Here is a 72,089-nt window from a genome sequence, read left to right as displayed (position 1 = left end):
AGATTCTGTGCAGTTCGGAGAAACCTCAAATCCCACTCCTGGCTGGCCCTGCCCACCCCTCCCCTCTCAGGAGTCCCCACGCGGCCCGTTTTGGATGCAGATAAGTGCAGGGTGCGCGTGGAGGCTCAAGGAGGATGAAAAACGGGCCTACCGGAAGTTCGGGAAGGCCGGAAATGGGCCCATTTCTGGCCTCCAGAGGGCCTCCAGAGCCTGGGGAGGCGATTTTCACCCTCCCGGAGGCTTAAGAAAAGCCTCCAGAGCCTGGGGAGGGCAACCTCCAGTAACCAAGCAGTATTTGAAAAACACAGAAGATTTTGCACTTATTAATGGAATCCCTTTATTTTTTTCCGATAAAAAGAAATCCTGTTATGAAACCTTTCATTTATTTTTGGATAAAAGTGGAGCTCCTGTGGAGAACTGCTCACCAGCCCCCGTGTACTTCACTCACAGAGAAGAGACACATGGATATACACAGAGACACACAAACACACACATAGACACACACAAAGAGCACAAATCCTAGGAAGACCTAACCAACCCTCTTAATTCTCTGGTTTTGATCTGATAAACTTATGGCTAGGATTCAAGATGAAGCAACATAAATAAGCTGCATAAAATAATATAATTACAGAAATCTATTTTTGAAAAGTACAAATAAAGGCCCAAGTCAAATGGCAGAAGAACCAAGGAGAATAAACAGATACCAGTGAATCTCTACCAAAGTCAAAACTAGAAATAAATCTCAGGGCCTTCTTAATGGTCACCTCAAAAGAAAAGGAAGCATTGGTTTTTCACCCAGCTTCTTCAGTTTGTTGGAACTTTTCCTTTTAAAACCTAAAGCCAGGGAATTTTCTATTCATGCTTAGCTTCCTTAGATCCATTATTTTCAAAGGAGTGCAGAGATATTCTAAGATATTTCTAGCTGAATTTCTTCTCTAGCAATATTTTCAATGGGATAAAAATGAACTTTTTCCCCCCGTTTGGAATTATGGCAAGAAAGTGAATTCTGTTAAATTGCCGCTGGAAATTCTGGAGTTGTAGAACTTTAAATTATTTGGAGGACCCCCAGAAGGGAGAAAGAAAGACTCGAGCTGTATGTCACTATTTTTTTTTACTTACTTTAAAAACTGAGCCATGCAAACATCCCAGTATTGCTATTATGGAGCATCAACATAGAGTTGGAGAATTGCTGGAGAAATCAAGGGAAGACACACTGGGGAAGGGCATATATTGCCCAATCACCATTTTATCAGGCTGCTTCATCAGCTTCCTTAAAAGCCTAGCCAATTTGTGTCAATTTAAGCAGATCATGAGCTGGACTGCAAGAACTGCAAAATCTTTACATTGCATTGTGATGGATGTCAATTGCACAACTTCCAACAAGAGCTGAAGTCCATTTTTTTTTTCTTTTTACCACCCTGCAGGGGTGAAATCCAGCAGGTTCTGACAGGTTCTGGAGAACCGGTAGTGGAAATTTTGAGCAGTTCAGAGAACTGGCATATACCACCTCTGTGGGGCCCCAGAGTGGGGTAGGAATGGAGATTTTGCAATATCCTTCCCCCAGGAGTGGGGAGGGAATGGGGATTTTGCAGTATCCTTCCCCTGGAGTGGGGTGGGAATGGAGGTTTTGCAGTATCCTTCCCTTGCCACGCCCACCAAGCCACGCCCACCAAGCCACACCCACCAAGCCACATCCACAGAACCGGTAGTAAAAAAAATTGGATTTCAACACTGTCATCCTGTAATCCTTTGCTTTGGGGTGGAGTCAGGATGACTGAATGGAGCTGAGCGTTTACTGGCCGGATGCCCTTCCTGACACCTATGCCAGGTTCGCAGCAGATATTTTCTCTTTGCGGCCTGATAGAGAAACACCTGCCACCGCCTAGGATTGAATTCTCTACCTTCCAAGTGGGAGATGAGCGTCTTCCACCCTAGCCACTGTGCCACTCAAGAATTGAAGTCCAATAAATATGTAAATTGCAACATCAAAGAAGGATAGTGATAGATCCTGCGGAAAACAGGATCAGCAATGCTCCAACTGTATTTTGATTGGGTTAAAAAAAAAAAACTTTGAAAATGCTTTGCAGTAAAATAAGGTGCCAATCTGTCTTGAAGTGAAAAATTGAAATGACTCTGAGTGTAATGCAAGCCAAAGTACACAGAGAAATATTCCTTACCTCAACAGGAGAGGAAGTGTGATACAAGACATAGGATATTGGCTTGGACTCTTAAACTCCTGAATTTGAAGCTTGTCCGAGTCATTAATGTTCTAAGTAGACTTAATGTGATCATTCCTTCCTTAGCCTCCCTTCAGCGGCTGCGAAGACAAGAACAGGAGATTGCAAACTCACAAAGAGCTGGACGTAGGCGCTATTGATTACCGAGCCTAATGTTTGAGTGTGTAATGTGCTTTGATTTCTCACATAAAAATAATTGAAGTGTGAAGCAATACCAGATAAAACAAATTGGATACAAGTACACAGAAATAGAGATGTATGAAAAAGAGTCACGCAAGAGATAGATTTCATCTCTTTTTAACAAGCCCTGGATCAGCCTATCCTTTCTGGTTAAAAAATGCTGTCCAATCCCCACTGACCACTTCCTTTGAGATAGAAGAGCAGGATGTCCTTGGCTCCAATAAGCCAGTCTTATAAAGGTAAGGTAAAGGTAAAGGTTCCCCTCGCACATATGTGCTAGTCGTTCCCGACTCTAGGGGGTGGTGCTCATCTCCGTTTCAAAGCCGAAGAGCCAGCGCTGTCCGAAGATGTCCCCGTGGTCATGTGGCCGGCATGACTAAATGCTGAAGGCGCATGGAACACTGTTACCTTCCCACCAAAGGTGGTCCCTATTTTTCTACTTGCATTTTTTACGTGCTTTCGAACTGCTAGATTGGCAGAAGCTGCGACAAGTCACGGGAGCTCACCCCGTTACGCGGCACTAGGGATTCGAACTGCTGAACTGCCGACCTTTAGATTGACAAGCTCAGCGTCTTAGCCACTGACCCACTGTGTCCCTCTTATAAAGGTAGTCCTCACTTAGCAATTGATTGCAGCCATTTGAAGTTACTGTAGATCCTCCTCTGGAACTTATGATTCTGTCCTGAAGTTATGGCTGCTGCAGCACCCCTGACATGTTGGCCATATGTCAAGGACCACCTGTAGGGAACAATGTTAAGAATTCTACTTCCGTAACCTCTGCAAGATTGCAAGTTTCCCACTTATAAATTAAGTCCTTTAAGCACGTGCCCAATTACCAAGGAGAAAAGCTTCCTTACCTACAGAGTAATATAATAGTAACTCCACTTAGTAGATGAGGTTGAAATAGGGAGATCCACATGGCCTTCACGGTGAACCATAATATGGTTTGATTTGTTTGACCATAGTTGGTGACTCTGAGACATCAGCTGAATTATGTTCACAGGTTTATGATGCCCTGGATCCAGTGGTGGGATTCAGCCAGTTCGCACCACTTCGGGAGAACCGGTTGTTAACTTTCTGAGCAGTTTGGCACACTGGTTGTTGGAAGAAATAATTAGGGCAGAGAACCAGTTGTTAAATTACTTGAATCCCACCACTGCCTCGATCTCCCTTCTGAAACGCATGCACGGAACTGAATGTTAAGTTATCGTGCCAACTTTATAAAATGCCAACTTGTATTTTTCTCGGGTTATTAGTAGTGATCTATTACGCAGCTCGCTTCACGGGAAGGCGGGATATTTGTCAAATTAATTAATCGGTAAACAAGCTTTGATTTAGTAGAAGCCAATTCAAAAATATTCTCTCTTCCTCTGTTTTTTTTTTGCCCCCCTCCCCCTCCGCCCTGGGGAAAACCCGATTGCCAAAAAGATAGGCTGATTTTTTTTCTCTCTTCTACATGAAATACAGGGGAAAATAGGAAGTTTCCCCAAAAAAACTATTATAATATATCAGGCAATCTCTGAGCCTGTTTATTATTGTGCAGAATTCATCAACCACAAAGAATAGAATAGAATAATAGAGTTGTAAAGGGACCTTGGAGGTCTTCTAGTCCAACCCCCTGCCCAGGCAGGAAACCCTACACTACTTCAGACAAATGGTTATCCAACATCTTCTTAAAAACTTCCAGTGTTGGAGCATTCACAACTTCTGGAGGCAAGTTGTTCCACTGATGAATTGTTCTAACTGTCAGGAAATTTCTCCTTCGTTCTAAGTTGCTTCTCTCCTTGATTAGTTTCCATCCATTGCTTCTTGTCCTGCCCTCAGGTGCTTTGGAGAATAGGTTGACTCCCTCTTCTTTGGGGCAGCCCCTGAGATACTGGAAGACTGCTATCATGTCTCCCCTAGTCCTTCTTTTCATTAAACTAGACATTCCCAGTTCCTGCAACTGTTCTTCATAGGTTTTGATCTCCAGTCCCCTAATCATCTTTGCTGCTCTTCTCTGCACTCTTTCTAGAGTCTCAACATCTTTTTTACATCGTGGTGACCAAAACTGGATGCAGTATTCCAAGTGTGGCCTTACCAAGGTATTAGAAAGTGGTATTAACACTTCACGTGATCTTGATCAGTTGTTTTATTTTCTACTCCTACCTTTGGAAAACAGAATAGAACAACTGAATCATGATGCCACTTTTATGCACAAAGCCACTCGTTCCTTTCGGATGGACTGCGAAATTGGCAGTAGGTGAAAATGGAGATGAGGCCAGTTTTCTCCCTCTTATCAACTACACAAAGAGGCTTTTTATCAGCCTTCCTCCTATCACAACCCTCCTTACTCACATTCCGAAGGGGGCTGGTTAGGAATGACCTCAAAAAAAGGCCCAACATTTCGTTCAAGGTGAACGAGCTAAAATCCAGATGGAGCTGCTGCTACTGGTTCATCTGTTGTGGCTGCAGAGAAAGTTTAGACCGACATTTAGACCAACTGATGAAAATGTGACCCTGGTGATAATTAAGCAGACAAAAATGGAAGAATTATTCTCTACCTACCTAACGGCCGTCTGAAACTTGCTGCCGAATTGTAAAAGTTAATGAGATTTAAGAGAGGAAGTAATTAAATATATGGAGAATAATCATAATTGCAGGAGTGCCTTTAGGAGATTTAGTTTGGATGGAGTCAAATTTAGATTCTGTCAACACCTGGCTCCTATCTTGAAGAGCGCCTGTCTCTCCCAGCACCGCAGTCAAAAACCAAGTGTAGCCCTTAGTATGACAAGCAGCAGATCCTTGGCATGAACAATAATGGGCAGCAGACCATGGGCAGGGCAGAGCCCAAGAGACTGTTTTGCAGGAAGGTTGAATACTGGGCCATCACTAGGGGTGCTATTCAGCAGGTTCTGACAGGTTCGGGAGAACCGGTAGCAGAAATTTTGAGCAAGTTCGAAGAACCGGTAGTAAAAATTCTGACTCTCCCCACCCCCATTTATTCTCTGCCTCCTGAGTCCCAGCTGATCAGGAGGAAATGGGGATTTTGCAGTATCCTTCCCCCAGGAGTGGGGAGGGGATTTTGTGGTATCCTTCTCCCAGGAGTGGGGAGGGAATAGGATAGGGGTGAAATCCAGCAGTTCTGACAGGTTCTGGAGAACCGGTAGCGGAAATTTTGAGCAGTTCAGAGAACCAGCAAATGCCACTGGCTGGTCCCAGAGTGGGGTGGGAATGGAGATTTTGCAGTATCCTTCCCCCAGGAGTGGGGAGGGAATGGGGATTCCCCATTTTTACCTTCCCCAGGCTCCTAGAAAAGCTCTGGAGCCTGGGGAGGGCAAAAAAATGGGCCTACCAGGCCCACCATGCCATCACGTGCCAAAAGTGGGGGGAGAGCGGGGGGATCATGCGTGCATGCGTGGGGGGACGAGGCACATTGAATTATGGGTGTGGGGACGCGCACATGCAATCACCCCCCACTACCCCGCTTTTGGCACGCGATGGCAAAATGGTTAGCCATCACTGAATTAGGCTCTGTACTGTAATTATTGAATATATCATAATTGAACTTATTTTAAATGCACTCTACTGAGAGTTGAGAAGCAAGAAAGCTGGCAAATTTATCCTGGTTTAGCAGTAGGTTGAGAAGCTGCCATATTTGTTCTGACCAGTTGGTCTCTCCGGATAAAATCGACCGGAATTATAGAGTTGGAGGGATTTCAGTGGCGATTAAAGATGATCTGGAATAAAATCAAAGCATCTCCCTCGCATGGCTGTCCAACTTTGCTTACACACATCTAATGAAAGACTGCTGACTGGTTTTGGTACAGCGGAAGTCTGTTCTATTGTCAAACTGCCCGTGCTATTTGGAAATTGTGTAAAAATTCTCTGCGTTTCTGTCCTCTTGAGCAACAGAATCAGAGGTGGATTTCAGCAGGTTCTGACCAGTTCTGGAGAACCGGCAGTGGAAATTTTGAGTAGTTTGGAGAACTGGTAGTAAAAATTCTGACTGGCCCCACCCCCATCTATTCTCTGCCTCCCAAGTCCCAGCTGATCGGGAGGAAATGGGGATTTTGCAGTAACCTTCCCCTGGATTGGGGTGGGAATGGAGATTTTACAGTATCCTTCCCCTGCCACGCCCACCAAGCCACACCCACCAAGCCACACCCACAGAACCGGTTGTAAAAAAATTTGAAATCCACCACTGCTTCCCACCCACCCACTTGCCCTGGCATAATGCCGTCGTATTTAGCCACATTTTTGGGACCGAGCACATGAGCAGGAGGCCCAGTGCTTGTGTGCGCGCAGCAAACTGGTGGTAAGAATATGTGGAACCCACCGTTGAACAGAACAGACCTGGATTTTTATCCTCATTGAAAGAGACACTCCGGGATGGTTTAAGGTCACAATTGTATCTTCTTTTGATCGTTTCTTCTCAGGCTTAAGCTAGGATGGCAGCCTTTGGGTGGCCAGTATCCACACTGTTTGGAAGAGTGGGCACGTGCTTTTGTGTGAACACGATGACATAAAGTTGGTGAGGATCACTTCACACTCGTGGGCAAACCAAGGCAGGGTTCAGGATAGCTGGATTCATGCAGCATGCTAAACCATACTTGGATCTGCTTGGTTCCAGCCTCAGCTGGTCATTACAATTTTATACCTAGCTGCTGTAAATAAAATATCACCATCAAATAAAAATATGTAAGTGCTCAATTGTGGGATGCAACACAGCAGAATATGAGAACTTTTCCACATTCTCTGCATAGTTTCTAATTGCCCAATTTTGGGCTACCTTTTGTACAATGCACCATACCACGAATTAAGTTCTTCTTATAGTATGGTTTTTATGCAGTTTTATTTTATTATGCATGTTCTTTAATTGCTTTATTTCTTGTTATACCTATTGTTTTTCTATTATATACATATAGGTATATGTCATACTTCTGGAGTGAGATGGCTCAATGGTTAAAGGCCCTGAAGCTGACAGCCCAGGTTCGAGACCCAAGTGCTGCACGATGAGGTGAGTTCCTGTTACTTGCCCCAGCTCCTGAACACCTACCAGTTTGAAAGCATGCAAATGCAAGTAGATAAATAGGTACCACTTTGGTGGGAAGGAAACCATGTTCGGTATATAGTCATGTTGGCCACGGAAGCATCTTCAGACAATGCTGGCTACCTCAACTAGGAAATGGACATGAGAACTGTCCCTTAGAGCAGGGGTCCCCAACCCCCAGTCCGTGGCATGCCAGAAACCAGACCACGCAAACAAGCGAATCCCCATCCACGGTCTGTGGAAAAACCTTTTCCCCAGTCTGTGGAAAAACCTCTCTCCACATAACTGGTCCCTGGTGCCCAAAAGGTTGGGGGCTACTACTAAAGGAATGCGGTGGCTCAGTGGCTAAGACGCTGAGCTTGTCGATCGAAAGGTCGGCAGTTCAGTGGTTTGAATCTCTAGTGCCGTATAACGGGGTGAGCTCCCGTGACTTGTTCCAGCTTCTGACAACCTAGCAGTTCGAAAGCACATCAAAAAAAATGCAAGTAGAAAAATAGGGACCACCTTTGGTGGGAAGGTAACAGTGTTCCGTGCGCCTTTGGCATTTAGTCATACCGGCCACATGACCACAGAGACATCTTCAGGCAGTGCTGGCTCTTCGGCTTTGAAACGGAGATGAGCACCGCCCCCTAGAGTTGGGAACGACTAGCACATATGTGCGAGGGGAACCTTTCCCTTTCCCTTTACTGCCCTAGAGTCAGACACGACTGGACAGGGCAAATTTTTTTTTACCTTTATGCCATAGTTCTCCTATTAGATATATTATGGTATCTGGTCTTATGGCTGTAATAAACTGATTTGATTGGTTTATAGTTTCTATTCAGAATTTAACCTTGGTTTGGAACAAAACTAATGGAAATTGCTTCAAGTTCATCTTTTAGAGCTCGTTGGGGTTTTGTTCGTTTGTTTGTTACCTTAGTAGTAGCAGCTTCTGAAAGAGGAGAGAGACAAATGAATGCCACCTTACAATGAAATCCCAGACCTCACAAAGCGCGTAATTGACTAAAGCAGACAGGTTGCCTCCCCACCTCTTTTAATAGGACTCCAACTGATCAACACTGGTTTCCCTCTAATGTCACACTGGTAGTCTTCAAGTTACGACTGTTATGAAGACCAGAAAACATATCATTAAGTGGTGCAGTCGTTGAACAAGACATCACATGATTGTGAATTACAATCTTCCCTGCCAGCTTCCCCATAGACCAGGGGTCTCCAACGTTGGCAACTTTAAGACTTGCGGACTTCAACTCCCAGAATTCCTCAGCCTGCTGAGGAACTCTGGGAGTTGAAGTCCGCAAGTCTTAAAGTTGCCAACATTGGAGACCCCTGCCATAGACTTTGCTCATTGGAAGCCAGCAGGATGGTGCAACCCTGGTCAATGTCAACCAGTTTCCAAGCAATTTGATCACAATTGCATGACTACAGGAATGTTGCAACATAAATGCGAGGACTGGACATAAGTCACCTTTTTCTCCATGCCAATATTGATGATACTCTGAATCAACGGTGATCCTTTGCTTTAATCTGCTCTTTCTTCTCTTTCATACACTTTCGACCAACGTCTTTTGCTGTCTCTGTTACTAATTCCACAGAACATTTATTTCAAAAGAGATCCTTTACATCTCCCATCCTTTTGGGGCTAGTTTAACTGTGCTCCAAAAAAGACTCTTCTGGACTGGATGAGCACAATAAAAAAAAAAGATATTAATTTCAATGGGATTTAAGCAGCACCTTCCTAGACTAAGCAATCATTCATTATCTTGTCTTCAATTGAGAGCGAGTGGGATCTGAGTTCTGCCTTTCTGATTGGCAAGCATAGGAAATACCAAGAGTATTTCCTCCACATTTAGGTCAGCCTTTGGCCGTCAAACTCACTGGCTTCAAAGCAATGGATTGGTACAGCTGGCGAAAAAGCCAATTAGCATTACACATGGGCTGCCTGCAGTGGACACCCTGCTGAAGAAGATCCCTCCTTGATCAGCAGAAGAGATGAAGCTGTCTTAGATGTACAAGGCTGATGCTTTAAATGATGCAGTGGGTTGGGTGGGATGTTGAGGCAAAGCTTCCCCTTGCAACATTCTTGACCCATTCACCTGCTTCTTTGAATTTCAGGTGCACAGCTCTCTTTGTAATGGTACCTGTGTGCCCATAGCCATTTTGGTACCACAGAATCGGGCCTAGCATTTGGCTACCAAAATGGCCTTCTTGAGGATATGCATGCTGCTGTCATGGACTGGAAGAAGACAATAAAGGAGCAAGAGATGTTTCAACTGTCTCAAGCACAGCCTTCCTCTAAGCGTAGGTCCTTTTGATCACTCTTGAGGGGTGGGGCCATGATGGAGAAGATAGAATCCATGAGCATGCTTCAACCCTTCACCAAGACTAAAGCCACTTTCCATGATCTGGTATCCTCCATACGCATTGGAGCTGAAACTTCCTAAATTTCAGGGCTCCACTAGTTAACAGCTGGACCTAGGCTAAGGTTTTAGATAGTTGACTATAACAAAACTCCTTATTTGTGTTTATAAAGCCACAGTATCTAACAAAATAGCATGGAATTGTCCATAACAAAATAAGGTAAAGGTTCCCCTCACATATATGTGCTAGTCGTTCCCGACTCTAGGGGGCGGTGCTCATCTCCATTTCAAAGCCGAAGAGCCAGCGGTGTCCGAAGACGTCTCCGTGGTCATGTGGCCGGCATGACTAAACGCCAAAGGCGCACAGAACGCTGTTACCTTCCCTCCAAAGGTGGTCCCTATTTTTCTACTTACATTTTTACATGCTTTCAAACTGCTAGGTTGGCAGAAGCTGGGACAAGTAATGGGAGCTCACCCCATTACGCGGCACTAGGGATTCAAACCATTGAACTGCCAAACCTTTCGATCGACAAACTCAGCATCTTAGCTACTGAGCCACCACGTCCCCTTCAACAACAAAATGCAGGTAACCTAATAAAACCAGCATTTCACAAAGAACTATTACTGTACAAATCACCAAAAGATTTTTTTTTAAGGAAGGAATTCTCCTCCTGAGATATTTAGATTCTAGCTTATGACCATGGAAACTATGAGTTTTCCCCAACCCTAGATAAAATTCCCTGGCTCTCCTCAACTGTTTAAAGGAAAACAATATTCTTGTTGTGGTAACGCCTCATTAGATCTTCCAAGGCAGGTTTTCTTTGTTTAGCAGGAAAGAGGCATTTAGAGGCAGGTGAAGCTTCCTATAATTATGTGACCTCTTTAAAAAAATATACATATTTAAAAAATATGCATATTAAAAATATACTTATTTTTCTAGGCAAGTTAATTAGAAAAAAAAAATACCCATACCCAGATGGAAGTTATGGGGAACAAACTTGTGTGGTTCAGGAATGGTTAAAGTTCCTTTGATTGGGAGATGCCTTCCTTCTAAAAAATAAAAATAAAAATGAGACCCTCCTAGATGTAATTAAGGAAGACTTGGGCTTTAAACAAATCGCATATTTACATGTCATGCTTGATCTTTAAATTGGGCCCAGTTTCGAGGCAATCAAGAAGGTTAAGGTGGAACAAGTGTGAAATTCAAACAGGCAATTAGCAATCGTTTCATCGGGGAGTGTGAGCATTCAGAAGAGATCAAAAGCAACACGGAAAGGATGGGTTGAAGAGACATTGGGATCATCACGTCCCGATTGTAGATTTGAATTCAGACGTTCAGATTAAAACATTCTTTAGGCCACGGAGATATCGCCGCCGTGGTCCTTCTACTTCCTTTTCAAACAATTCCAAGTTGAATGGAACATTCATATTCCTACACATTGTCCAGAACCTACAACACTGATCTCATCTAGAAGGTTAAAACAAACAGAATAGGTGTGATTTCCATTGTGCAAAAACTGCATCTCACCTAACGTTTCTCATTAAACAGCAGCTGCATTTCAAACCCACTGCTCCCCCCACCTTTCCTTCTTCACTTACCCCCATCCTTTCACCAAGGCAAAATCCAGAATAACTTCTGATACTTTTCCACATCGCTTGGCCCTCCCAGCACCCTCAGCCTCAGAAGTTAGCTTATTCTTCTCGTTCTTCTTTTTAAGGTTAACTGACCCCATTCTCCTCTGGTGAGTGGACAACCTGAAAGCAAGGTCCTTGGCATCTTCTACCATCCTGCTCTTGTTCTTGGAATCGCCTGTTTTCCTCAACCTCCAGAAACACGAGAGAGAAATCAACCCCAAACGAGGTGCGTGTGTTGTGGGGAGAAAAGCCAACTTACCTGACAAGGGAGGTAACTAAGGAGACCCTCCAGGGGCAGCTGCTGGTGAAACCACTGGAGAATGAAAGTCCAATTTATTCTGTGAAGGTCTGACCCGTGCCATTGTTGCCAGAAACGCGTAGGGGTCTTCTCATCCCAGCCTCTCTGTGCCCTTCCCTCTTTCTCCCAGCTTGCTGTAACAAAAGATAGAGGCAGAGTCTGTGCACGCCCCCCTCTTCTTAAGCCATGCCTTGTTCTCTCAGTTAGAAATGTTGGTCTTCATCTCGGATCTTCTCAGCAGCCTGTTAAATTTCCCTCCCTGAGCCTTCTGTTGCTGCTGCTGCTGCTACTACTACTTCCCTCTCTGTCTGTATAGTACAAATGAATTCTCTGTGTATTAACAGCTATTTAAAGGGGTGGAAGGAAGAGAAGGAAGGGAGACAGGCTTCCATGTGATCGGAGCATCATCTGTTCTGAATGAACAAGAAGGGAAAGGGAAGGTGGAGGAAGAGAGGGAGGGAAAGCCAGGGAAGGAGGGGCTGAGATATATCCTTAAGCTTTGCTTCTCAGGCTGCACAAATAGGACAAATATGGGGCAGGCAGCATCAGGAGAGAGCAGCATCCATCCACCACCTTGAGAAAACACAGACGCCTATTCTTCCCCATAGAGAGTCTTCCTGAGAGTCAAGGCTGCATCTTCAGACTCCTCTGATCATCCCCTTTGGTCTATGCTTCCCATCTCTAGTTCAGTTTTCTTTTGCAGCGGTTGCTGCTTGGCTCTACTTAGCCAGCGAGAGAGTCTCTTGGAAAACAAAGGAAAGGAAGGAGGGGAAGCTGGAGCTTACACAGTGCATGAAAAAGAATATAGGTCCCCAATGGTTGCTGCAAACAACCAATAAAAGAAGCCCAGGCAAAGAGGAAAGAAGGAGGCTGGGCAAAACATCTGGATAGAGAAAATAAATACCCACAACTCCCAATATCCAGAATAACAGAGTAGGAAGGGACCTTGGAGGTCTTCTAGTCCAACCTCCTGCACAGGCAGGAAACCTTATCACCATTTCAGAGAAATGGTTGTCCAATCTCTTCTTAAAAACCTCCAGTGATGAAATACCCACAAGTTCTAGAGGGGGGATCCATTCCACTGATTAATTGTTCTCACTGTCAGGAAATTCCTCCTTAGTTCTAGGTTGCTTCTCTCCTTGATTAGTTTTCATCTATTGTTTGTTGTTCTGCTTCGGAGAATAGCTTGACTCCCTGTTCTTTGTGGCAGCCAGTGGTGGGTTGCCCCCAGTTCAGACTGGTTTGCAAGAACCGGTAGTAAAACCGACAGGAGGCTCCGCCCATTGACCCGGACGTCATCATAGGTGATCTGCGCATGCGCAGAAGAGCGCGTGCATGTGGGCGCGATGAGAATTGGTAGGAAAGGTAAGTAGAACCCACCCTTGGTGGCAGCCCCTGAGATATTGGAACCCTGCTATCATGTCTCCCCAATCCTTCTTTTCATTAAACTAGACATACCCAGTTCCTGCAACTGTACTTCATATGTTTTAGTCTTCAGTCCCCTAATCATCTTTGTCATTCATACAGCTTTTTGATTTAGGCAGCATATATAACCCTATTTTTCTCCTATAAGAGTAATCCTGTTGTCAGGTTTCGATGCTATCTCAAAATAAACAAACTTCCAAACTGCCAATCTTTAAGGAAATTTTCTCTTTATTTGAGCACAGCGACCTGATCCTGACTCTTCGCGGTCAATACTGACCTTTGCCCCCCAATCCCTCCCTTTCTGATCCCCAATTCTCTGCTTCTCTTTTTTTTTTTTATTGTAAAAGTTTTACAATTACATTTTCACCCCGTTTTCACCCCCCTAACCCACCCCAAGCTCCCCAACCCATCCTCCCTAACCCCCCCTAACCCTCCCCTCCCCCCCGGACTTCCATAGAGTGTACCCCATCATTATCCCCTTTATATAAAAAAAAAACCTTAAACTTTAAACCCCCCCAACCCCCATATCATTTTTCATCTTCACATAGTTCAAATATTTCTATCTTAATGTAATATAATACTATCAATAAAAAGCTATTTGATACTTCCTAGTTTGATATTTGTTCTGCACATAATCTATCCATTTTTTCCATTCACATTCATAAGTCTCTTGTGAGCGGTCTTTTAAATATGCTGAAATCTTCGCCATCTCAGCGAAACTGGCCATCTTCAAAGTCCATTCTTGAACGGTGGGCAAAGCTACATTTTTCCAATATTTACCTATCAACAATCTCGCTGCTGTAATCATATACAAAATCAACTTTGTTTCATCCACTGTAAAACCCTTAGCTATACCCAATAAAAACAATTGTGGAGAAAATTGAATTTTTTTCTTCAAAACATTCTGCATAACCCACCAAATTTTTATCCAAAAAGCCTTAACTTTCTTACAGGTCCACCAAATATGAAAATATGTAGCATCTGTACAATCACACCTCCAACATTTTGGCTGAACATTAGGATACATACACGACAGTTTCTTAGGGTCTAGATGCCATCTATAAAACATTTTGTAAAAATTTTCCCTCAAATTCTGCGACTGTGTAAATTTAACATTCTGGACCCAAATTTTTTCCCATGTTTCCAACTTCACTGGTTCTTCAAAATTTTGTGCCCACTTAATCATACAGTCTTTAACTAATTCAGTTTCTGAATCCCTTTCTAGCAAAACATTATAAAGCCTTTTAATATGCATTGGACCTTTCTCTCTTATATGTCTAACCAATTCTTCCTCATGCAACATAATACCAATTTTTTGGTCCTCTTTCCATCTCAATTGTAATTGATTATATTGTAACCAAGTTAAATTAATCCCTTCGTCCAACAGTGTCTGCAAATTCTTCAGCTGCCATCTGCCCGCATCTGTAAAAAGAACCTCTTTGTATAAAACCCCCCCCGAGTGACATTATATTTGTATTCCACAAAGTATGACCAAGATCCAACCATAGCGGTATTTTATAATCCCATTTGAGTCGGTGCTTCTTCCAAACTCTCATCAAAGAGTCTCTAAGTATATGACTTTTAAATATTTTATCAACTTTGTCATCATAAAATAAGTAAGCGTGCCATCCAAATTCAAGATCAAAACTTTCTGCATTCAATATTCCAGCCTTTTTACTTCCAAACCAATCACTTGTTAAAGTTAAAGCTGCTGCATCATAATATAGCTGTAGGTTTGGAAGTTTAAGACCTCCTCTTTCTGGAACATCTTGCATAATTTTCAATTTCACTCTCGGCTTCTTCTCGTTCCAGACAAACTTATTCACTCCAAATTGCCAAACTTTCAATTGTTTATCACTTTTAAGCACCGGAATCATTTGAAACAAAAAAAGAAATCTTGGCAAAATATTCATCTTAACTGCTGCTATTCTTCCAAGTAGAGACAGCTGCAGTTTTTTCCAAGTCTCCATATCTTTCTGCACCTCTCGCCACAACACCTCATAATTATTTTGAAACAATTTCATGTTTGATTCTGCAACCTGAACTCCTAGATATTTTACCTTAGGTACAATCTCAAAACCTGCCCTCCTTTCAAGCTCATGTTTGCGATCTTGTGTCATGTTTTTAACTATCATTTTAGTCTTTTTTGGATTCAATCTGAAACCTGAAACTTTACCATAGTCTTGTATAATGTCCTTCATCAAGATTATTGATTCCATTGGTTGTGATAGGGTAACAACCAGATCATCTGCAAATGCCTTTATTCTGTAATCCTCTTGCCTAATCTTTATACCTTTCAAGATATTAGAGTCCCGTATTGTATTTAACAAGACTTCTAGTGTTAAAATAAATAAAAGTGGGGACAACGGGCATCCCTGTCTTGTTCCTTTTTCAATTTTAAACTCTGTTGTCAAACTTCCATTAATAATAATCTGTGCCTTTTGCTCTTGATATATTGCCGAAATCGCCTGTATAAATTGGTCCCCAAAGTCCATCTTTTTCAAAGTCTTTACTAGAAAATTCCAATCCACTCTATCAAAGGCCTTCTCTGCATCCAAAAAGACCAGCACTGCAGGGATCTGTTTATTCTTCTCAAGATATTCCAGTAAATTTATTACTTGCCTTACATTATCCTTCATATATCTGCCCTCGATAAATCCCGCTTGATCATCATGAATCACCTCTTGAATTACTGGCATCAATCTGTTGGCTAATACTTTTGCATAAATTTTATAGTCATTATTTAAAAGAGATATTGGTCTATAATTTTCCGGTTTTTTAGGACCTACATGTTCTTTTGGTATCAAAGTAATATATGCTGATTTCCATGATGGGGGTATTTTACCCCCTTGTTGTATATTGCAAAATAAGTCTCTAAGTTGTTCCACCATTTCTGCTTGTAAAGTTTTATAATACACTGCAGTCAATCCATCTGTTCCAGGAGCTTTAGCTGTTTTCAATTGTTTAATTGCTGCAATTATTTCCTCAACTGTTATAGGGTAGTTCATTCTTTCTTTTTGTTGACTAGTAATTTTTGAGACTCTTTTCTCTTCTAGATATTTTTCTATAAGTCCATTCTGTATATCATCTTTGGCATATAATTTAGTATAGTATTCTACAAAGACTTCTTTAATCAATTTTTGTTGAGAAATTTCTTTCCCTCCAATATCAATACTCTCAATAGTCTGTATACTCTGCTTCTTCCTTAAGGTGTAGGCCAACCATCTTCCCGGTTTATTAGCATTACAAAACGTATTATGCTTCGCATATTGTAAATTTGTTGCAGCTTGCTCCGCCAAGAGCATTTGAAATTGATCTTTCAAAAGTTTTATAGCACCAGATATTCTTTCATCTGTTGGGTTTTTAATGAGTAGCTGTTCCTTATTCTTTATTTCTACTTCCAATTCAAGTCTTTTCTTTTGTCGATTCTGTTTATGTTTAGAGTTCATATAAATGAGTACCCCTCTCATATACGCTTTACTCGCATCCCATACAATTTCAATTGGGGTACCCTTATTCAAGTTCATCTCAAAAAATTCTTTCATCTGTTTTTTAAGTTCTGTTATATTTTTTTCATATCTAAACAAATTTTCATTTAATCTCCATGACCTTCTCTCAGTTTTTCCCATCTCAATTTCTATCCATACAGAACTATGATCAGTTAAAGTTCTTGGAAATATCTTTGTTCTTTTTGTTTTAACAAGTAAATCATCTGATAACAAGATAAAGTCAATCCTGGAAAAAGATCTATGTCTTTCAGAGAAAAAAGTATAGTCCAATTCTTTTGGGTTGTAAATTCTCCAGATATCTTTTAATTCCAAATCTTCTTTCATATCAAAAAAAGTCTGTGGTAGTCTGATCCTTACTTTCGCCAAACTCTTTTTATCTAGTTTAGAATCAATTACTCCATTCCAATCTCCCATTATTAAAATAGATCTATAATCCCATTGCAATATTTTATTATGTAAAGTCTTATAAAAATGATCCTGTTGTTGGTTCGGAGCATAAATTCCAATCAGAAGAATTTGGCCATTTGCTGTATACAATTCAATTGCAATAAACCTACCACCTTCATCTGCTTCTATAATTTTAGCAGACAATCTTTTATTTACATAAATAACCACACCATTCTTTTTTTCCGAGTTTGAAGCTATAAAATGTGTTCCTAATTTGGAGTTTATCAGATATTTGTGATCTTGAGTTCGAATATGAGTTTCTTGTAGACAAATTATGTCATTATTAAATTGTCTCAGATATGTAAATAACTTGTTCCTTTTTTGTGGTGAGTTTAATCCGTTAACATTCCAAGATAAAAGCCTAATTGTCATCTTGACCTTTCTGAAGCGATGAGCTGCCTTGCCTCGCTTCTTCTGAGGTCTTCGGCTTTGCTCCCCCCATAGCTTCACTTTGTGTGGTGCTTTTGGCTCCCCCTTTATGTTGACTTACTTGTTGTTGTTTTTCTTTTATTTGCTTGGAGACTGCGCGAGTTATACGTTGGTCCTTAACTTCAGGTATCCGAGCTGGATCCAAAGCAGCATCTCTTGTTGACAAAATTGGTGAAGATTCTAGCAGGGATCCAATTCTCTGCTTCTCATTGGCTATCTTCCAAGTCACTCTCCTGATTCCTTTTTCATCAGTTCACAGGAATGTTTCCCCCCTCCTCATCTCCGAGGAGACCGAATCTTCAAAGGGATTTAGCAGGCAAAAGTTCAGGCTTCATCCTCCCTTTTCTATGTCAGTGCTGAGACGCTGAGCTGTGAGGTATGTTGGCCTCCGAAGACTGGTCCACAGACATCTTTCTATATCTGGCTCTCCTCATTCCTAATCCAACATCTTAACTGTTACCGCACATTTTCCTAAGAAACTGTGCAGGAATGGGCAATAAACCCTTAAGCCTCACAACCTTGATTTAATTCCAGCTGTTGGTAACCTGCTGTCCAGTTGAAGGCATGCATTTGGCTCCATTTTATAAATGTATTTATGTCACTTCGATTTCTCTTGACAAGCTCAAGGTGTCCTCTCCTTCCTCCTTCTCTTTTCTCAATGCCACGGGCTGGCTGACAAATGAAGACAGGTGAGAAGTCAACCTGATTGCAAAGACCATATTTGAATGTGGTTTCCTCTAGCCCAGAGGTCAGCAACCTGCAGCTCTGGAGCCACATGTGGCTCTTTCATCCCTCTGCTGCAGCTCCCTGTCACTCAAAATATCCATCACAACCGCCAATATGCGACACCCGCCGGCACGTGATTTATTGAGCTTTTTGACCCATCTTTTTTTTTTTTCGGAGTTCAAAATGTTTTTGTTGCATGCAGAAATAAAAATTTGTTTTCTCTGTAGCCGTTCATTGATTTCATAAATGCAACACATTATAGCTTTTTTATACATAGCATAAAGGTTAAAAAAACGATATATGGAGTGTTATCTTCATTTTGGATGTCAAAAGGGTTTTGTGGCTCCCGGTGTTTTCTTTTCTGTGGGAAACGGGTCCAAATGGATCTTTTGAGTGTTTAAGGTTGCCGACCCCTGCACTAGCCTGTTCTAACACTTTAACCTTTGTGCTGCATAGATTGTGGAATGTATGCTCAAGGAGATGTGGCTGCATAATTATTTAATGACGTAGCTCCATAAATATATAAGGCGTTTTCCAGGTCCCCACTCAAGGGTTTTAATTATAAATCATAAAGCAGCAACAGAAATGGTGGCAGAAGAAGTACACGGAAAGAAGAATCATCTCTTCAGTTCATTCACACCTGAGAACTAGAGTTCAGATCCATTCTTCCCCATCTATATGCAGATCAGGTGCTGGTGAAGCCAGGAGATTGCTGTTACAAGCTTATGATAGATGTGGGAAGGATAAGAAGTGTCTAAAATGAACTTGAATCAAAGGTTGCTATGGGAAATACTCCTACTCTGGATTACAGTAACGTCTTCCTCCGGTCCCAGAGGATGTTCCACTTTTCACCCAGCTCCCAAATCCGGTCATAATTTTATGGGTGCATTTTATGGCTCTTATTTCTTAGTCTATTTGGAGAGGGAATTGAACAGTTCTCTTAGACTAATAGTTTATAACGACCCAAATCATCGATTTTGTACGCCATCGTTCCGATGAAGAGACTCAAGGCAACTATCGATCGGATGAAGTAAAAAAAAAAAAAGAGTAACAAAAGAAACACATGTAAGATAACAGAATAAGAGAGTTGGAAGGGACCTTGGAGATCTTCTAGTCCAATTCCCCTACTCAAGTAGGAGATCTTATATCATTCTGGACCAATAGTTGTCCAATCTTTTCTTGACAACTTCCAGTGATGGAGCACCCACAACTTCTGAAGAAAGCTGTTCCACTGGTTAATTGTTCTCACTGTCAGGAAATTTCTCCTTAAGTTCTAGGTTGCTTCTCTCCTCGGTTGGTTTCCATCCATTGTTTCTTGCCTTCTGGGGCTTTGGAGAATAGCTTGACTCCCTCTTCTTTGTGGCAGCCCCTCAGATATCGGAACACTGCTATCATGTCTCCCCTAGTCCTTCTTTTCATCAAACTAGACATACCCAATTCTTGCAACCGTTCTTCATATGTTTTAGCCTCCAGCCCTCTAATCATCTTTGTTGCTCTTTTCTGCACTCTTACCAGAGTCTCAATATCTCTAATATGGCGACCAAAACTGGATGCATAAAAACTTATAAAATTACCATCATACATTTTTTTTAAAAAGTGCTCCTGTTCAGTAGTATTCTTGGATTCTTGGCTTTTCAAGACACATTTGAATGGACTTAGTAAGTTGTTATATTCAACTACAAAAAGCCAAAGGAGTCATGTTCTTGTTTTCAGAGCCAGGCAGCAAATACACTTGTGAAACTTTTCATCTGGATAGCCTTAAGCCACTGCATACATAGTTAAGAATGATGGAAATACAGTCTCCCTCCTAAGACTCTCTGCCAATATTAAACCTACATGACGTTCTACATATATTCAGAAACATGTCTTGGAGAGCTGAAGCTGGCTTTCTATAAGGCGGCGAGCACTGAATGGTACATCTCTTTGCAAACCCTTTTCCAACTCTCACTGTGTCAAATGGTCTTAGTTCTAGGGTAAAAAACCAAACCCCAATGACCCAGAAGCAAAGTGAAGGGAGGAGATTTGCACTCGGTTCAAAGGCACTGGAAATATCTTTTTTTTAAATTGAGAATAGCAATTCTTGGACAAATGTTTAGAATAGAATAGAATAGAATAGAATAGAATAGAATAGAATAGAATAGAATAGAATAGAATAGAATAGAATAGAGTTGGAAGGGACCCTGGAGGTCTTCTAGTCCAACCCCCTGCTCAAACAGGAAATCCTATACCAATGATGGCGAACCTTTTCGGCACCGAGTGCCCAAACCGGAATGCACATGCATGTGCATGCGCTGGAGTGCCAGAAACCCAAAGACCAGCTGGCCAGCACACACATACCTGTTTTTGGCCATTTCCGCCCATTTTTGGGGCCATTTTCAGGCCGTTTTTGGGGCTGTTTTCAGGCTATTTTTGGGGGCGTATTTGGCCTGTTTTTTGGCTGTTTTGGGGCTGTTTTTCAGAAACCAGAAGAGCAGCTGGCGATGGTGTGCATGCCCACAGAGAGGGCTCTGCGTGCCACCTTTGGCACACGTGCCATAGCTTCACCATCACGGCCCTATACCATGTTAGACAAATGGTTGTCCAACATCTTCTTAAAAACCTCCAGTAATATACCACCCACAACTTCTGGAGGCAAGTCATTCCTGATGAATTGTTCTAACTGTCAGGAAATTTCTCGTGAGTTCTAAGTTGCTTCTCTCCTTGATTAGTTTCCACCCATTGCTTCTTCTCCTGCCCTCAGGTGCTTTGGAGAATAGCTTGACCCCTTCCTCTTTGTGGCAGCCCCTGAGATATTGGAACCCTGCTATCATGTCACCCCTAGTCCTTCTTTTCATCAGACTAGACATACCTAGTTCCTGCAACCGTTCTTCCTAGGTTTTAGCCTCCAGCCCCCTAACCATCTTTGGAGAATCTATGGAGATTCTCAGTCATCCAAATCATGGTTGTCCCAAAGGTGCTTTTTTTTCAAGAGGCAACTGGACTTACTTTGTTTTTCCTTGAAAATGTTTTGCAACTCATCCAAGAAGCTTCTTCGGTTCTGATGGAATATATAGCACCGGTGGGTGCACCTCAAAAGTAAGCTGCAATATAGCTTCGGTGTGGCCCTTAAGGGGTCAGTTTTCATGGGGTGAGTTCTCATTTGCTGGGACAGCACGTTTGTTTTAAATATTTAGATTAGATAGATTAACAGAGTTGGAAGGGACCTTTTAGGTCATCTAGTCTAACCCCTGCCCAAGCAGGAGACCCTACACCATTTCTGACAGATGGCAGTCCAGTCTCTTCTTGAAGGTCTCAAATGATGAAGCTCCCACAACTTCTGAAGGCAACTTCTGTTCCCTTGGTTGATTGTTCTCACTGCCAGAAAATTTCTCCTTATATCCAGGTTGAATCTCTCCTTGTTCAGCTTCCATCCATTATTCCTTGTCTGGCCTGCGGGTGCTTTGGAAAATAGCTTGACCCTTTCCTCTCTGTAGCAGCCCCTCAAATATTGGAAGACGGCTATCCTGTCTCCCCTGGTCCTTCTCTTCAGTAGACTAGTCATGCCCAGTTCCTATAACCTTTCTTCATATGTTTTAGTCTCCAGTCCCCGAATCATCCTGGTTGCTCTTCTCTACACTTTTTCTAGAGTCTCAACATCTTTTTTATAGTGTGGTGACAAAAACTGGATGCAGTACTCTAGGTGTGGTCTTATTAAGATTTTATAGAGTGGTATTAGTACATCACATGATCTTGATTGCATCCTTCTGTTAATGCAGCTTATGCAATGTTGATTGTATTGGCTTTTTTGGCTGCCGCCGCACACTGCTGGCAATAAAATATAATTTTATTGACCGTTTTAAGAATGAGAGTAAACATCGACACAAATTAAAATAGAGCAAGAAGGAAAAATGGAAAAGGGAGAAAGAAAAGAAAAAGCTAAGGTGGAGAAAGAAAAAGAAAGGAAGAAGGAAGAAAAAAACCCCGAAGAAAAAAGATACTGTATAAAGAAGTGACTTCCAATTATAAATGTAACCTGTTCTCTAATCTTACATGGTAAATCTCTTCTTTCTATAATTGATCCTACCCAATTTTTAGAACCATAGATTATAAATTCATTTTTTCTGGTTTATGCAAACGTCCATAAAGGATTTCCAATCAGCAAAAATTATAGCTATTGTCTTTTCACTAATCAAACAAATCAGTTTAGCCATTTTCAGCTACTTGCATCATCTTCATCGACCATTCCTCTGCAGAACGTATTGCCAAGCCTTTTCATCTTTGTGTGTATAATAATCTCAACATAGCTATAAAGTCCAGTGACTTTTTTCCAACCATTTGTCCATCAATCCCAAGAGGAAAAGTTCTGGTTTGAGTTGAGTTATTCAAAATGGACAGTGATTAATATATCCTGTTTCTCCCAAAATAAGACATCCCCTGATAATAAGCCCAATTGGGCTTTTGAACGCATGAGCTAAAATAAATTTCCCCCTGAAAATAAGCCCTCCCTGAAAATATTTAAACACAGAGCTGGAAACATATTTAAACACAGAGCTGGTAAGACGGCAAGAGGAGCCCCATCTTGTTCCACGCACCCCAAAATAATAAGACCTCCCCGAAAATAAGGCCAAGCGCTTATTGGGGTTCAAAAAATATAAGACAGGGTCTTATTTTCGGAGAAACACGGTATATGTATGGGTGTAGATGTATATATATATATGTGTGTGTGTGTGTATATAGCATCTGTATATGTGTGTTATGTATGGGTGAGGTAGATCTAACATGGCCTCTAACATAGTGGTTTTTAAAATCTACATTAACTTAATCATACCACAATTGTACCATGCCACCCAAATCTCAGGTCATGTCCTTCTAATCCCGAAAGTCTTCTGTTTCTCAGCCATGCTCACTCGTTCATCCAAATCAAACTGCAAAATGCAATTTCAAATTGGGTAAACCCAATCCTCCCCCTTCCTTTACATTTTGCAACACAACAATATTTAATGCATGCTTTCCCCCCCTTGCCATACAGATATATATAGAGAGCCATGGTGGCGCAGTGGTTAGAATGCAGTACGGCAAGCAAAACTCTGTCCACAGCTTGGAGTTCAAATTCTGTGAATTGAAGTCCACAAGTCTTAAAGTTGCCAAGGTTGGAGACCCCTGCTATAAAGCACTTTGGAACGATATATAAATCTAAGTACTATTGCTATTGCTATATCCCCTTGCTACTTTTTAAGTAGTGCCAGAGAGCATCTTTTTGCTTGCTGGTTTTAATCTTCAGTTTTCCAGATAAACACAGAGGCAAGCAAAAGTTGGAGGTGAAACCTTTTGAATTCAATGGGCCTTTGCATTGAAAGCACCATGGAGAAGCAAGGCTAACACACCCTCAAGTTGAGTTCCAGTCTTGGTGTGATTTCACTGACTCATTCATGACTCTCTTTTAGCAGCAATGCAGAAGGGATTTTGCCACAGGCTTCTTTACATAGTATTCCGTTTTATCTCCCCTTCTAGCCAAGAGTCCTGAAATTTTCAGGTGCTTTGCGGATGTATTTATGATCTCTTTTAGCCAGGAATGTGGTGGCTCAATGGCTAAGATGCTGAACTTGTCAATCGAAAGGTCGGCAATTCAGCAGTTCAAATCCCTAATGCCACATAACGGGATGAGCTCCCATTACTTGTCCCAGCTTCTGCCAACCTAGCAGTTCAAAAGCACGTAAAAAATGCAAGTAGAAAAATAGGGACCCCCTTTGGTGGGAAGGTAACAGCGTTCCGTGTGCCTTTGGCGTTTAGTCATGCTGGCCATGTGACCACGGAGACGTCTTCGGATGGCACTGGCTCTTCGGCTTTGAAACGGAGATGAGCACCGGCCCCTAGAGTCGGGAACGACTAGCACATATGTGCAAGGGGAACCTTTACCTTTTTAGGCAGGAACAGCCAGTTGCTACCAATTCCTGAAGGAGCAGTTAAGAAAAAAAAAAAAACCCTCTCAAACTATATTCCTACAGTGGAGAAGAGATTTAAAACAATTCAAATCCAAACAAAAAAATCCCCCTTTTGTTCTGTATCTTTCACCCTGATTTAATTGCTTCACTGGCTATTTGAGCAACCAGCAGAAACACACACAAACACACAAAACACACATACACACCTTCTCTCCAGCCTCTTTTCCCACTCCAACAGGGTGACTATAGTATTATTACATCATCGCCATTCCTTCTGAATTTTAGCATGAGCTGATTTAATTTCCAGTAAAGGGGGAAAAAAAAAGTAGCAGGAATTGAATGAATAAATCAGAAGAAGTGTTTAAATGCAACTTGTAAAAACCAACAGCCCAAACACGGCTTTTTAACACCTTCTCTCCCCATCACACATGCGTGCAGTGCACACACGCACACACAAACACCCACACACACAGAGAGACACCCACAGCAGAAGTGTTCATTAAAATGTTCCTGCTAGGGTCTGAATAATTTGAAGAGGGGGAAAATAACATTTGACATGGAGGGTACAGCAGGGGTAGCTTGAGAGGCTTTGACAGTAGTGAGGCAAAACCGCGACGTGAAGCATCTGGAAGAGTTTCTCTCGCGGGAATTTTATGATGAGGCCAACAGAGCTGTCATTTTCCCCGTTGTGTAGGAATTCATAAATGCCAGCCAAAATCAAGAAGGTCAGCAGAAATAAGGGGGAAATAAAAAGGGGAGGGAGGTGGACATCTGGCCTGGAAGTAGTCATGCCAATGAACACCCCAAAGCAGCAGATGGATGGTTTAATGGTCAGCCTGGAATCACCAAAGGAAGCAATTACCATGTTTCCCCGAAAATCAGACCCTGTCTTATATTTTTTTGAACCCCAAAATAAGCGCTTGGCTTTATTTTCCGGGAGGTCTTATTATTTTGGGGCACATGGAGCAAGATGGGGCTCCTCTTGCCGTCTTACCTGATTTCCAGCTCTGCGTTTAAATATTTTCGGGGAGGGCTTATTTTCAGGGGGAGGCTTATTTTAGCGCATGCGCTCAAAAGCCCGATTGGGCTTATTATCAGGGGATGTCTTATTTTCGGGGAAACAGGGTAGAAGCAGGGGATAAAGTGGGGTCCTCCCCATTTATAGGAGCCTGGTGGAGCAGTGGACTAAAGTGCTGTTAAATAGCACTTAGCTGCCAGCTGCCTGCAATTACTGCAAGTTCGAATCTCACCAGGCTCAAGGTTGACTCAGCCTTCCATCCTTCCGAGGTAGGTTAAATGAGGACCTGGATTGTGGAGGCAATAAGCTGACTTTGTATAAAAAAAGAACACCGCTTGGGGGGGGGGGCGAAAGCCCCACTAAGCAGGAATATACAAAAGTATGAAGGCTATTGCTTAATGCATTGTAAACCGCCCTGAGTCTCCGGAGAAGGGTGGCATATAAATCAAATAAATAAATAAATAAATAAATGAATGAATGAATGAATGAATAAATAAATAAATAAATAAATAAATAAATAAATAAATAAATAAATAAATAAATAAATAAATAAATTTATGCATCTTGGAATTGGGGAACATTGTATCCTTCAGGAAAATGACGGCAGAGGTGAACGGGAAGATAAACGCGAAGAGGTTTAAAAGAACACAGGTGAATGATCATTAAACAGAATCATTTGCCTAGATAATCTGTTTCAGTCTTTTGAATCTTTTCCTCCGTATCACAATGCTTGCAAAATTAATCTTCCAGAGATGAATTTCCTTTGTCAAATTTCAGATATTAGGAACAAAAAAAATTGTTTCAGTGTTATCTTTTGGTTAGCCTGAAACTGTGATATAGACGGATGATAGACAATCAATTCCATGTTTTGATTCCACTCCCGATGGAGAGAAGGGAAGGAAAGAAGGGAGGGAGGGAGGAAAGGAAAGATGCTTTTCAAATAACTCATCACTTTATTACATGATGAATTTTGTAATTATCCTTCTTCTGAAAGTCAGTTAGCCCTTTATGAAGGGTTGGCTATTGGAGAAAATGGGAGGCAGTTTCCCTCACCACAAAGACAACATCGCCTTCAAACAGAGACATTGTGTTCCCTTGCCATTGAAACCTTTATAATAAGATTTGAAACGGTTTTTATAGTGTAATACAGGAAGCGGAAACATAGCAGTTATGCAGAAGGAAGATGGACAGTGGGATGGGGAAGGGAAAGGAACTGACAAAGATGGAGGACAATCCTGTTACTTTTTTTAAAACAAAGGAAGGTTATCAATAAGAACAAAAAGGTTGGGCCCCTCACTTGATTGCTGAGGACACTGCTTTCAGTGGCTTTGTAATGTAGAAAGTTAGCATCCTGCATCCAGTTTTGGTCGTCACGATGTAAAAAAAAATGTTGAGACTCTAGAAAGAGTGCAGAGAAGAGCAACAAAGATGATTAGGGGACTGGAGGCTAAAACCTATGAACAATGGTTGCAGGAACTGGGTATGTCTAGTTTGATGAAAAGAGGGACTAGGGGAGACATAGTAGCAGTGTTCCAATATCTCAGGGGCTGCCACAAAGAAGAGGGAGTCAAGCTATTCTCCAAAGCACCTGAGGGCAGGACAAGTAGCAAGGGATGGAAACTTATCAAGGAGAGAAGCAACCTAGAACTAAGGAGAAATTTCCTGACAGTTAGAACAATTAATCAGTGGAACAACTTGCCTCCAGAAGTTGTGGATGCTCCAACACTGGAAATTTTTAAGAAGATGTTGGATAATCATTTGTCTGAAGTGGTGTAGGGTTTCCTGCCTAGGAAGGGGGTTGGACTAGAAGACCTCCAAGGTCCTTTCCAACTCTGTTATTCTATTCTATTCTATTCTATTCTATTCTATTCTATTCTATTCTATTCTATTCTATTCTATTCTATTCTATTCTATTCTATTCTATTCTATTCTATTCTATTCTACTCTACTCTACTCTACTCTACTCTACTCTACTCTACTCTACTCTACTCTACTCTACTCTACTCCACTCCACTCCACTCCACTCCACTCCACTCCACTCTACTCTATTCTATTCTATTCTATCCACCCCTCTCCTAGAAGAATTTATTTATTTATTAATCAAATTTCTATACCGCCCTACTCTCAAAGGACTCAGGGTGGTGAACAGCCAAGATAAAATACAGATAATACAAATATTAAAAATCCCTTAAAATTATTAAATATTTTGGCCAAAACACAGATTAAAACATCCAATTTATAAAATCACGAATTAAAAATTTAAAAGAGGAGAGTTAGGCCAGGCCAGCCTGCTGAAATAAAAAAGTTTTGAGAGCACGACGAAACGTGTGCAGGTCCGGGATCCTCCGTATCTCTGGGGGGAGCTCGTTCCAGATGGTAGGTGCCCTCACAGAGAAGGCTCTCCCCCTGGGGGCCGCCAGTCGACACTGTTTGGCCGACGGCACCCTGAGGAGCCCCTCTCTATGGGAGCGAACTGGTCGGTGAGAGGCTATTGGTAGCAGAAGGTGGTCTCGTAAATACCCCAGTCCGATGCCATGGAGCGCTCTAAAGGTGGTAACCAAAACCTTGAAGCGCACCCGGAAGACCACTGGGAGCCAGTGCAGCTCGCGCAGGAGGGGGGTCACATGGGAGCACCACGTTGCTCCCATAACCACCCGCGCGGCCGCATTCTGGACCAGCTGGAGCCTCCGGGTGCTCCTCAAGGGGAGCCCCATGTAGAGAGCATTGCAGTAGTCAAGGCGGGAAGTAACAAGAGCATGAGTGACCGTATTTAACGAGTCCTGATCCAGAAAGGGACGCAACTGGCGAATCAGGCGGACCTGATAAAAAGTCCCCCTGGCCACGGCCGTCATGTGCTCTTCTAAAGACAGCCGTGAATCCAGGAGGACACCCAAGTTGCAAACCCTCTCCGTGGGGGCCAATGACTCGCCCCCAATAGTCAGTGATGGCACCAACTGACTATATTGGGATGTCGGAAACCACAGCCACTCGGTCTTCGATGGGTTGAGCCTGAGTCTGTTTCTCCCCATCCAGATCCGCACGGCCTCCAGACACTGGGACATCACTTCAAGGGCATCATTGGGGTGGTCCGGGGTGGAGATGTACAGCTGAGTGTCATCAGCGTACTGATGGTACTTCACCTCAAAACCATGGATGATCTCACCCAGCGGCTTCACATAAATGTTGAACAGGAGGGGCGAGAGGACCGACCCTTGTGGCACCCCACATACAAGGGGCCTCGGGGTCGACCTCTGTCCCCCTGTCAACACGGACTGCAACCGGTCAGAGAGAAAGGAGGAGAACCACCGTAGGACAGTGCCCCCCACCCCTAACTCCTCTAGCCAATGCAGCATGATACCATGGTCGATGGTATCAAAAGCCGCTGAGAGGTCTAATAGGACTAGGACAGAGGAACAACCCCTTCCAGTGTCTTTCTCCCCACTTGGAACTGAACCCAGATGGATATGTCTTCCAACAGTAATAATGTCTAGGATGGATTCTTCAGTGACGCTTGTAGGACTGGATCCGTGAATGAAGATCTGAGGTCAACAATCCAGGAGGCATCCAAGTCTCATCTCATCCTCATCTCTGCTTGTAAAAAAATAAAATATACGAGAAAAAGGCAGCATGCCAGATCCATGCTCTGGAAAGAAAGGGAGAAAGTAGGAAAGCTGACACAACATACAAGCTTATTTTATTTATTTATTTATTAGTTTGTCAAACATGTACAAGATAACAGGTATGACTATGAACATGGACACGAACGAAGGAAATGAATACAAATAAATGGGGACAGTAGGGATGGTAGGCATGCTGGTGTGCTTTACAGACCTCTTAGGAGTGGGGTGAGGTCCACGGTGGACAGTTTAAGGTTAAGGCATTCCAGGCATTGACCACTCGGTTGCTGAAGTTGTATTTTCTGCAATTGAGTTTGGAGAGGTTTTCCTTGAGTTTGTATCGATTGTTTGCCCTTGTATTATTGAGGTTGAAGCTGAAGAAGTTGTTTACAGATAAGACGTTGTAGCAGACAATTTTGTGTACTGTGCTTAGATCAGACCGCAGGTGGCGCAGTTCCAGATTGTCCAAGCCCAAAATTTCAAGCCTGGTGGCATAAGGGATTCTATTGTGAGCAGAGGAGTGGAGGACTCTTTTTGTGAAATACCTCTGCACCCGCTCAATCGTATTAATGTCGGATATACAGTGCGGGTTCCAGGCAGATGAGCTGTATTCGAGAATTGGTCTGGAAGACTGAGAAAGAATGCTAGAGAGAAAGAGAGAGAAACTGGAGGAGAAGAATCTATGTAGGATGAAGTTAACACTGTCAACTCTTAAAATACTACTAGGAGGTATCCTGCTTCAGGGGGTTTCCTGATGTTATTTGATGGACATTTTGAAAAACCAAGACAGCTCTTTTGATCTGATTTTATGTTCATCTATTCCCAACTCTCTGATGGAAGCTAGACTGAGAAGTGTTTTTTTTTTTTAAATAAATTCCTGGAAGAAAATAACAAGAAAACATTTCTGCACTGCTTGCCAGAAAACTGCATAGATCCGTCCATGAAAGCGACCATCAGGCTGAAATTAAAGGCAATATTATCTCCTTCAAATGTCCCCAAGCCCATAACCTTATAGCCACACCATAACCAAGCATCGATTTGTAGAGATTTTCTTTCCTCCCTCTCTCCCTCTGCAAATAACCACCGCATAAAAGTCTTGAGAGGGATGATGATGCTCCAGAAATTATCATTTTCCAGTTTTGCCTGAGGGAATCGATGATGAACACTTAACAGACACCGAGCTCAGCTGCAGCCCCTTCCTTAGAACCAATGTGGGAAAGCTGAGCCATGGCAACCCTGCCAATGAGTTTCCACCTGAGCTTTGCTGGAGATGCTCCCTGCGGTGAGGAATTCTGGTACAACATTAGGGAGAACATGCACCTGGGCTTAAAAGCTTCCGATGACTTAAAAGCAGAATTTCCCATGGAAAAAAAAAATCAAAATAGGCAGGTAATCTCAGGGTAACCTGCACCTCTTGAAATCCTTTACTAAACTTCGCCCAGTCTTGCTACTGAAAATCAGTTGTTTCCTAACAGGTTTAGGCAAGAAATTTTCCAGAATTGTCATTTTAGAAACAAAGAATTTCCCTCTGTAAGATAGGAAACAAACGGGAAATTCTGAAGGTGTTTTTCTTGTGACAGTTTTTTTTTTTTTAAATTCCTATGCCTTCAAGTCAGTTTTGACTCCTGGCCAACAGTTGGACTAGTCCCTGCTGTTTTCTTGGTAAGATTTTCAGGATTGGTTTACCATTGTCTCCTACCTAGGGCAGAGAGAGAGTGACTGGCCCAAGGTCATGCAGCTGGCTTTGTATCTAAGACAGGACTAGAACTCATCATCTCCTGAGATTGGCCCTAAATTACCTAGTTGGCTTTCATGCCTAAGGTAAAGGTAAAGGTTCCCTTCGCACATATGTGCTAGTCGTTCCCGACTCTAGGGGGCGGTGCTCATCTCTGTTTCAAAGCCAAAGAGCCAGCGCTGTCCGAAGACGTCTCCATGGTCATGTGGCCGGCATGACTCAACGCCAAAGGTGCACGGAACGCTGTTCCCTTCCTACCAAAGGTGGTTCCTATTTTTCTACTTGCATTTTTTACGTGCTTTCGAACTGCTAGGTTGGCAGAAGCTGGGACTAGTAATGGGAGCTCACCCCGTTATGCAGCACTAGGGATTCAAACCGCTGAACTGCCGACCTTTCGATTGACAAGCTTAGCATCTTAGCCACTGAGCCACCACGTCCCATGCCTAAGGCAGGTCTAAAATTCACCACCTCCTAGTGATTGGCCCAAAGTCACCCATCTGACTTTCATGCCTAAGGCAGGACTAGAACTCCAAAGTCACCCAGCTGACTTTCATGCCTAAGGCAGGACTAGAACTCCAAAGTCACCCAGCTGGCTTTCATGCCTAAGGCAGGACTAGAACTCCAAAGTCACCCAGCTGGTTTTTATGCCTAAGGCAGGACTAGAACTCATGGTCTTCTGGTTTTTAGCCGGAGGTCTTAACCACTGGATCATACTGGCCCCCTTTGCACTGTGTTGTGACAGAGAGCTATTCAATTCGCATCACTGCCCTTTCAACATAATCTTTTATTCCTCCAACTATATTAAGCATGAACCCGATGCTGAGAGGTTGATCAGCCTTGGCGTAGATCTTAGTTTGTCCTATCATACCCAACGATTCTTTAATCTCACATTTCAAAAAATACTGGTGGGGGGAGGAGAGAGAGAGGGAGGGAGAAAGAGAGAAAGAACGAGAACAAGAGAACGAGCAGCAGACTGAACCAAGATCTATGCCTTGCATTTTCTTTTTTTAATTGTTTGCCAGCAGCTTTAACTGTGACATTTGATGACCTTAATCTGCTGGAGGCCAAACAACATTGACATTTTAGCCAGTACAAGTAAGGACCTGATACTTCAAAAAACAATGCCCTCAATTATATGCAGACTTTAGCATCTGGGTTAATGGAGGCCCAAAATCTCCTTTCTTAAATGGGAAGTTCAAAAAAGCTGCAGCCCACAACTAGGCTGATGCCAGGGACATTGGAAACACGGCCAGGATTTCAAAACTAATCCCTGTTTCTCCATCTTCGTTTGTAACCCTAGATGTGAGAATTGAAGGGACACTTTGCTTATGACCCCAGAGAGATTTAGGTAGGTCAGTTTTAAGTTGGCTTAATATGTGATTCATGCAATAGGTTGACTAATGTTGGCTTCATGTTGTGTTTTGTGCAATACTGGTAGATGGATCGATGTTGGCTTGATATTGTGCTTTGCACAAAGATATATTAAGTGTTTGTGCATGCAACTGTGTCCCTTCCTTTGTCAGGTTCCTTTTTCTGCTGTTGTTCATTTTGTTGTGCATATGGAGAACTGGACAGGGAGCAAGGGGAGGTCTGAGCACCCAAAGTGTTCAGAGACCACAGTTTCTCACTATGTTCTTGGCACAGAAGGAAATTTAGAGTATCTGTTTGGCTGATCTAAATAACATTTTAAAAACCTTGGGAAAGAATGGAGAAGCACAGATTGTGGGCAGGATTCTGCTCATCCTCCAAGTTTGGAAGAGCTGAATTTGGAACTCTTTATAGAGATTTTAACAGGAATGCAGTGGCTCAGTGGCTAAGACGCTGAGCTTGTAGATCAAAAGGTCGGCAGTTCAGTGGTTCGAATCCCTAGTGCCACATAACGGGGTGAGCTCCCGTTACTTGTCCCAGCTTCTACCAAACTAGCAGTTCGAAAGCAGGTAAAAAATGCAAGTAGAAAAATAGGGGCCACCTTTGCTTTATAACAGCATTCCGTGCACCTTTGGCATTTAATCATGCCAGCCACATGATCATGGAGACGTCTTCGGACAGCTCTGGCTCTTCAGCTTTGAAATGGAGATGAGCACCATCCCCTAGAGTCGGGAACGACTAGCACATATGTGCAAGGGGAACCTTTACCTTTACCTTTTATAGAGATTTTGTCTAGCTTATGATATAATTATTTTTTTGCCTGGGGTGGTGGAAAAAACTTTAATTAATTAATTTAAAAAGTTTAGGATTGTTGAAATTAATTAACAATCCTAAACTTTTTTTTTCTGGATATGCAAAATCTTTGCCATTTGTCTTATGAATAATTATCTGTTGTTTATTTTTCATTGATGTCGTGTGCCTACTTAAAGCGGGGAAAATCAAATGGTATACACAATAATTTGCTCTGTAACTCTATTTTTCAAGGTTTGTGATGAAGGTTGGCCAAATTTATCTCTGTTTTCTTTCAACAGAAAGCTGTATCTTTTATGATAGCCTCTTAATATGATAGCCTCCAGAGCTGAGATCTCAGTTTGATCTCCATGTATCATGTACTGTGTACGTTTAATCTAGATACCATACCTGTTTTATCTTCCCTCTGAAATAAATTACAGCCAAATCTCAGAAGTGTACAGCAAGGAGGAAGAGATAAAAGATATATATTCTCGTTGGACATTTTGCTAGAACAAATTTCTGGTCCAATATCTTCATTTGCCTTTGATTTTGATGAGGCCGTGCATTTCTCAAAAGTAAATTCCTACAAGGTGTTATTTTCTACTTTTAAACATGACAAATACAGGAGACACTTGATAGTAGAAGGTCATGGAATCGTTTTCAAAGGCAACAGATTTGGAGACCGGTCAGAGGAAGTGAAGTGTTGAGACGAGTGATCCATATTATGATCAGTGTAGTACAAACTCATGGTTTTATGATTTTGGATTGTGTTCCAGTAAAAGAAAATGGGATTCTGCTCCAGCCTATAAACTCAAGGTCATTGTGGTGATGGCTATTATTCTGAGGGCACCAGGCTAGAAACCAGGAGATGGTGAGTTCTAGTCATACCTTAGTCGTGAAAGCTGGCTGGTAACTTTGGGCCAATCGCCAGGAGAATGTGAGTTCTAGTCCCACCTTAGACATGAAAGCTGGTTGGGTGACTTTGGGCCAATCACCAGGAGACGGTGAGTTCTAGTCCCGCCTTAGGCATGAAAGCTGGCTGGGTGACTTTGGGCCAATCACCAGGAGACGGTGAGTTCTAGTCCCACCTTAGTCATGAAAGTCAGCTGGGTGACTTTGGGCCAATCGCCGGGAGAATGTGAGTTCTAGTCCTGCCTTAGTTATTTCTCCTGGGGATTTTTAGGGCAAAATACAGTATAATAGAAAGATAAAATATTTGATGTCACATATATTAATGGTGGCAAGGATTGCTTTTGCGCAGTATTGGAAGAAAGACAGTATACCGCCAGAAGGATTAGTAATTCAAAAATATTTGATTGCGTGGAAATGGGTAAACTTACATTAGAGCTAAAGGGAAAGAATAACTCAGAATATTATGTGGTATGGGAGAAATTGTATGAATGGATAGATAATAGAAATAAGGAACGGAAATGTACATAAAGGTATAGAACATTTAGAAATAGAATATATAATGTATTGAATATTGATTCTAGTTGTATGAATAATGTCACAGATCTGTTAAATATGTAATAGAGATATGTAAAAAGAAAAAAATGCAATAAAAAGAAAGAAAGAAAGTGAACTGGGTGACTTTAGGCCAATCACCAGGAGAATGTGAGTTCTAGTCCTGCCTTAGGTATGAAAAACAGCTGGTGATTTTGGGCCAATCACCAGGAGACTGTGAATTCTAGTCCGGCTTTAGGCATGAAAGCTAGTGGATGACTTTAAGACCTTAAGACTTTAAGGATGACTCTCTCTCAGTCCAACCCACCTCACAGGGTTGTTGTTCTGTCTCATTTAACTTATTTAAAAGAGCTGAGGTGGCGCAGTGGTTAGGGTGCAGTACTGCAGCTACTTCAGCTGACTGCTAGTTCAGCAGATCAGCGGATCAAATCTCACTGGCTCAAGGTTGATTCAGCCTTCCATCCTTCCGAGGTGGGTAAAATGAGGACCCAGATTGTTGGGGTCAATATGCTATTTAGTATACTGTCTTTGGTGTAAGCCGCCCAGAGTCCTCAGAGAGTTGGCGGCATAGAAATATGAATAATAAAATAAATAATAAAATAAACTTTACACCCTTCCTTACCCTGCAGCCACATAGAGAGGGATTTCAGGACCCAAAATGGATGGAAAGAAAATCCAGGGAGAGTTCTGTCCAGATGGTGGTGACTATGATTGGGCCAATAGAGATTATTTTTTGAAAATAGTAAAGACAACAGCAGCAGCAGCAGCAGCAGGAAGTTGCAACAACTGGGGGGGACATGGAATAGGCTTTCTCTCAATTTCATTGTGTTGGAAGGAAAATCCATCTGGTTCCGTTCCAAGGTGGGAGAAAGACGCTGGAAATAAAATGGAGGCTGGAGGCTGATTGGAAAGAAAGTTTCTGTTTATTGGTGAGCAGAACCCCCAGCGTTTGTGGTTCTGGGGCAGCTGACCACATGGTTGAATGAGTGGATGGATCTTTATAGGTTTCTGCGACTTTGAAGTTTGAACTGTTCTGGGGGTTTTGCAATGAAGGGACTTGTGTTCTGAACAGGTGTTGGGCAATTCCTATTGTGGCTAATGGCTTTTGTCCTGTATTGGATCTTGGGTGAGGGGCTGCTTGTTCTAATCCTACCATTCTGCTTTTGTTAGCTGTCAAACGTTGCTGCAAGGAGTTTTGAAATATCCTGTCTTGAATGGGCTTCTGCTGGCAAGTGTTTGCTTTGCTTATGAATGGAGCCATCTAGATATTTGGCTTCCCCTTTCAATAAGCTCTTTATCTCCTTAAGTGCTGGCATCTGCTGTCGGCTATTAAGAAAGACTGGGGCTGCTTTCTGCCTCTAAAAACATGTTTCTCAATTACTCTTTTAGGGAAATACAATATTCTGCCTTTTTTTTTTTTAATATTTCATTTTTCTGGGGATGGGATGGGGGGGGGCTTCCCACAATTGGTACAGCAATGATAAGGATTTAGATGAGCTGCAAATCCAGTTTATGCATATAAATGTCTGCAAATTTGCAAATCTTAATGAAATCTTGATCCACCAGCAGAGGTCACTAGAGAGTCATGTAGAAATGATGGTACCCTTTATTTGAATGTAAGCCAATTTACTACCTAAGGAGCTGCCGAAATCTCTTCACTCCTATTGCATTTAAATGTAGAGTTGTCCCCAGTGTTTCATGTATTTGAGGAAAATGAGGCACGTAGCATTTCCCTTTTCTCCTTCTTTCTGCTTCTCTCCCCTCCCCCTCCAGTTCCCTCTCTCCTCAATTCTTTCTTCCCCAATGCTCTTTTTCTTTCTTTTCTTCCTTCCTAAGAGTCTGAGTAACCTTGAGCTTTGCTCATTGCCTCTGTTCCTGCAGGAAGTCCTCACCAGAGGGCAGAAAAAAAGGGAGCAGGACGGGACAGAAAGGATAGTGTTGAATCTGGAGGTCTTCTCTAGAATGTGGGCTCTGGTGTTCAACCACTGGTTGTGGGTGAATTGTGATATCATCCCACTTTTCCTTCAATTGACTGCCTAGCCCGGGTGTCTGCAATCTGTGGCTCCGGAGCCACATGTGGCTCTTTCGTCCCCCTGCTGTGGCTCCCTATCAGCTGAACCCACTACTGGCTGGCCCCACCCGTCGCCCTCCCCTTCCAGCCACTCCTCGCCAGGAGAAAGAGAAAGAGAGAGAGAGAGGGGGAGGGAGGGGGAGGAAGGGAGAGGGAGGGAGGGAGAGGGAGAGGGAGGGAGGGAGAGGGAAAGGGAGGGAGGTGGGAGGGAGAGGGAGGGACAGAGGGAGGGAGAGAGAGAGAGAGGGAGAGGGAGGGAGGGAGGGAGGGAGAGAGAGAGAGAGAGAGAGAGAGAGAGAGAGAGAGAGAGAGAGAGAGAGAGAGAGAGAGAGACCTGTTTCCTACAGAAAAGACTGGGAACCACAAAACCTGGGTAGGCGTAGCTGGGTGTGTGTGTCATGTGATTGGGAGGGAGGAGTGACATTGAGTTGGCCACGCCCACCCACGTTTTGTGGCTCCCGGTGTTTTCTTTTCTGTGGGAAAAGGGTCCAAATGGCTCTTTGAGTGTTTAAGGTTGCAGACCCCTGGCCTAACCTCAAGCCCGCACCGTATCTCACAAAGTCTTGCGTTAGTCACGATCTGCCAGGAATTCCTTCTTTGATAGAAAATTTAGCTACCATATCTGTCCTGTCAAAATTCAATTCTTGGCCAGTAAAAGGTTTAAATTCTGTTCTGTAGCTCCTTGCTGCCATCTAGACGTCGTTGGTGTTTTGTCAGCCCAGTTTTGATAGTCCTTCTTTGCACCTTCTTCACCTTCTGAGGTGAACGCTCCAACAAAGGTCGATTAGCGGCAAATCTTTAACAACTAGGCCAGCCAGGCCTAATGCTTACCAGCTCAAATAGACGCATTTCCTCATGAGGTTCTTCCCACCTGTCAAATGGCTCTCTCCCCCCCTCACTTTTTCTCGCCGAAATGATAAACCGAGCTATTTCTTCGGTTTCTTTCTTTTTTGACAGCAGGGGGTTGATTTCACATTTTAATGGTTGTCTGCCATTAACCACCTGATGCTGATGCTGACATTGGATGAAAAAAAAAAAAGAAGAAGAAGAAATCTTCGGTCGAAGAAGATTGGCAAAACGAGACAGGTAAGGACGGTGGAAAAAAAGCTTTTGAAGACAATTCACGTCCCCCTATTTCCACTTAAAGACAGCAAATGTGGTCTGTGTGTAGGAGGAATAATAGCAGTAATAGAAAATGCTTCATTGTGTTTTATTTCTGGCAGTCCCGTTTCCTTCTGTTTTCCATTCATGAACATCGCACTCATTATGAGTTTTTCTTTTGTGTTTTTCCCCCCTTCCTCTCTCTCTTTTTTTTTTTGCATCTGTGCATGTTTTATTCCGTAAGGGACACGGTGGCTCAGTGGCTAAGACGCTGAGCTTGTCAATCGAAAGGTCGGCAGTTCAGCAGTTTGAATCCTTAGTGCCGCGTAACGGAGTGAGCTCCCATTACTTGTCCCAGCTTCTGCCAACCTAGCAGTTTGAAAGCATGTAAAAAAGGCAAGTAGAAAAATAGGGACCACTTTGGTGGGAAGGTAACAGTGTTCCGTGCACCTTTGACGTTGAGTCATGCCGGCCACATGACCAGGGAGATATCTTCGGACAGCGCTGGCTCTTCGGCTTTGAAACGGAGATGAGCACTGCCCCCTAGAGTCGGAAACGACTAGCACATATGTACGAGGGGAACCTTTAGCTTTATGTTTTATTTTGGACGTGGGAAATGTAACGTCTTACTCACTTGCAGGAAACTGTAATCTTACCGAAAACCTCTGAGGCTGGCTAATGTGTCAGTATATCAAGGAGGGGGAAAAAAAATCAATCCCAGCCAGATCATTTCTGACAAGAAAAAGGGTTCCACTTAATTTTGTCTCAAATGGCAGCCATAAGGTCCAAATTTAAGTTCGGCTAAAACCCAATGGATAACTTTTGGCCACTGAGGAAACAGATTAACAAAACATAGCAGAATATAAAAAGGACAGATTACTCTCTAATAAAAAAAAATATCTGTAGCTCAGGGTTGAACTGTGCAGTTCTTGGTACTTTCTGAGCTGGCTTTTTTTTGCTTGCAGACGTTTCATTACCCAGCTAGCTAACCTCATCAGTACATTACCTAGTCTGGTAATGAAAGGTCTCCAAACAACCAGCCAAACTCAGAAGAGGATCAAGGAACTTCGAGATTTCTCTTTGTCTGCCATCCTGCAATACGCTTTCCGTTCCCAGAAATATAAAAGTTGTTTGCTGAACCGTGGATTCATGGCAGAGATATTTTCTCTCCGGTAAGGAACCATTCATGGGATTGAAGATCTCTGAGCTTCTTGAATTGCAACTGTGGTGCCACTCTGCAGAAATGCTTGTCTCTGAGACTGTAAGCAGAACAATGAAAGCAGATTTGGCTTAGGAGCAGAGGTGAAATTCTATTGCTCATAGGCAAATGAGATTCCCCTGGTCAGTCAGTCTTCATCCAATGCAGGTGCCTCTGGATAATGCAGCAAAATGTATTTTACTGAACTCCATGCTGGAGGCCAGAGAAGATGGATTGAGTCAGGAACATGTTGCAGACAGTCCTTTTCGTGCATAGTCCCAGAGCCACAGGGGCCTCTCCCATTGCACGTAAGTTGCTTCGAGCTTGTATTCTTTCTGACACTCCGCAAGATGAAGAGTAAAGTTTATTGGATGACATTTTAGTTGAGAGGATTGTTTTAAAAGCAGATGGGATTTACCATGACATTGCTTTGCAAAATAAATATTATGGGAGATTGCACCTAATGATTAAACAAATTCTTTGCCTTCTTGTTGTCAAATTCTTTTGTGGGCTTAGTTTTAATTGATGGGCAGTCAGTGTTCAAACACATTTATTGCAGGATCCAATCTGGGTTGATCGCCAGGACCAGAAATTTTGTCTTTGGAGCTTTCGGACTCATGCTGGAGTCAGGAAACACATTTATTCTTTATTATGGACTGATTTGTTAGACTTCTCTTCTGTCTTCCTTTGATGGGTTTCAAAGTAGAGACACCCCATTCAAATAAGGTATATATGCACGAAGAAAAGAGAAACATTAACACTTTGTCCATCAAATTCTTGTGCAAACCTGGAGTTCCATGAAACACAGTTTCACGTCAAGCATAGGGTTTGCCAAAGTAAGGAAGGTCTATGTAAAACATTTTAAATAATTTTCAGGATTTGGTCTTCAGTTCTTACCTCTCCTTCAGCATCAACTCAACGATACAACTCCTAGGAAGAAAACACTGTAATCACATGGATCATAACCAGGGGTGAAATCCAGCAGGTTCTGACAGGTTCTGGAGAACTGGTAGCGGAAATTTTGAGCAGTTCGGAGAACTGGCAAATACCACCTCTGGCTGGCCCCAGAGTGGGGTGGGAATGGAGATTTTGCAATATCCTTCCCCTGGAATGGGGTGGGAATGGAGATTTTGCAATATTCTTCCCCTGCCACACCCACCAAGCCGCACCATGCCCACCAAGCCACGCCCACAGAACCGGTAGTAAAAAAAATTGGATTTCATCACTGATCATAACCGTCATTAAAGAAAACTACCCACACCAGATCTGCTTATGGCAAGAGAACCATTCTTATGCCTCCTCAAATTTGATGGCTACCAACTCTGGATTGCAAGATCTCAGGTGAAAACAATGGTAGCAAAAACCTGGGTTTAGTTTATATCTCTTTGCTGCCAGCTAAAATGGTCCAGTTTTTTTTTCAGCTCTGAAAGTTGGGCCCTACCAACTGCTCATCTAAGACACTTTTCAATTGCAAAAGACCCTGAACAAAGGAATCGACTCGTTTGAGTGGCAGCTCCAGAAAATATATTGTCAGAGCAGGCAATCAAGACTCCCCACCCCTTAAAGATGGATGCTGCAGAATCTCCAGCAAGTTGAAGTACCATCCAATCACATTACTGCCACCATCAAGAACACTCTATCCCTCATTCCAGCCCATTCAAACTTGCTGATGGGTGGCATTAAGAAGAGCTGTTTTCCGTTTTTAGAAACATTCATATGGAGGTAAGTGACTGAAGGCAATTAGAATCTGGGCCAGCTTAAAAATGTTTAAAGATAAATCAGCTAAATGTTGGATTTGCCATCAGTTACTGGGATCATACTATCATATGTGGTGGACGTGTGTAGAAGCAAAAAAAATAATAATACTAGGTAAGAATTCGTATGTGGTTGGAGAAGATGAGACAGCAGCAAATTGACTTAAAACCTGAGATATTCTTGTTGGGGATTTTACCAGGGAATTATAGTAAAGAAATTGTATACTTGCTTATTCGTGTAATAACTACGGCTAGAATTGTATTTGCACAGAATTGGAAAGGTGAAAAGATTCCTGCAGATGAAAATGTGATTAAGAAAATATTGGAATGTGCAGAAATGAATAGATTGACACTTGCAATTAGAGGGAAGGAAGAATCTGATTATTATAATATATGAGATTTATTTTCTCCGTGGCTAGAGAATAAATATGAAAGTAATGTATAGTACAGTTAAATAAGTTAAGAAGAGAAATGTTATGATAATAGAAATGTTGTTAAGTATTAATATTAAACTAAGAGTAGATATAAATAATGAATAAGGTGGTAAGCTTTAACTGTTATGACACAAAACATTTATACCCAGATGACACACTGTTTAATGAATGATGGAATGTTTTGTACTAAAAGAAAATAATAATAATAATAATAATAATAATAAAAAAGAGAATCTGGGCCAGCTTTTTCATATTTTGGTGTCTTTAGGTCAGTGGTGAAATCTAAAATTTATTACTACCAGTTCTGTGGGCGTGGCTTGGTTGGGGGGGAATGTGACTGGGTGGGTGTGGCCAATTTTTTTTAAAACTTTTAAAACCATTTTTTCTACCTCATTGGCGAAGAGGTTGTAAAAAAAATGCTTTCAAAAGGCTCTGACAATCCCAGCTGAGTTGCCTGATCCGCAGAGGCTTTTTTTCTTTTAAATGCCTCTGACGATCAGGCAACTCAGCTTGGATCATCAGAGGCTTTTAAAAGAAAAAAAGCCTCCAATGATCACGAGGCTCAGCTGGGCAATGGGGGGGGGGACAGGGATTTTTGCTACTGGTTCTCCGAACCACCCACCTCCATCGCTACCGGATTGGGCGATCCGGTCCGAACCGGGAGCATTTCACCCCTGCTTTAGGTATATCATATTTCAGTCCCGAGGATTCCTCACAAGTGTGGCCAGGCTGAGAGAGATTCATCTTAAATGTTAAATTTAGGATGTTAAACAGAAAGCCCTCTCTTTACTGGATCCCACAGGTCAACCTGTTGCTTGAGTTAATGTTTACAAAGATCGTTGAAGATAGAATACTCAAACACTTTAGTAGTAAAAGTTTGTACTGCCAAAGAGTCAAATCATCTTCTGGAGGTTTTTTGCCCAATTGTTGTTTTTTTTTAAATGCTGTGTGTTGGATGCTTGACACCATTGCTTTTCTTAAACCTTTTAAAGTAGCCACTCCTCTTCTCTTTTCAGTCAGGTTATATAATAAGCCACACTCCTAATTGTGCTATTGCATATAGATGAGTTGGCAGGTGGTTCGAGCTAAGACATTGATTCATAAATGCCAAAGAGGCCTTTCGTTGGCTGCCGTCTGATGCAAGAACAGGTGGACCAAAGCAATCCAAGAATTCAATTTGCAACTTCGCAGGTACCGAAATCTCGATCCGCAGGCAAAGAGTGGGACGGCTTTTTCCTCCACATTCCTCACGACATTCTTTACTATTTAGCAGGGGAGAAAAAAGAGGTAAGAGAAGCAATTGTATGTTGATTTTCTTAAACGAGAAAAATTTAATCCGTTTCTAAACCTCACTCTGAACACTTGGCTCACGTGATATGTTTCCCTGCACATTTTCCGAACGTGTTCAGCTTGGATGGCTTGAAGTTGTGAGTTGTTGGGTGTGCTGGGTATGGCTGGTTTAGAGAAAAGAAGGACTAGGGGGGACATGATAGCAGTATTCCAGTATTTGAGGGGCTGCCACAAAGAAGTAGGGGTCAACTTATTCTGCAAAGAATAACTAGAAAGCAAGATGAGATGGTTGGAAACTGATCAAGGAGAGAAGTAACCTGGAATTAAGGAGAAACTTCCTAACAGTGAGAACAATCAACCAGTGGAACAGAAATTGCCTTCAGAAGTTGTGGGTGCTTCATCACTGGAGGTTTTTAAGAAGAAGCTGGACAGCTATTTGTCTGAAATGGTGTAGGGTCTCCTGCTTGGAGGGTTCGATTAGATGACCTCCAAGATCCCTTCCCACTCTTGTCTGATAGATTGTTGTTCCCTTTTTTTGTCTTTCTGAGTTTGAGATGATGTGCAGATCATTTAATTACTTGGTGCAGTATGCAAATTTAGAATATGGAATAATTTAACAAAAAGAATAAGCATATATTGGGCAGTCTATACCCTGTCCTTGGACTCGGGGATTTCTTACCCGAGTTCAAAGTTGAGGTTCGGTCAAATGGACAGACGAATGGAGAGAGAGGCAGGGGTAGTGAATAAAAGCTTACTTGAGACTTGGTTTTAAGTTCATGCTTAGCTATATGGTGATTCTAGACCAGTGATGGCAAATCTTTTTGGCATCGAATGCCAAAACGGGAGCATGCATGCGTGCAGCAGGAGCACTGGAAATTGGAAGAGCAGTTCCCTGGCACGCATGCATGTGCCGGGAAACTGAACTTCTGTTTTCCAGCATGCGCATGTGCGCCAGTCACCTGGTCTTCTGGTTTCTAGCACACATGTGCATGAAAACCAGCTGGCCGGCATGCACATGCGTGCTAGGGAGCTGCTTTTCCAGTTTCCAATGCTCCCACGCACATGCAAACCAGCTGGCCAGTGGGCATGTGCGCGCCAGAACCTGGAAGAGCAACGGGTGACAGCTGGTGTGCCCAGAGAGATGGCTCTGTGTGCTACTTCCAGCATGTGTGCCATAGGTTTGCCATCACAGTTCTAGGCTAACTGCCATCTCCACACATAACTGTCTCAAAAGCTTACTGAAGCAGGATTAAGCCCGTGATATCCATTCATTTAAGGAATGATAGGGAAAACTTACAGCTCAGAAACAGACAATCTGTACAGCCTATGGAGCTCAATCTTTTCTCAATCCCTTTCCTAGCAACTCTGAGAGAAGACCCTGGGTGAAATCCTTACGCGCTGCCGTCAATTTATTGCAAAGGGACTGATTTCAGAGGCTCAGCAGTCTTACCTTTTAAACTTCTTCCTCGGCTTTTACAATGGCATGATAAGCAAAGCACAGCATTCGAGCATCTATTGACTTTCTCAATTCATGGCTTCTAACTTCAGGTTGCAGCTCTTTTCAAATTGGCTTGCAAGTTTCGTCTTCTGGCAGCCCTGGAGGGTGCAGAGAGTCATGAATTGTTGTTTTTTTATTATTACCGTGTTTCCCCGAAAATAAGACCCTGTCTTATATTTTTTTGAACCTTGAAATAAGCGCTTGTCCTTTTTACCATGCTCTCAAAAGCCCGATTGGGCTTATTATCAGGGGATGTCTTATTTTGGGGGAAACAGTATATGATGATGATGATGATGATGATGATGATGATGATGATGATGATGATGATGATGTTTCCCTGAAAATAAGACCCAACCAGAAAATAAGTCTAGCATGATTTTTCAGAATGCTCATAATATAAGCCCTACCTCCAAAATAAGCCCCAGTTAAGATTATCAACCAGATAGATGCATTTAGTACCATATTTTCTCCAAAATAAGAGCTAACCAGAAAATAAGCCCTAATGCGTCTTTCGGAGCAAAAAGTTACTATAAGACCCGGTCTTATTTTCAGGGAAACACAGTATTATTATTATTAACGATGGTAAACTTAAGTACAGCATAATATCCAGAGTGGGTTTTATCATATCAATTGCTGGTACATATGATGAATTGCTTCCTGCCATTGTTAATTTGAAGATAGGTGGGGACGCATCTAAATGAGTGCAGTGGGAGAAACATCTTAACTTAATTTAGTTTAATTTATTTGATTTCGGTGCTGCTTACTCTAAAATGACTCAATATAAACTATCAAATTAAGTTTTATAGGTTGCATGCACAAAAACAGAAAATATGTGTGTGTACATGTACGCACAGACATTTTTCTGAATATGAGCCTTGAACACATTGAATAGCTCATGAAGGGTGAATCAGGATAGAATCCATTTTTGTTTAGTGTTCTGTTTTTTGTAGCCAACCAGATCCCACTGGGTTGTCGCAAGAAGAAACAGAGAAATTATTCTCTCTCACTATTGATTTCTTGCAACTGATGAACCGTGGTGGTGCAGTGGTTTGAGTGCACTACTGCAAGCTACTTCTGCTGCCTGCCGGCTGCCTGAAATTTGGCAGTTTGAATCTCACCAGCTCAAGGTTGACTCAGCCTTCCATCCTTCCGAAGTGGGTAAAATGAGGACCCAGATTGTTGGGGGCAATAGATTGACTCTGTAAACTGCTTAGAGAGGGCTGTAAAAGCACTGTGAAGTGGTATATAAGTCTATTGTATAGACTTACACAATAAGTCTATACTTATAGACTTCCTTCCTTCCTTCCTTCCTTCCTTCCTTCCTTCCTTCCTTCCTTCCTTCCTTCCTTCCTTCCTTCCTTCCTTCCTCCCTCCCTCCCTCCCTCCCTCCCTCCCTCCCAATGGTTAGAATGCAGTGCTGCAGGCTAATTCTGCCAATTGCCAGGAAAATCTTTCGGGGGAAAATTCCGATTCTGTAAACTGCTTAGAGAGGGCTGTAAAACACCGTGAAGCAGTATATAAGTCTAAGTGCTATTGCTAATAATTGGAGTCATGTGGAAGTAACTTTTTGAATCTTCAAAGTAGACTGTGACCTCCTTGAATTGATCCAATTCCCTTTTAAGCCATCCATCCCAGTTAGTGACACTTGCCATGTTCTTCATCTGATATGTACTGTTTGATACAGTTTAGTATCAACTCTTTGCAGGTCTTGAATTTCTTTCAAAACAGCTTCATCCATCAATCTCTAGTTCTAGAATTTTGAGGGAGAGGGGAAAAAAAACCCCTCCCTGTTCAATTTCTCCTTAAGATTTGTGGTAAACTACGTGAAATCCTGGGTAAAAGGAAGCAAGCCAGGTGACAGAAAACAAATTACAATAACTCTTTTTCTCTTCAGTGTGGTTGACCTCAGACAGACAGTTCAGGCAGTGAATTTTGAATTTAAGCAACAATATACTTAATTTTAGCATGGCTCAGTGATGTTACCAGAGTTTATTGAGCGTGCCCTCATGCACTTTCCACTCTCAGTTTGTCTCCTCACCAATTTCACTTGCTTTCCATCCTTTCTGTCTTGCCTTCCCTTCTCTAATTCACCTTGTGGACATGGCTGATTGTTTTCCTTTATTTATTTATTTATTTTACAAGCATCTTGAATGCTCTATATGTGGTATCTTTCTTCTATGCAGGAGAGAGGCCAGCCTGGTATTTATTTAAGTTGTTAAGCAGTGGCTCAGTAGCTAAGACGCTGAGCTTGTCGATTGAAAGGTCAGCAGTTCAGCGGTTCGAATCCCTGGTGCCACATAACGGAGTGAGCTCCCATTACTTGACCCAGCTTCTGCCAACCTAGCACTTTGAGAGCACATAAAAAATGCAAGTAGAAAAATAGGGACCACCTTTGGTGGGAAGGTAACAATGTTCCTTGTGCCTTTGGCGTTTAGTCATGCCGGCTACATGACCACAGAGGTGTCTTCGGACAGTGCTGGCTCTTCGGCTTTGAAATGGAGATGAGCATCGACCCCTAGAGTCGGGAACGACTAGCACATATGTGCGAGGGGAACCTTTACCTTTATGATACTGAACCTAAAGGTGTGAATGACATTATTACACTGGTTGCTCAAAGTCTAAATCCACAACTGTCCTTATGAGAATAGCAATTCCATCTTGTTTATTCATTCCTCCAGAAGTAGCAATATTCTGCTTAATTAAAATATGCAAAACAGTTCTGTTTGACTAGATGTCTTAGATGGTAAATATATACATATATTTTGGGGCCCGGTATCAACTCATGTTCCTGTTGATTTAAGTGGGGCCAGAAAGTTCATCTTTGCTGCTACCATAATCAAAGCCACACCTTTCTCCGTCTATAGCACATACAGTATACCATATTGTAGCAGCCTGAAGGTATTTTCATTGGACTGTTCAAATATTTCAAATCAGTCATGCCTAACAAATGATTTAATTCTGGTGCACAGCTTGAGAAGCTGAGAATGTTCCCAGGTTGTCCTTGGTCTGTCCTTTAGAAAGTGTCATTTTAGGAGTTGACTAAAGGGGGACGCGGTGGCTCAGTGGCTAAGATGATGAGCTAGTCGATTGAAAGGTCGGCAGTTCAGCGGTTCAAATCCCTAGTGCTGCGTAACGGGGTGAGCTCCCGTTACTTGTCCCAGCTTCTGCCAACCTAGCAGTTCTAAAGCTCGTAAAAAATGCAAGTAGAAAAATAGGGAACACCTTTGGTGGGAAGGTAACAGCGTTCCGTGCATTTAGTCATGCCGGCCACATGACCACGGAGACATCTTCGGACAGCGCTGGCTCTTTGTCTTAGAAACGGAGATGAGCACTGCCCCCTAGAGTCCGGGAACGAGTAGCACATATGTGCGAGGGGAACCTTTACATTTACCTTAAAGTTATGTGTGTTGGTTTATAGAAATCTTTTTTCTAAAAAGAATGCTTTTTCTGCCCTTGTTATCAGTTCTCAATAAGACCTTGGCTTATTAATCCCAGAGGCCATCAGGTCCAGGTCTTCAAAATAGCAGAAGGATATAGCAAGTGTACTTTTGATTTTGCTGACCACGTCCTCTGTGGCCACTAAGGTGACCCAAGGCCTTTTGTTGAAAGGTAATATGGTTTCTTTTAGTAAGGGACGCAGTGGCTCAGTGGCTAAGACGCTGAGCTTGTTGATCAGAAAGTCAGCAGTTCAGCGGTTCGAATCCCTAGTGCCGCATAACGGGGTGAGCTCCCGTAACTTGTCCCAGCTTCTGCCAACCTAGCAGTTCGAAAGCACGTAAAAAATGCAAGTAGAAAAATAGGGGCCACCTTTGGTGGGAAGGTAACAGCGTTCTGTGCGCCTTTGGCGTTGAGTCATGCCGGCCACATGACCACGGAGATGTCTTCAGACAGTGCTGGCTCTTTGGCTTTGAAACAGAGATGACCCCCTAGAGCAGTGGGTCTCAACCTTCCTAATGCCGCGACTCTTTAAATACAGTTCCTCATGTTGTGGTGACCCCCAACCATAAAATTATTCCTAAGACCATTGAAAATATGTGTTTTCCGATGATCTTAGGTGACCCCTGTGAAAGGGTCATTCGACCCCCAAAGGGGTCCCGACCCACAGGTTGAGAACCACTGCCCTAGAGTCAGGAATGACTAGCACATATGTGTGAGGGAAACCTTTAGCTTTACTTTTCTGTACTTGGGATAACATCTTTCACCAGGTAGATTTGATGATGATAGGAGCTCTGGAGAAGTTAGGAGTCTGACACAATCCTATCTCCTATCAGAGAGCAATGGTGGCAGTTTCAGGAGCAATGTGCTAGAACTACAATTTTTCTGATATTTGTTATTTGAGGCAGTTGGCTTACTTGGCTTATGGTAGGGTTGGCTGTACTTCTCACTTACCTTTTCTAAAGGCAAAATTAAGACATCCATTGTTGGAACAGGTGACATAATTGTGATCTTCTGGTTACATTGCGAGTAGAGTAGAGTAGAGTAGAGTGGAGTGGAGTGGAGTGGAGTGGAGTGGAGTGGAGTGGAGTGGAGTGGAGTGGAATGGAATAGAATAGAATAGAATAGAATAGAATAGAATAGAATAGAATAGAATAGAATAGAATAGAATAGAATAGAACAGAACAGAATAATAGAGTAGAGTAGAGTAGAACAGAACAGAACAGAACAGAACAGAACAATAGAGTAGAGTGGAGTAGAGTAGAACAGAACAGAACAATAGAGTGGAGTGGAGTAGAGTAGAGTAGAACAGAACAGAACAGAACAGAACAGAACAGAACAGAACAATAGAATAGAACAGAACAGAACAGAACAGAACAGAACAGAATAGAATAGAATTCTTTATTGGCCAATTGTGATTGGACACACAAGGATTTTGTCTCTGGTACATAAGCTCTCCATGTACATACAAACAACAAATGATAAATCATGATCATAAAATAGAATCTCATAATAATAATATAGAATATTCAGTGAAAGTCAAAGGATACTAAATAAGCAATCAACATAAATCATAGGATACAAACAACCAAGTTATAGTCATAAGAAGCTAAGGGAATAAGTAATAGGAAAGAGGAGAAGGATAGTAGTAATACAGCCCTATTAGGTGGTTTGACATTGTAGGGCACAAGACAATGTTGTGGGAATTAGTTGTTTAACAGAGTGATGGATAGGGGAGAGGTGGGGACTGTCCTTGTTTTTAAAACTGTCCTTTGTCCTTTAAAAGGAAAAGCAAATGAGACATGTTAGGGAGATGTATCAATCTGAATATATGACAATATTGCCTACTTAGCCGGCAACTAATCCATGTAGCCAGAATCTTATCTATTTGGGGAAATTCTCCAAGGATCCTTTTGTCCTTCTGTTCAGTTGTGTCTGATTGTTTGGAAACTGCTCGGACAAGTTCCCTGCAGTTTTTTTTTTTTGTGCAGTTCTGGTTTACCATTGCTTCCTTTCCCAGGGCTGAGAAAGAGTGGCTGGCCCAAAGTCACCCAGCTTACCTTGTGTCTAATGAGGACTAGAACTCACAATCTCCTGGTTTCTAGCCTGATGTGCTTTAAGTACTACACCAAACCGGTACAGCAAAAGATTGTAAGCAGAGCTTGAAGTCTCCTCTCAGCTCCTTTATATGGAACTTGGTAAGGAATTGACACTGTGCCGTTTTATACAAAAAGCACATGTACTTCCACTGTTCTGCAGCCCTTCTTTAAATGCTGATTTATGGGAGCACAATAAACACTAATAAATACTACAAAAGTACCTTGACTATGTGTCTGAATGGTCAAACAATTGGCAATTCCAAATCTCAACCAACAAATGGTTAGTCTTACACAATGGCAACAAAAATCAGAACAAGCTGGGCAGATACGACCTCATAGAGGACCCTCATTCTGTCAAGGACCTTGGAGTACTCATCTCAGATGATCTAAGCCCCAGAGCCAAAAAGGCATTAAGAGTTGTTAACCTAATTTTGCGAAGGTTCTTCTCCGGTAACATTGTACTACAAACTAGGGCATATACTGTAAAACCTTTGCCAGACCAATTCTTGAATACAGCTCATCCATCTGGAATCCACACTGTATATCAGACATTAATACGATTGAGCGAGTCCAGAGATATTTCACGAGAAGAGTCCTCCACTCCTCTGCTCACAACAGAATACCTTATGCCACCGGGCTCAAAATTTTGGGCTTGGACAACCTAGAACTACACCGCCTTCGGTCTGACCTAAGCGTAGTTCACAAAATTGTCTGCTACCACGTCCAACCTGTCAATGACTACTTCAGCTTCAACCTCAATAATACATGGGCAAACAATAGATACAAACTCAAGGTAAACCGCTCCAAACTCGACTGCAGAAAATACAACTTCAGCAACAGAGTGGTTAATGCCTGGAATGCACTACCTGACTCTGTGGTTTCTTCCCCAAACCTCCAAAACTTTAACCTTAAACTGTCTACTGTTGACCTCACCCCATTCCTAAGAGGTCCGTAAAGGGAGCGTGCATAAATGCACCAGCATGCCTACTGTCCCTGTCCTACTGTCCCCATTTATTTGTATTTGTTTCCTTTGTTCATGTCCATGTTCATATTCATACCTGTTATCTTGTACATGTTCAACAAATTAAAAAAAAAAACACCTTCATGGATATGAAGACCATTTTCAATAGTTATAATTTTAGCCATGCTCTTAAAAGAGCAGAAACATATTAGATCACCAAAAACAAAATGTGTATTTGTGTCTGTGTTTCTTTATTAAAACCCAACCCCCCCCTCTTTGCTGCTCATTGTGCAACTGCAAAATAGAGTTAGTGTGGGGTTTGACAAGGAGAAAGTAGGTCAGCAAAGCCCACCTCCAACCAATGGGATGGTCATTTCTCATTTCTGGATGACATATCTGGATCCAATCCATTAAGTTTTGATCTTCTAATGGAACATTTTAAATCAGCTGTAAATAATTGCACATTCCCTCCATCAATATCTTCTTTTTAGACATTTTTAAGGCTGGGAGTATTTCAGCATGGAAGTATATTCTACACCTCCCTAGATAGAACAAGGACAATGAGAACTAAGGTCAACCGTTCTCCAACAAGGTTGGATTGTGGATAAGGGTAGCCCGATGCAATGAAATTAAAGCAACTTGTATTATCAGGGCACCATATGGAAAAGTTAAAATTGTTGCTTCTTAAAAGCGCCATGCAAAGTAGAATTTTTTGCATCTCATTTGCTTAGTTACCTGTTCACTTCAGCAACCTAATACGTTGAGTCAATAACTCACTCAATGCAGCTTGAAAAGTAGCAACCTTTTGCAAATCAATTATGCTTAGAGAAGAATTTGTTGTTTTAACCCTTCAGTCGTATCCGGCTCTTGGTGACTTTACAGGCAAGTGTTCTCCATGCCACTCCATCAAACACAACTACTTTCAATTGTTGAATGTTCATCACTGTATCGGTTTTGATCGTATCAAGCCAGCATGTTCTTTGCTTGCCCCGTCTTCTTGCTCCACTAACCATTCCTAGCCTCATTGACTTCTCCAATGAATTTGCACACGTGACATAGCCAAAGTAAATCAGACGTAGTCTTGTGATTTTTGGCTTCTAGTGATATGTCTGGTTTTATATGATTCATCAGCTCTCTGTTAGTTGCTCTGGCTGTCCCTGGTATACGTAATCATTTACAGCAGTACCACAAAGGTTCAAAGGTGTCAATTCTTCTTCGATCAACCGCTCTTAGTGTCCAGAGAAACGAACTGATAAATACTCAACATGACTCAGAGAAGACATTAGAAATGCAAAATAGGTGTTTTTAAGTGAAGATGATCAGTACAGAAAGGAACGGGATGCATGTGCTAAATGTGATTTAAGCCATGCTGCATTGTAAGAAGCTCAGTGCAGGCATTCAAAAAAGTAGCAAAACGATGCGGCAATGAGGCCGGTATTTCTCCTTTTATGTAGTGTGTCTGTGGCATCGTTTCCAAAGAGACATCCCTTCACGTATAAAGTTAAAAAGCTCTTTGCGAATTTGCTGATGTCTGTGTGATTGCATATTTTGATCTCCGCTTTGCAACTCTATCTGCAACCTGTCAAGTTTCCGAAAGATGCCCTAATTAATTCATGAGCCATGATCCAAACTTCAAAGGAAATATAGTCATTTATTAGGAGCAACATTCCGGCAATACTGGGATGCAGTTAGGACTGATCCTACGTAGATTTACGTTCCCCTATGACCCTGTCTCTCCCCTCGTCTCTGGCCATGTCATAAATCACATTCTCCAATTAACCACTTTGGCTGGCTGTGAAACCTAACACCCTCCTTCTGATTGCGGTCAGGAAGAATGTATGGAATTCACTTCAGTTCTCCCTCCCTCCTGCTCATGGCAACTTGAAAGCTTTGCAAGTTGACACAACCTTCTAATTTCCCTGAAAGTAGGTAACAGCAATTCTGTGCGCCTTTGGCATATAGCCGTGATGGCGAACCTATGGCATGCGGGACAGAGGTAGCATGCAGAACCCTCTCTGTGGGCACGCGCGCCGTTGCCAGCTGCTCTTCTGGTTTCCTGCACGTGCATGCATGCTGGCCAGCTGGTCTTCACACATGGTAGAGTGCCAGAAACCCAAAGACCAGCTGCCGTTCCAGTTTGGGCACTCGGTGCTGAAAAGATTCGCCATCACTGGCAGATAGCCATGCTGGCACCTGATTATGGAAAATGCCTTTGGGCAATGCTGGCTCCCTTGGCCAAGAAATGAAGATGAGCATCAGCCCCTAGAATCAGACATCAATGGACAGGGAAACCTTTACCTTTACCTTAATGACTGCTTTACAATAAAACCCATGTTCAGATGGCATACTGGGGCATAACATTAGATAAATAGCACCAGGCTAGAAACTGAGAGATCACAGAGTTCTAGTCCTGCCTTAGGCATGAAAGCTGGCAGGATGACTTTGGGCCAATCGGTTTCTCTCAGCCCAACTGTCAGGGTTCCAAGTAACACCCCCAATGAAATGAGACTCTGAGGCCTGAAGTTCCTCAAAGATCCATTTTATTAGAGATGTCATATTGGCACATCTGGGAAAACCCGAATCTGAAAGCTTCCAGGTTTTCCCCACCCAAAGGAAAGTCCAAGCCCCTGCCCAACACACACATGTCAATTACATGGTCCAATCAAAGCACCGTCTCAACTGGAGATGCCTCCAAGTTGCAGGGCAAGATGTCCTGGACTCTCCGAGAAAGGAATGTTATTATCAGAGGTGGGATTCAGCCGGTTCTGTCCGTTTTGGGAGAACCAGTAGCGGTGACTGCGGTAGGCCCTGCCCACCTGGCCGGATGTAATGTTGTCCTATTTTGCCATGTTTTTGAGGCCAGGCGCATGCACAGAGGGCACACACGTGAGCAAAGAGGATTGGTGCTAGACCGAGCATGCGCAGGTGGCGTGTGTGCTCACATTTGCGAACCGGTAGGGAAGGTAAGTGAATCTCACCTCTGGTTATTATGACTATATATCATCCTGGCTCTATACCATCCACCCTCCCTCCCAGTTTCCCACAGTAGTAAATGTGGCAGGCCTGAAGATCCAACGAAAAAGATGGCTTCCAGGCCTGATACCAAACCACCTCACAGAGTTGTTGATGTAGAGAAAATAGGACAAAAATGAATGTTAAATAGTTTGCCACTTGGAGTTATTTATAAAAATAATAAAGGAGGGAAAATGAATGAATGAATGAATGAATGAATGAATGAATGAATGAATGAATGAATTCAAGTCATCATTAAAGTATCTTCCATAACCACAACTTAACCCATAGTCTAGCAATTCCCTTGTGAAGCTCCAAATTCAACCGATGGGGAAGCCTCCTATCAGCAACCAGACCAAGAACGTTGATTCAAAATCTTCCAGGTGATCAGCTGAGTGTATTCTTCCTCTCTGCTGTCTTCTCTCTTAAGCCACAACTGATTTCAAGAAATGTTGTAATCACCAGAACCCAGAACAACAAGCCAGTTCTGCCAAGAAAAGGATGCATAAAGAAATTTGGTGATAAACATTGAGAGATTATGGTGTTCCCCCCCTCCCATTTGCACAGTATAATACTCAGTGGTGGGTTGCTACTGGTTCACCCAGGATCGGATGAACCGGTAGCAGCAGCAGCAGGAGGCTCTGCCCACACGCACGCATGCGCAAGCGTGCACACACGCATGAGTTAACCGGTAGCAAACTAAATTGAAACCCACTACTGATAATACTGGCTCATGAATCTATGAGATAGTGGAATGGAAAATTACAGACATGTAATTTTCATTCTTTCTCTGGGTCAGTAATCTGTATCTCTTTACAAGCTGTTGATTCATGGAAGAAGAATATAACAGAGGACAATGCGGTTTCAAGTGTGGTCCTGATGCATCTACTCTAACAATGAAGAGAATTCAGATTTTGCATCCGCCAAGGGGAGGAGTGAGTCATGAAGTTAATCCTGCATTTTCCCAAGAGTTAACCAAGAACTAACACTGACTTATTCTTACACTTCGTGCTGGACTTATAGAGAGGTGTGCTGGGAACCTATCACCTATTCACTGAAAATCAGTTCCATTCTCAAGGAGACTTGGCACAGAAAATATAGCATTATCCTCCCAAACCTTTCAGATATGGTTGACATCTCAATTAAAATGCTTTGGAACTTGGAAGTTACAATTGATCCATCTTGGGGGAGCTTGGTTAGGTGAGGAGGAGGAGAAGAAGGAGAAGGAGAAGAAGGAGAGGAGAAAGAGAAGGAGGAAAAGAAGGAGAGGAGAAGGAAAGGAGAAGGAGAAGGGAGGAGGAGGGAGGAGAAGGAGAGGAGGAGGAGAAGGAGGAGAAGGAGGAGGAGAGGAGAAGGGAAAGGAGGAGAAGAAGAGGAGAAGGAGGAGAGGAGGAGGAGGAAAAGGAGGAGGAGGAGGAGGAGAAGAAAAGAAGAAGAAAAGAAGAAGAAGAAGAAGAAGAGGGAAGGAAGGAGAAGAGGAGAAGGAGAAGGAGGAGAAGGAGGGACTGTTTGGTTCTACAGAACTACATTTTGAGTTAATTCTTCACTCTCCCATTTTACAGTGGAAGGAAAAGAGCGGCGAGGAAGACAGGGCAGTCAATAATCTCTCACATGACTCCAATTTCATTGAGTCCTTTTTGGCTTTTTAATCATTAACCCCAAATGCCGGTAGTCCAACGCTAAGAATTTTGTTTTGCTTCTGCCTTTACGAGCGAGTCTTGAATGAGATGGCGCATTTCATGATATTATAATCCGCAACTCGATGAGATTTTCATTTCCATACTCCAGTAACTTTCTCCTTGCTTGCTTATAAATTATGACTGACATGTACATTCTTAAATCAAATATAAGCACATCTCCTTTGTTATTTGGTTTGAAATGATGGAAAGACCGAGGGTGGAAGAAAACAGGATTCTGGGTTTATTGGCATCTTTCTGAAGGCTGGAAATCAGCACAAGGAACCCATGACTTAATTGCTCCCTCTCAGGGTGTCTGAGCACAGGCCTGATGGTTAACTGGCTCTGGGTATCACATCCTGAATTTTAACGTTCCCACATGCTTTGAAAATTCTGAGCCATGAAAAATTAATTAGGATATTTTAGTTTGCCACCTCAGCACGCTTTCAAGAGGAGCCTCTCTGAAAACGCCTCCGCAATTGTGCAGCCAAAGGTTTCTGGCAAAATCAGTGAATTCGGATGGCTTTTTCCTTTGGCCTAACTTCTAAAATAAGTATATATATATATATTTTTATCCAGCAGACGTAACTGAGTTATTTCAATAAAGTGCAGCTTCCCAGAGAAAAATAAAAGCTTGAGAATTCTATCGTCTTCAGAGTTTTCACTGTGTTATTATTGTGCCCTATAAAACCTGGAAGCTGGAAGCAACAGTCTTCAGGACTGCAGAACGGAAACCTTACAGTAACAGAGTTGGAAGGGACCTTGGAGGTCATATAGTCCAACCCCCTGCTCACGCTGTACTAGGGATTCGAACCACCGAACTGCAACTGATTGACTGATTTCTGATTGACAAGCTCAGTGTCTTAGCCACTGAGCCCACTTAGTCAGGCTTTCTGATCTAAGCAGCTTTTAATATTTTTAGCTTCAGCATGGCTTTAGAGATGGGATTTGAAACCAAGCTAAATGAAGAAATAAACCCAGTTTGGCCTAGTGGTGAAAATGCTGGCCTAGGAACCAGGAGACTGTGGAGTTCTAATCCCATTTTAGACATGAAACCGGCTGGCCGAGTCAGGGCCAATCACCAGGAGACTGTGAGTTCTAGTCCCGCCTTAGGCGTGAAAGCCGGCTGGCCGAGTCAGGGCCAATCACCAGGAGACTGTGAGTTCTAGTCCCGCCTTAGGCGTGAAAGCCGGCTGGGCAAGTCAGGGCCAATCACCAGGAGACTGTGAGTTCTAGTCCCGCCTTAGGCATGAAAGCCAGCTGGGTGAGTCAGGGCCAATCACCAGGAGACTGCGAGTTCTAGTCCCGCCTTAGGCTTGAAAGCCGGCTGGGCAAGTCAGGGCCAATCACAAGGAGACTGTGAGTTCTAGTCCCGCCTTAGGCATGTAAGCCGGCTGGGCAAGTCAGGGCCAATCACCAGGAGACTGTGAGTTCTAGTCCCGCCTTAGGCTTGAAAGCCGGCTGGGCGAGTCAGGACCAATCACCAGGAGACTGTGAGTTCTAGTCCTGCCTTAGGCATGAAAGCCGGTTGGGCGAGTCAGGGCCAATCACCAGGAGACTGTGAGTTCTAGTCCCGCCTTAGGCATGAAAGCCAGCTGGGCGAGTCAGGGCCAATCACCAGGAGACTGTGAGTTCTAGTCTCGCCTTTGGTGTGAAAACTGGCTAGGTGATAGAGCCAAGTTTATTTAAAGCAGCTGTGTTTCAGAATTGTGCAGCTGCTTTAATGAGTCACTGACAGGTGCTCCATTTTTTGGGAAGTAAATCTGAAGCATTGCAGAGCACTAAACAATTAGCACTAGGCTCCTTCTTGTCTAAGGGGAAATGTCTTGTACTGAGATACCTACACACTTCAAAGATGCTTCCCTTGTTAATGAAAGCCATTTAGTTAGTCATTACATCCTTGCTAGTTTCCTTGAGCAAACATTTACCTTTTTTTATCTAGCAAAAGCAAATCTTTACTTAGGTGTTAGATGTGTTAACAGCTCCCTTACTTCCATAAGAATTGTCCTACAAGAGACAAGAGGAAACATGCCAATGTAGACAGAACAGCATTCATGGAGATCATTGTACCACAGATCCTCCATTTTAATTAAAATAGATCTTAATTAAAGTAAACAGACAACGGCTGTTGGAAGTCCAGTTTTGATGGGAATCCTCATGGATTCCTTCTGCCTTCCTCAAGAATCGCAAAGTGATCTGAGCGTATCAGAGTTTGGCCAATCACTGCAATCATAAGTCTCCTTGGTTTCCCACCTTTGGCTGGCATTTTCCCCAAAGGAGGACATCATGAAGGAGGGTCTTTTTCTCACTGACCAGCAGAGATACCAGTGAGGAAGTAATAGAGAGATGGATGGATAACTAATTTCATGTCTTCATGGGTAGAAACTAGAAAAAGGTGAATTGTGACTGAATGTGATTGATAGATACATTGCTTTGTTGTTAGTTGTGAAGTCATGTCTGACCCATTGCAACCCCATGGACAACGTTCCTCCAGGCCTTCCTGTCCTCTACCATCCCCTGGAGACCATTTAAACTCACGCCGACTGCTTCAGTGACTCCATCCAGCCACCTCGTTCTCTGTCGTCCCCTTCTTCTTTTGCCCTCAATCGTTCCCAGCCTTAGGATCTTCTCCAGCGAGTCCTTCCTTCTCATTAGGTAGCCAAAGTATTTGAGTTTCATCTTCAGGATCTGGTCTTCTAAAGAGCTGTCAGGGTTGATCTCCTCTAGGACTGACCGGTTTGATCGCCTTGCAGTCCAAGGGACTCGCAGGAGTCTTCTCCAGCACCAGAGTTCAAAGGCCTCCATTCTTTGGCACTCAGCCTTCCTTATGGTACCATTGCTACCATGGAGATATACAGGTAGTTCTTTGTTTAGTGACCATTCAAAGCTACAATGGCATTGAAAAATGTGACTGATGACCTTTTTTCACAGTTATAACATTTGCAACCTCCCTATGATCATGTGATCAAAATTCTGATGCTTGGCCACCGGCTCGTATTTATGACCGTTGCTGGGCCCCCAAGGTCCTGAGATCTCCTTTTGCGATCTTCTGAACAAGCAAAGTCAACGGAGAAGCCCAATTCCCTTAACAACTGGGTGACTAACTTGTCAACTGCAGTGATTCCCTGAACAGCTGTGGCAAGAAAATTCGTAAATTGGGGCAAAACTCGCTTAAGAAATGTGTGACTTAACAGCAGAAATTTGGGGCTCAATGGTGGTCGTAAGTTGAGGACTACCTGTATTTGAAGTACTGACAGACCTACTTGGGATCTACTTACAACCAGATTCGAAGTTCCAATGGTAAATCCTCCCCCCCAAATCATGTGACTGCACTCCAGGTACTCTCCAACTGGGCTGCATTTATAGCATCTACAGCCATGGACCCATGGGTGAAATCCACAGGTTCTGGAGAAATTTTGAGTAGTCTGGAGAACCGGCAAATACCACCTCTGGCTCCCTCCAGTTGTGCTTTTAGTAGGTCCTATGCAAGGCTTCAAATGTTTGCACACAACCTTGAAGATGTTTCTGACAAAAGGGTGGAAGCCTTCCACATCACACCGCAGAAAGTCAATTGGTTTCATTAGGTGTCTCTTCTGGTTACTTGATGTCCTGGATGAGGCACAAGAAATGATTTTCGGAGGAAAATAAAATTGTTCCTATCATGTGTAAGACTTGGTTGAGCCAACAGCGGCTTCCTTCTCCCTACTAAATAATATCCTTTTCTCACATTAAAAATGGCAATCTGGTTGCAATGTCTAGAAGCCTTTGGGAAGTTGCATCCAATCCTTCAAGGGACTTTAGGCAGTAAATCTTTGGTAGGTAGATAAGAATAACAGAGTTGGGAGGGACTTTAGAGATCTTCTAGTCCAACCTCCTGTTCAGGCAGGAAACCCTATATACTATTTCAGACAAATGGTTGTCCAATGTCTTCTTTAAAACTTTCAGTGTTGGAGCATTCACAACTTCTGAAGGAAAGTCATTCCACTGATTAATTGTTCTCACGGTCAGGAAATTTCTCCTTAGTTCTAGGTTGCTTCTCCCCTTGATTAGTTTCCAACTATTGTTTTTTGGGGAAACAATATTGCTCCTGGGGAGGAAAGCTATGGCAAATCTAGACAGCATACTAAAAAGCAGAGACATCACCCTGCCAACAAAAGTGCATATAGTCAAGGCTATGGTTTTCCCAGTTGCAATGTTCGGCTGTGAAAGTTGGACCATAAGAAAGGCTGAGCGCCAAAGAATTGAGGCCTTTGAACTCTGGTGCTGGAGAAGACTCCTGCGAGTCCTTTGGACTGCAAGGCGATCAAACCAGTCAGTCCTAGAGGAGATCAACCCTGACTGCTCTTTAGAAGGCCAGATCTGAAGATGAAACTCAAATGCTTTGGCCACCTCATGAGAAGGAATGACTCCCTGGAGAAGAGCCTAATGCTGGGAAAGATTGAGGGCAAAAGAAGAAGGGGACGGCAGAGAATGAGGTGGCTGGATGGAGTCACTGAAGCAGTAGGAGTGAGTTTAAATGGTCTCCGGGGGATGGTAGAGGACAGGAAGGCCTGGAGGAACATTGTCCATGGGGTCACGATGGGTCGGACATGACTTCGCAACTAATAACAACAACATTGTTTCTTGTCCCGCCCTCAGGTGCTTTGGAGACTATCTCTTCTTAGATATTGGGGCTTAGATAGATAAAAGGACTTCCTGCATTCCTGATTGTTTTATGTGAAGTGCTTTTTAGTTTTCGCAACTTCCCTATCATGCCGATTCAGGACATGGATTGGACATTAGCAATCTAAATACAAATAAACAAGTTTATCTATAAAGTGGCAATGAATGACATGTGGGCTTGTATTCCTCTGAAGAATTAAGTTGAGACATTTCTCCAGTTTAAAACCAGACATTTGCAATGTTTGTTCCCTTTGCTCAATCAATCAAGATCTACTTTGGTAAATTAGATGCGTATGATAGGACGGGGTTGTTCTTTGCTGATTTAATTCTTTCCCTATGAGAATTCTTTCTTATACAACAATGGGTTATATATCTTTTTCTTCAAAGGAGGATTAAGAGCTGTGTCCTTACTGAACTAGACCAGATTGGTTCAGATTCCTACAGATTTAAATCAGACTCCTTTTATAACCACATACTGTTACACAACACACATTGTTTTTTTTTCTAAAAAGGTATCTTTTAATTCTTTTAAAGGAAGACGGAGAACAATGCTCAGATCTTGATTAGACTTATAATGATTAACCTCAGGCAGGGACCCGTGTTGATATTCTATTGCACGAAATATTTTTTTAATGAAAAGATGAGATCCAAATTTAGTCTCTTAATTTGTACCCCGTGCCATTTACATGCTGCTTCTTCAAGAAGCTTCAATCTTCTTACGTTGCTTTAGACATAATAACTCCTTGCAAGTAGCAACTAAGGAAGTAGACTGGCTTGGACGCTTCTCTTTCTCTGTGCTAATTTTGGTTGGGTTTTTTTTTATTTATTTTCACCCCAGAAGAAGATTCAAAATTGACATTCTCAGTCACGGGCCATGTTATATTTCTCCCCATTGTCCGAAAGCTGCTTTTCCAAAAGGCACTGGACTTTGTTTTTATTTATTTATTTATTGGTTTGATTTATATGCCGCCCTTCTCTGGAGACTCAGGGCGGCTTACAATGCATTAAGCAATAGCCTTCATACTTTTGTATATACCTGCTTAGTAGGGCTTTCGGCCCCCACCCCCCAAGCGGTGTTCTTTTTTATAACAAAGTCAGCTTATTGCCCCCACAAACCGGGTCCTCATTTTACCTTTTTTTTTTAAATTTGATTTATATGCTGCCCTTCTCCAGAGACTCAGGGCGGCTTACAGTACGTTAAGGAATAGCCTTCAATAGCCTTTGTATATTTTATACAAAGTCAGCTTATTGCCCCCACAAACTGGGTCCTCAATTTACCTACCTTAGAAAGGATGGAAGGCTGAGTCAACCTTGAGCCTGGCGAGATTCGAACTTATTTTAATTGCAGACAGCTGGTGTTAAATTACAGTGCTTAGTCTGCAGAGCTATCCAGGCTCCTACCTACCTCGAAAGGATGGAAGGCTGAGTCAACCTTGAGCCTTTTTCCTTGAAGACGTTTCACTTCTCATCCAAGAAGCTTCTTCAGTTCTGACCGGATGGTGGAGGATGGAAGGATTTATATTCTTGCGTATATCCTCCACCATTCAGTCAGAACTGGAGAATCTTCTTGGATGGAGAAGCGAAAGGTTTTCAAGAAAAAAAAAACCCCAAGAGAGTCCAGTTGCCTTTTGAAAATGCACCTTTGGGACAACCATGATCTGGATGACTGAGAATCACCATAGACATTTTACCACATTGTTACGTAACTCCATTTGCATGGTGTTTTAAAGGGGTGGGGGCTGCTGGGGGTTTGCAGGGGTTCGGGAGAACCTCTAGCTAAGATTCTGTGCAGTTTGGAGAACCCCCAAATCCCACTCCTGATTGGCCCTGCCCACCCTGCCCCGCCCCTCCCAGGAGTCCCTACGTGGCCTGTTTTGGATGCAGGCAAATGCAGGGCACACATGGAGGCTTGGAGAGGGCAAAAAACAGGCTTACCGGAAGTTTGGGAAGGCCAGAAACGGGCCTGTTTCTGGCCTCCAGAGGGCCTCCGGAGCCTGGGGAGGCTGTTTTTGCCCTCCTGGAGACTTGAGGAAAGCCTCCGGTGCCCGGGGAGGGCAAAAATTCCCCCTCCCCCTGCAGTGATGCAGGAGAGTGACTAGGCCACGCCCACCATGGCCACGCCCACCCAGCAACCAGGCAAAGAACCCCTGGTTATAATTTTTGAAGACCACCCCTGGTGTTTTAGAAAGACCCTTCCTTCTTCCTTAACTTTGAAAGTATTGAATTTAAGGGTTAATTATTTGGAGGGGAAAAAAAGGAAAGAAAACAAAATCGTAAAAGTTTGTTCTTCTTGCCCGCTGGTTTTACATGTCTGCTCCCTAGTTGGTTGCAAAGACGGGTTATCCTCTAAATGAAAGTCATAAAACAGGACCGTGATGGCCCAGCAAGAGTGACGCAAAGGAGAATGATGAAAGGTTTCACCTCTGAGAGTTGAACAACTGAAAGCAATAAGAGGAAATGAGAAATTAAACCCTGGAAAATTACTACAAATGGTGTGTTGAATCCGGAGTTTTTCTTTGGATCTTTGGTTGGGTGTTTTTTCGAGGCAAACAGATTAAGGCAATGTAAGGAAGCCAAATTGAGGAGAAATGACCTCGTGCCCTTTCTTGGGAACATGCTTAAAGTTTAACTGGTCTCTCGCTGTTGACCAGCAAGCAGGAGAATAAGTCAGGACAAGAATGCCTATAGGGCCTTTTGTAGCTGACTGCAGACACGGAAATCTGTACTGTTGGGCAGCTAATACATGTTTCCTGGGTGTTGCCCAATAATAAACGTTGGAGACATTTCTCTTGTGACTTTCAGGCACATGTTCAAAGTTGTTGCTTAAAGGTTAGAGTGAAGGATGAGAATGGGATGAAGTAGAGTAGGGCAGTAGTGGGTTTCACTTACCTTTGCTACCGGTTCGCTATTGGGAGCGCTTGCTTGCTCACTTTGGGAGCGTGTGGCGCTTCTGCATATGTGCAGAGCTTCCATGGGTGGAGCTTCCTGCCACCGCTACTGGTTTGTCTGAACCGGGACGAACTGGTAGCAACCTGTTCTGCCCCAGCTTCGGTTTCCCAGAGAATGTGACACACACCAAGCTTCGCAAACCCTATTTACTTCCAAACAAACCCCTTTCAAGAATGCAGGCTTCCCGTGCAAAGGGTCCTTATCAAGAACATTATTATTAAGAACAAAGTCCGACAAAGGTTGGCAATCAGCCCAGAAAACCAGATATGAGAAGTTACTCGCTCTCCAAGATGCTCTGTAGTGAGGAGATGTTATTTCTAGCAAGAAAGCACTAGCTGCGTGCGACTTAAATAGGCTAAGGGAGTGGCCAATTATCCTCAAGCCCTACTCTCGAGTAGACCTCCTCCTCCTGAGTAGCCACTCCTGCCTTTTGGCAGCCCTGCGTGTCCAAGCATTGAGGAGAGGCTCCTCCACCTTGCTGTCTCCACTGGAAGGAGCCTCTGGAGGTTTTGAAGGCCCTGGCTGAGTCTCTGCCTCTGGCATCACATCCTCTTCGGCCTCCTCGCTGTCCGACGTGAGCGCCGGCTGCGCCGGCTCCTGGCTCAACACCTCACCAGCCTCCTCGTCATCGGGATCAGCCACGATCCACGCAGGCTGCTGGCGGGCCACAACACAACTCACCACTGGAGTAGGGTAGGATAGAGTAAAACATGCCCTAGTGTCTGCTAACTTCTCATGTTTCTAACAGCAGACTCCAATGCATGAAGGCCAAAAAAATAAAAAAAGGACAGTGAAAAATGATGAGGGATCAACAGAGGTTTGTAAAAGTGCCCTCTTCTCCCCCAGATTCTTTAGAACAGGGGTGTCTAACTCAAACTTAAATCTGACCTGCGGGGCCGGCGTGGAAATATCAAAGGGCCAACCTGTGAGGCCCTCCGTGCAGCCCGTCTTCGGTCTCCCTGGCCTCCAGAAGCACTCTCCCAGTCAAAAACGGGGGCCTCCGCGGGGCCCATTTTTGGCCAGCAGAGTGCGGCTGGGGTGGCTGAAAATGGACCGTGAGGGGTCCTCATGAGACCTCTGTGCAGCCTGTTTTTGGCCGGTAAAGTGCTGCAGGAGGCTGTCCAGGACAAAAACAGGGTGCGGGAGGGCCACACGTGACCCCCCCACCATGTTCTGGTTGGCAGGGTGCTGCAGGAAGCATCCATCCCGTCTACCCCCCTGCTCCCTGCCCCCCAGCCAGCAGAGGAGAACTACAATGCTGATTCGGTCCTTGAAGAAATCCAGTTTGACACCCCAGCTTTAGAAGTAAGCAAATTTTATCCAGGGTTGGAAAGACTGAGCCTGCTCAGTACCATCAGATTGGGGGATTTCTGTTGGAGAAGAAAATCAGATGGCAGCATTTTTTTTTTTTTTTGGAGTAGAATCCCCTCTTTGAAGGAAATCTATGACTGGAGCTGATTTGAGGGAGAGGGAGAGGAGCAATATGGCCGCCAGTAAGTTTGGCTGTGGTGGTGGGATCTCCATAAGATGTCCCATTGCACATTTCACTACCCCATTTCTGCAAGTTGTTAAGGGAAAGGTGAGGGAGGGCAATACATCATTACCCAAAATACATCTTCTAAAGATTATAAATAGAAGTTACTGTTACTCTCCCTTCCCCTCCCTCTTCTCCCTTTTCCTTCCTTCCTTCCTTCCTTCCTTCCTTCCTTCCTTCCTTCCTTCCTTCCTTCCTTCCTTCCTTCCTTCCCTTCCCTTCCCTTCCCTTCCCTTCCCTTCCCTTCCCTTCCCTTCCCTTCCCTCCCTTCCCTTCCCTTCCCTTCCCTTCCTTTCCATTTCCTTCCCCCCTCCCCTTTTACAAGGGTTCTGGCATAATACTTCAACAAACCACTCTAATATCCATAATGGCTGGATTCCCACATGTTAAGCAAAACCAAGTATTGTGTGAATTAAATCTAGGGGTGATGCAGGATCATCTCTGGCATGGCCTTCTAAACAGGAATCTCTGAAGCAGGAACTCTGAAATTGTCCTCTCCTAAACCCTGGGAGCCTCCATTCCTTCTCCGCATTGCCTGCAACCCAAAATTTGAGATAAATTTTAGCAAGTTTGAAGTTATAAGAGAGCAGCTGAGAGATGGGCTCTTGATGCAGGACTGCCTTAATAATATGGATAGCGGTCCAGAGTCTTTGGGAGTGGGTGATAATTGTAAATGCAATTCATTCAATAAACAAGGTCACCAACAATCAGGGGTGGGCTTCAAAAATTTTAGCAAGGGGTTATCTGCCCGGTTGCTAGGTGGGTGTGGCCATGGTGGGTGTGGCCTAGTCAGCCTCCTGCACCACGGCGGTGGCGGGGGGTATTTTTGCCTTTCCTGGGCTCCGGAGACTTTCCTTGAGCATCCGGGAGGGCGAAAACGGCCTCCCCAAGCTCTGGAGGCCCTTCCTGATCTTCTGGTAGGCCCATTATTCGCCCTCCCCAAGCTTCCGTGTGCACCCTGCATTTACCAGCATCCAAAACGGGCTGTGTGGGGACTCCTGGGAGGGGTGGGGCGGGCGGGGCCAGCCAGCAGTGGGATTTGGGGGTTCTCCGAACTGCATAGAATCTTAGCTAGAGGTTCTCCCGAACCCTTGCAAACCCCCAGCAGCCCACCCCTGCCAACAATCCCCAAGCTTCCTTGCATCACATGCATATCATGTGGTCAAGATCCTGAACTTGCCTCTGGGAATCCCGAGTTGTTATTTCACCACGTCCTCACTCAAAACAGGCTTAAGCATGCTACTCTTTCTCCATCTCACACCTGAAAAACCAAAAGGAGACAGTTCTGGTGGATGGGGTTTGCCTGAAAAATTGTATACAGATACAATCCAGGTCCGAGCTAGAAACTGGGAGATCAGTCCTGCCTTAGACACGAAGCCAGTTGGGTGACCTTGGGCCAGTCCTTCTCTCTCAGCCCTAGGAAGAAGAAGATGGCAAGGACAAACCTCTTCTGAATCCCTGCCACGAAAACTGCAGGGATTTGTCCTGGCAGTCAACACAGACCGGAAGGCATCAAAAAAAAAGGGGGGGGAAAAACAAGCCAGTGCAGAGTTTTGAACAAATTCTTGTTTTTATTAGAAATGTTGCAGTGAAAGTACATAGTTACTTGCCCCGTTTTTCAATTCTATATTCATTTCTTCTGCAAAAAAACAAAACAAAAAACAAGTTCTGGTATTTGGTATGTGGTTTTGTTTTGTTTTTACCCCTAATCCAATACCAATTAAAATTAAAGCCCAAGCAAAATAGAAACATGGTCTGAATAGAAGCAACCTAATTTGTCCTTTGTGTTGGGTGGCAAATAGAAGAGATTCCTTCCCTGTATTGCCTAGGCAACAACACTTCTCACATATTTCCCTCCTCATGAATTGAAGCACTCCAGGATCATATGTCTCAGGTGCTGTGGTAGGTGTGTCTGAATGCTGTTTGCAATTCTCACAATCAAGGTCTTCCGTAGAGCAGGAGCGCATAAGGGGAATCTCTGTCTCCTCAACCTTCCAAAAGCGGTTTCTTGCTCTGCACCATAAATTATAGCACTGTGTGAGAAAAAAAAAAGTTCCCCTTATATGTCCAGATAAGACAGTCCTAGGCTGCATAAACTCAGGGATAGAATCAAGATCATGTGAAGTGTTAATACCACTTTATAATGCCTTGGGAAGGCCACACTTAGAATCCTGCATCCAGGTTTGGTCGCCATGGTGTAAAAAAGATGTTGAGACCAGTGGTGAAATCCAAATTTATTTACTACCGGTTCTGTGGGCGTGGCTTGGTGGGCGTGGCTTGGTGGGCGTGGCAGGTGAAGGATACTGCAAAATCTCCATTCCCACCCCACTCCAGGGGAAGGATACTGCAAAATCCCCATTCCCTCCCCACTCCTGGGGGAAGGATATTGCAAAATCTCCATTCCCACCCCACTCGGGCCAGCCAGAGGTGGCATTTGCCAGTTCTCTGAACTACTCAAAATTTCCACTACCGGTTCTCCAGCACCTGCTGGATTTCACCCCGGTTGAGACTCTAGAAAGAGTGCAGAGAAGAGCAACAAAGATGATTAGGGGATTGGAGGCTAAAACATATGAAGAACGGTTACAAGAACTGTGTATGTCTAGTTTAATGAAAAGAAGGACTAGGGGAGACATGGTAGCAGTCTTCCAATATCTCAGGGGCTGCCACAAAGAAGAGGGAGTCAAGCTATTCTCCAAAGCACCTGAGGGTAGGACAAGAAGCAATGAGTGGAAACTAATCAAGGAGAGAAGCAACTTAGAACTAAGGAGAATTTTCCTGAGAATTAGAACAATTAATGGAACAACTTGCCTCCAGAAGTTGTAAATGCTCCAATACTGGAAGTTTTTAAGAAGAGATTGGACAACCATTTGTCTGAAGTGGTGTAGGATTTCCTGCCTAAGCAGGGGGTTGGACTAGAAGACCTCCAAGGTCCCTTCCGACTCTGTTCTTCTATTCTAAATTTCCAGAGGGTTTGCTGGGTGAATGTTCAGCCCCAAAGGAGCCAAGAGTCTTGGGTCATCTTAAAGAGTAACATATGTGTGCCTTCAACTTGGACAAGAGACCTTCAGTTCTGCTTTCATGCCATAGTGACAATGTCACGTTTTGTGCTTTCAAAGACCATGGTTGCTTTCCAGTTGGGATAGATTCCAAACCTTCCCCATATGTCTCTATAAAGTAGAGCCATGACAGCATTCGGGCTTAGCAACGGGTTGAGTCACAAAGGAGAACATTTTCAGAAAGCTCCAGCATGATGTCAACGTCACTGAGTCCTGATTTATACACGTGCGTTCCTCTCTTGGCCCTTTCCCCATCATCCCGTGACATTTCACATCCCGAAATAGGTCATAATGCACTCCAGGTTAAATTTTCTCTGTCATTTCTCATGCCGCGGGCATTTTTCTGCAGAGTTAATTCATGCATTCACACACATAAGTCACCACCGCCAAATCAACGCTGAGCAATCACAAATGAAGTACTTATCAACTCGCTAGTGGTAACTGTGCTACTGTAAGAGCTTCTTGTAACTTTTATTGGTTCCAGCAATGAAAAGTAGAGAAAATACATTGCTAGCTGCTTTGAAGGACAGTCATGAGGTAGAATTTAAGCCATTAGCGTTACAGTACCTACCCGAGTTAAGTACCACTTTGGAATGCGTCCTTAGGCTATTCCATAATTCCCTATTTAAGAGTCGACTGGAATCTTTTTCTACACGGATACGTTCGTTAAAGAAAAGAAAAACGCTTACAAGAAATCGTAATAATTCTTCCATTTCTCCCTTTTAATCCAGAGTGACTGCTGGGAATGTTTAAATACTTCCAGAAACATTTCACGCTGCACTGGACCGAATGCAAGAGACGGAGGTCAAGACTGGTGTCAAAAGATGGAAGGTGTAACATAGAATTTGGGAATGTCGAAGAAGAGTCGAGATTTGTTTTCTTGATCGACATCTGGACCACCATCCTGGATCTCAGGTGGAGGTATAAGATGACCATCTTTATTTCAGCTTTCTTGGGAAGCTGGTTCTTATTTGGTCTTCTTTGGTATGTGGTGGCCTACATCCATCAAGATCTGCCAGAGTTCAGCCCTTCTATAAATCACACACCATGTGTAGATAACATCAATGGTTTGACCTCAGCTTTCCTCTTCTCCTTGGAGACCCAGGTCACTATTGGCTATGGGTTCAGGTGTGTTACGGAACAGTGTGCCACCGCCATTTTTCTTCTCATCTTTCAATCTATCCTAGGAGTTATCATCAACTCCTTCATGTGTGGGGCCATTCTGGCCAAAATCTCCAGACCCAAAAAGAGAGCAAAAACGATCACCTTTAGCAAAAATGCTGTGATTAGTAAACGAGGTGGAAAACTCTGTCTTCTCATCCGGGTGGCCAACCTCAGGAAAAGTCTGCTGATTGGAAGTCATATCTACGGCAAACTCTTGAAAACCACCATCACACCTGAAGGAGAGACGATCATCTTGGATCAAGTCAACATCCATTTTATGGTTGATGCGGGCAATGAGAACCTTTTCTTCATCTGCCCCTTGACGATTTACCATGTCATCGACAAGCACAGTCCCTTCTTTCACATGTCAGCCGATACCCTCTCTCAACATGACTTTGAGCTGGTGGTGTTTCTAGACGGGACCGTAGAATCCACCAGCGCGACTTGCCAAGTACGGACATCTTACATTGCTGAAGAGGTCCTGTGGGGTTATCGCTTTGCCCCCATTGTTTCGAAGACCAAAGAAGGGAAATACAGGGTGGACTTTCACAACTTCAGCAAAACTGTGGAAGTAGAAACTCCACATTGTGCGTTTTGCCTCTACAACGAGAAGGACGCGAAAGCCAAGGCAAAGATGGGATTAGACAACCCTGCCTTTGTGTTCCAGGAAGTTAGTGAATCCAGTGAGACAAAGATGTGACTTTATTGTACTGTGGGACTTGTGTGTGTGCTTGCTTTTTGAAATGCCTGGGATGTGCCAGGAATACCAAATTATTTTCTGTTGGGGGAAAAAAATGAACTGGTTTGTTTTGTTGATCATAGAAATTGGGATCCAACTAGAAAAGACTATGAAGTACCTTGTTTTCCCAAAAATAAGACATCCCCTGATAATAAGCCCAATCAGGCTTTTGAGTGCATGCGCTAAAATAAGCCCTCCCTGAAAATATTTAAATACAGAGCTGGAAATCAGGTAAGATGGCAAGAGGAGCCCCATCTTGCTCCACGCACCCCAAAATAATAAGACCACCCGGAAAATAAGGCCAAGCGCTTATTTTGGGGTTCAAAAAATATAAGCCTCGGTGGCGCAGCAGACTAAAGCACTGTTAAGTAACACCAGCTGCCTGCAATTACTGCAAGTTCAAAGGTTGACTCAGCCTTCCATCCTTTCGAGGTAGGTAAAATGAGGACCCGGTTTGTGGGGGCAATAAGCTGACTTTGTATAAAAAAAGAACACCGCTTGTGGGGGGGGGGCGAAAGCCCTACTAAGCAGGTATATACAAAAGTATGAAGGCTATTGCTTAACGCATTGTAAGCCGCCCTGAGTCTCCGGAGAAGGGCGGCATATAAATCGAACCAATAAATAAATAAAGACAGGGTCTTATTTTCGGGAAAACATGGTAGTAATTCCCCAAATATCATATAATGTGCCAATAGGTCAAAGGACTTACACTGTAATATTGGTTAACAAGAAAAAGATTCTGTCTTGAGCGATGGGGAGAAAGTGGAAAATGTATTGTTGGCTGGATAATAAGTGGATTTAAAATTAAATAATTATCATGACAGCACTACTGCGTAAACGTAAATGTTTCCTTATGTGGAAAACTATATTCAGGATGCAGTCACAGTGGATTTAGCCAGTTTTGACTAATTTTTAAAAAATGGAAAGCAGACTCAGACTTGGTTAGTCCTTGGCTGTGAAATGACCAGAAAACCTCTGGATTAGATTAGGAAATAAAAAAAAAAATCCAAAGTGGAAGGCAAATAGCAAATTAATAAAACTATACGGCTCTCTCCTTGAAATCACCAAGAGACATTCAACTCAGATTGTACTTTATGATACAAACATACAGAATTTCAGTCGCCCCATGTTAAATAGAACAAAAGGAGTAGTTACGGGAAAGGAGAAGCTAGGATTAAAATATGGTTTACTTGTATTTCTGGTAAAAAGAGCTTAAAGGATTTGGGTCCCTCTTTCAGCGAGACAAGTGACTCAACAATAATAATTGTAAGACTGTTTGGCTCTGATCCTCCTCCTCCTCCTCCTCCTCCTCCTCCTCCTCCTCCTCCTCCTCCTCCTCCTCCTCCTCCTCCTCCTCCCCCCCTCCTTCAAATCAGGGTTGAGTCCTAGCAAGTGTCTGGACAAGTCCTTGTGTTTTTCTTGCCAAGATTTCAGTAATGGCTTGCCATTGCCTACTTCTTAGGGCAGGAGAGAGGGGAGGAAGGGAAGGATAGTTAGATAGGAGAGAGGGGGAAGAGGGAGGAAGGAAAGGGGAGAGAGGGGAGGGAGGGAGAGAGAGACTAGCCCAAGGTCACCCAGCTAGCTTTGTGCCAAAGACAAGGCTAGAATTCAGTCTCCCAGTTTCTAGACTGGGTGCCTCAGCTACTTACTACACCAGACTGCCTCTCTCTTCTTTTATATAATGCCCTGTAATCTGTTTTTCCCTTCCTCCCAGGAGGGCACTGATCAAATACAAATAGACGTGGCCTTCTGGGATTTTGTCAGGATGCAGAAAACAGAGAGACGTATTCAAAGAAGTGTGGGAAGAGAACAGGATGCAAATGCTCGGAAGGAAGTCAGGAGCTCCCAGGCTGCAACCTGATCTCTACGACTGACTTTAGTTTTGCATATTTAATCCACATGTGACAAAACAACTGGAAAGGCAGCATTCATTTGTCTCCTGTGGGTGTTTGCTGCAACCTCACCAATTAGATTTGTAAATGCCAGTTAAACCCTTTAAAAGAGGATTGAGCAAGACGAAATTTTAACTACCTTTTTCCTCCCCCCCTCTTTCTCTCCATCCATCCATCCATCCATCCATCCATCCATCCATCCATCCATCCATCTAGCTATCTCTGTCTATCATCTCTCTCATCTCTCTCTCTCTCTCTCTCTCTCTCTCTCTCTCTCTCTCTCTCTCATCTGTCTATCTATCTATCTATCTATCTATCTATCTATCTATCTATCTATCTATCTAATTGCTTATTTGTACCCTATGACTATCATTAAGTGTTGTACCTTATGATTCTTGATGAACGTATCTTTTCTTTTATGTACACTGAGAGCATATGCACCAAAGACAAATTCCTTGTGTGTACAATCACACTTGGCCAATTAAAAAATTCTATTCTATTCTATTCTATTCTATTCTATTCTATTCTATTCTATTCTATTCTATTCTATTCTATTCTATTCTATTCTATTCTATTCTATTATTATCATCTATCATCTATCATCTGTCTCTGTCTCTGTCTCTCTACCTACCTACCTACCTATCATCTGTCTATCATCTCTCTCTCTCTCCCTCCCTCCCTCCCCCCTCTCTCATCTACAGAAACACACACACACACACACACACACACACACACACACACATTGCAGTAATGTGCAAATAAAAATAATAACTATTCCTCCACTTCCAGGCCAAGACAGTAAGAGTGATGGGTATATAGCAATTTAATAAACACCATCAAAAGAGAGATTAGTGGTTAATATTTCATACTTGTTTATACCACCTTGCAAGACTGAATTGCAGGGTTTAATATGTATAGCAACCAGAGGAGGGAGGCATTTTCTTCCACTTTTCATGCCTCATGGAAAAATATTCCGGTTATGCAAATCCACAGCTACAATTTGAGGGCAGTTCAAGGGAATCTACAAACCAAATAGGATTTCCAAAAGAAATCAGCCTATCAAACTAAAGTGCAGACTCAACTGAAGATGCACAATTTAAACCATTTCTCTCCCTGCACAGCAATGCCTTTTTCCAAACGGATTCAACTGGGATTGTGAAATTGTCCAGGTTTTGCCCGATTCCCCACACCCTTGGGCAATATCTCAGAAAGAGTTGTTCTGTGCCATTTATCAATGGTTATTGCTAGCTTCAATATTTAACTGCTAGCACCACCGAGCTAACAAAGCAGCTTGAAAAATATTGCAAAGAATATTTGCAGGTTCACAAAATTAAAAAGTCTCTTCTTGCAAGGATCAACCAGAGAGTTTCCATG

The 72,089-nt window shown here is 43.0% G+C and overlaps 2 protein-coding genes across 5 annotated transcripts in view; one reads left to right on the top strand and one right to left on the bottom strand.

The window, feature by feature from the left end:
• KCNJ5 (potassium inwardly rectifying channel subfamily J member 5) overlaps positions 1-12,476 on the bottom strand; it is a 25,239-nt gene extending 12,763 nt beyond the window's left edge. Inside the window, exons 1-3 of one of the 4 annotated variants that reach the window (XM_087875914.1) lie at positions 11,701-12,179; positions 10,779-11,274; positions 2,178-2,317 (exon numbers count right to left, since the gene is read on the bottom strand). In XM_087875914.1, coding sequence (XP_087732040.1) covers positions 2,178-2,209 — 32 coding nt within the window. In that variant the 5' untranslated portion in view covers positions 2,210-2,317; positions 10,779-11,274; positions 11,701-12,179. Of the gene's footprint in view, positions 1-2,177; positions 2,318-3,035; positions 3,778-10,778; positions 11,275-11,700 lie in introns of those variants that run through there. The other 3 variants (XM_034421949.3, XM_034421950.3, XM_087875915.1) reach the window with 3 other exon arrangements.
• Positions 12,477-41,787: 29,311 nt separating this feature from the next.
• On the top strand, positions 41,788-69,643 carry KCNJ1 (potassium inwardly rectifying channel subfamily J member 1). Its single transcript, XM_034422018.2, has 2 exons — positions 41,788-42,035; positions 67,652-69,643. Exon 2 carries the CDS (start codon positions 67,666-67,668, stop codon positions 68,782-68,784), a length of 1,119 nt encoding a protein of 372 aa, XP_034277909.1. The 5' UTR covers positions 41,788-42,035; positions 67,652-67,665; the 3' UTR covers positions 68,785-69,643.
• Positions 69,644-72,089: the final 2,446 nt, after the last annotated feature.

This window comes from Pantherophis guttatus, chromosome 9 (assembly GCF_059756535.1).
Source record: "Pantherophis guttatus breed Tessera chromosome 9, ASM5975653v1, whole genome shotgun sequence".
Taxonomy (NCBI): domain Eukaryota; kingdom Metazoa; phylum Chordata; class Lepidosauria; order Squamata; family Colubridae; genus Pantherophis; species Pantherophis guttatus.
Note: the sequence above shows the minus strand (reverse complement) of the source record. Positions and strands in the feature narration are given on the sequence as shown.

Coding starts and splice junctions, on each gene's coding strand:
- KCNJ1 (XM_034422018.2), top strand. CDS start 67,666: ATGTTTAAATACTTCCAGAAACATTTCACGCTGCACTGGACCGAATGC.